Here is a 69,035-nt window from a genome sequence, read left to right as displayed (position 1 = left end):
CATAACAAGCTGTGTTGCAACAAGAAAGAATACTTTCTATGTGCATCTGTAAAAGTTGGTGAGAGTCATAGTTGACATGCCAAATTCCTGTAGTCTTCTGAGAACATAGCTGGGCTTTCTTAACTATAGTGTCAGCACTGGTGGGGGGGGGGGGGGGGGGGGGGGCAGGAAACCAGGACAGTTTGTTGGTGATCTGAACACCTAGAAACTTGAAGCTCTCGACCCTTTGTACTTCGTCCCCGTTGATGTAGACAGGGGCATGTTCTCCTTTGTGCTTCCTGAAGTTGATGACAATCTCTTTTGTTCTGTTGACATTGAGGGAGAGATTATTGTCATTGCACCAGTTCACCCATCTCTCAATCTCATTCCTGTACTCTGTCTCATTATTTGATTGGTGAAGAAGTGCTTCACTGCTGGGATGTCACCTTTTGGATGAGATATTAAATTGTTTAATATCTGCCTTCTCAGATTAATAGTAAAGATTCATTGATACTCTTTGAAATTCAGGGGAATTCTTCCCAGTGTCCTGGCCAGTATTCATCACTAAACAGCATTATTAAAATGGATAATATGATCATTAAAACAAAAACAAAATATTGCAGATGCCAGAGATTTGAAGTGAAAACAGAAACTAAGCAGGTCTACTAATAAGTCTGGTAGCATCTGTGGAGAGAAGTTAGCCTTTTGAGTCCCAACAGATCAACCTGAAACAATAACTTTCCACAAATGCTGCCAGATCTGTTGAGTTTCTCCAGTATTTTCTGTTTCTATTTCACCTGGTCATTACCTCACTGCTATAATAAAAGCAAATTACTGCTGATGCTGTTATCTGAACCAAAAACAGAAAACGCTGGAAAATCTCAGCATGTCTGACAGCATCTGTGAGGAAAGAATAGAGCCAATGTTTCGAGTCTGAGTGGCCTGTAACTCTCCAGCTTCAGACTTGGAGGTACCTCAAAGATCCAACAGAGGCGGCAGAGGAGCATTCTGGGAGAAGTCGGCCCAGTCGCCATGACTAAACAGTGGATCCTGGAAGAACTCCCCCTCCCCCCAACTCCAATGATAATCAGGAGGAAGACCATTCAACAGAGCTGCATTCTGGGAGAAGTCAGCTCAGTCACCTCAATTGAATAGTGGACCGTGGAAGAACCCAGTGTCAAGGAATGGTAAGCCCCAAAAATTACAACAAAGAACAACACAGCATGGGGAACAGGCCCTTTGGCCCAACGAGCCCACGCCACCATTTTAACATTGTGCTTTTCCTCTTCCACCCTTGACCCATGTCTATGCTTATGGCACCCACATTGGAAACCAGATTGAGGGGAGAATAATTTAGGGACAATTTGTTATACCAATCAGCCTAAAAGCACATCTTTGGGGTGTGGGAAGAAACCGGAGCACCCGGAGGAAATCCACACAACCACAGGGAGAATGCGCAAACTCCCACAGGTACTGGCCCAATTCCATATATCTGCACAGCAAACAGTGATAGTCACTGAACTGTTGTGGTGCCCATCTGCTGGTCCAGTTTAAGCATACACAAATGACACAAGGTACTAGGCTACTCTCGAAACATCCAAGTGCAGCCCACGCATGACCCACCGCGTGTATGCCCCTCGTTAGACAACAAGGTGGACCTACATTACATTACATTAATGTTTCCATCCTTTATAACCCCACAAAAAAAAGAAAGATTGAGAGAGGCTGTTTCAAAATTTGTTATCACCTGGAATGTACTTGGACTTCTTGTAAAGCTAGTTTGTAACTTAAGTAACCAGTTAATTAGAAATTACCAACAAAATATTTTGAGACGCGCTGCTATGTGGTGGAAATGCTACTGGTTGGTATAAGTGCAGGCTTGGTGAATACTGGGCTTCCACTGAGAAAGACGAGTATGGTAAAATTCTATTATCTTTCTTAATATAAAGGGATAGAGATGGCAGTTAGGGCAGCAGTTTGCTCTTCCGCCAGATGTGGGAGATCAGGGAGGAGCCTAGTGTCCCTGACAACTATGTCTGCAGGAAGTGCAACCAGCTGCAGCTCCTCGCACATGTAGTTTGGTTGGAATGGCAGCTGGAGACATTGAAGAGCATACAGGGGGCAGAGGGTGTTATGGACACTAATTACAGGGAGGTGGTCACACCGCGGGTTTAGTCAGTAGATGGGTACTGCAGGTATTACAGGAGCTCCCTGCAACTATTTCCCTCTCTAACAGGTATACTGTTTTGTATACTGTTACGGGGTGGGGATGGAAAGCCTCTTAGGAGGACCTAACAGCAGCAGCCACACTTGTGGCACCACAACTGGCTCTGCTGTAGAGCAGGGTTGTATAAGAAATAAGTAATAAGAAATAGGAGCAGGAGTAGGCCATCTAGCCCTTCGAGCCTGCCCCGCCATTCAATAAGATCATGGCTGATCTGTCGTGGCTCAGTTCCACTTTCCCGCCCTCTCCCCATAACCCTTAATCCCCTCTCTTATCAAAAACCCATCAACCCGCGTCTTAAAAATATTTAGCGAGGCAGCCTCCACCACTTCAACGGGCAGAGAATTCCAGAGATTCACCACCCTTTGAGTGAAGAAGTTCCTCCTCAACTCTGTTCTAAACCGCCCCCCCTTTATCTTGAGGCTGTGCCCCCTAGTCCTACTGTCTTTTTTGAGCGGGAAGAGTCTCTCCACCTCTATCCTATCCATCCCATTCATCATCTTATACGTCTCAATGAGATCTCCCCTCATTCTTCTAAACTCTAACGAGTACAAGCCTAGTTTATTCAGCCTCTCCTCATAGCTCAACCTCCTCAACTCCGGTATCAGCCTAGTAAACCTCCTCTGCACTCCCTCCAAGGCCAAAATATCTTTGCGCAGGTGCGGCGCCCAAAACTGCACACAGTACTCCAGCTGCGGCCTCACCAATGCCCTATACAGCTGCAGCAAGACCTCCCTACTTTTATATTCAATCCCCCTCGCTATGAAGGCCAGCATCCCATTCGCCTTCCTGACCACCTGCTGCACCTGCAAGCTGGGTTTTTGCGACTCATGCACAAGGACCCCGAGGTCCCTCTGCACCGTCGCCTGCTGCAGTTTTTTGATAGTGGTAGGAAACTCACTAGTTAGAGGCGCAGACAGGCAATAATGTGACTGCGTTCAAGACTCCAAAATGGCGTGTTGCCATTTTGGTGCCAGGGTCAAGATCATCTCTGAGCAGTTATATGAAATTCTAAAGTCAGAGGGTGAGCAGCCAGAAGTCATTGTGCACATTGGTACCAACGACATAGATAGAAAGAGGGATGAGGTCTGGAAAGTGGATATAGGGAGTTAGGAAAGAGGCTGAAAAGTGGGACTTACTACCAATACCACATACTAGTGAGGCAAGGAGTAGTAAGATGGAACAGATGAATACATGACTAAGGAGCTGGTGAAGGGGACAGGGTTTCAGTTCTTGGATCATTGGGACCTGTTCTGGGGCAGGGGTGACCTGTACAAGAGGGATGAGTTGCACCTAAACTGGAGGGGATCCAATATCATTGGAAGGGATCTTTGCTAGTAGTAGTCAGGAGGGTTTAAACTAGAGTGACAGGGGGCTGGGAACCAGAGCAACAAGTCAGCAAGTGGAGGGATTGAGGGGAAGGTAGATGTTGGAAGCAGTAAGTCTGAAAGGCAGGACAGGCAGAGATAGGTTAACAAACACGATGGGACTGATGGCCTGAAGTGTGTTTATTTCAACGCAAGGAGTATTATGGGTAAGGCAGATGAGTTTGGAGCCTGGATCAGTTCATGGGACTACGTTGTTGTTGCCACCTCAGAGACTTGGTTGAGAGAGGGCCAGGACTGACTGCTCAATGTTCTGGGGTTTTGCTGTTTTAGACGAAATAGAGAGGGGGCTAAAACAGGCGGAGGAGTTTCATTACTAATCAGGGAAAATGTCACATCTGCACTCAGAGACGACATACTGGAGGACTCATCCACTGAGGCAATATGGCTAGAGCTCAAAAATAAGAAGAACGCAATCACTCTGATGAGACTATACTATGGGCACTCCAACAGCTACTGGGACACTGAGGAACAAATGTGTAGGTAGATAACAGAAAGATGAAATAATAGGGTTGTCATAGTGGGTGACTAACTTCCCCGATATTGTGACTTCTTTAGAAGAAATGGCTTTGACAGGGCAGTATTTGTTTGGTGCATTCACGAGGGTTTCTTGAAATAGTATGTGGATAGTCCAACTAGAGGAGGAGCCATACTAGACCTTGTACTGGCAAATGAGCCTGGCCAGGTGACTGACCTTTCAGTGGAAAGCATTTTGGGAAACGGTGATCACAACTCCTTAAGTTTTAAATAGCTATGAATAAGTCAGGACCCTCCAGGAAAGTACTAAACTGGGGGAGGGCAAATTGCGACAGAATTAGGCAGGAACTAGGAAGAGTAAATTGGGAGCAGCTGAAATTGGGCAAGTCCACAATTGACACGTAGGAGTTGTTTAAAGACCGACTGATCAGAGTTCAGGACTGGCATGTTCTGGAGGAAGGATAAAGATAGTAAAGTAAGAGACCCTTGAATAATGAAGCAAGCTGCGAATTTAGTCAAAAGGAAACAAGAAGCATATGTAAGGTTTAGGAATCTAAAATCGGACAAGGCCCATGTGGAATATAAAGAAAGCAGGAAAGAACTCAAGCAAGGAATTAAGAAAGCAAGGAGGGAACATGAAATGACCTTGGCAAGTAGGGTTGAAGAGAATCTCAAAGCAGTTAATACATTCATTAAAAACAAGAGGATAACTAGGGAGAGGATATGGCCATTCAAGGATAAAGGAAGGAATTTTTGCTTGGAAACAGAGGATGTGGGCGAGATCCTAAATGAATATTTTACATTGGTATTCATTAAGGGGAAAACATGGCTGATAATGAGATTAGTGTGGAGCATGGTAATATGCTAAGGCATTTTGAGATCGAGAAATAAGTGGTGTTGGGTCTCTTGAAGAGTAGTAAGGCGGATAAATCCCTAAGACCCGATGGGATCTACTCCAGGTTATTGAGAGAGGCAAGAAAAGGGATTGCTGGAGCTCTGACAATGCTCTTTGTATCCTCCCTAGCCACTGGAGAGATCCCAGAGGACTGGTGAGTAGTTCATGTTGTTCCTCTGTTCAAGAAAGGAAAATGTAACAATCCAGGAAGTGATAGACCTGTGAGTCTCACATTGGTGGTTGGGAAGTTAATGGAAAGGATTCTTAGGGGTAGGATTTACACGCTTTTGGAAAAACATAGCCTAATTAGGAAAAGTCAGTATTGAGTTGTGGATAGTGTAGAAGGTTGTTAAAGTATACAGTGGGACATACATCATTTGCAGATGTGGACAGAGAAATGGCAGATGGAGTTTAATTCAGGCAAGTATGAGGTGCTGCACTTTGCGAGGTCAAATGTTGAGTATAAAGTTAATGCCAGGATCCTGAACAGCATTGATGTACATAGGGATCTTGGGGTTTAATTCCATAGCTCCCTGAAAGTAGCCACACAAGTAGATAGGGTGGTAAAGAAGGCATATGGCATGCTTGCCTTTATTGGTCAGGGCATTGAGTACAAAGCAGGCTGTCATGTTGCAGCTTTATAAAACTTTGGTTAGGCCGCATTTAAAGTATTGCCTTCAGTTCTGGTCACCATATTACAGGAAAGATGTGGAGGCTTTGGAGAAGGTGCAGAAGAGGTTTATCAGGATGCTGCCTTGATTAGACAGTATAAGCTATAAGGAGAGATTGGACAAACTAGAGTTGTTTTCTCTGGAGTGGCAGAGGCTGAGGGGAGACCTGATAGAAGTTTGTAAGATTATGAGAAGCAAAGATAGCATCAACAGTCAGAATATTTTTCCCAGAATTAAAATGTCAAATTCTAGAGGGCATCCAGTTAAGGTGAGAGAGGGAAAGTTCAAAGGAGAAGTGAATGATAAGTTTTTTACAGAGTGGTAGGTGTCTGGAGCACGTGGCGTGGTGGTGCAGGCACATACAATAAGGTTGTTTTAGGGGCTTTTAGATAAGTACATGAATATGCAAAGAATAGAGATATAGACCAAGGGCAGACAAAAGAGATTAGTTTAATTTGGCATTGTGTTTGGCACATCGTAAGCTGAAGGGCCTGTTCCTGTGTTCTATGTGCTGGGGAATCCCTCATGGAAGTTCCTGTGTCATACTTTATTTAACAATTGTCCAGAAGTGCTTCCCCTGGACAATTGTGCTGGGCTGGGAGCCATCTGACAAAGTGATTTAAATTGCAACATTTGGATTATTTTGTCAGTTTTACATTAATTTAAAAGTACTTCTAACTTCAGCGACACAGTGGTTAGCCCTGCTGCCTCCAGCACCAGGGACCCGGGTTCGATTCCTGGCTTTGGTCACTATCTGTGCAGAGTCCGCACTTTCTCCCCGTGTCTCCGTGGGTTTTTCCAGGTGCTCCAGTTTCCTCCCACAGTCTAAAGATGCACAGGTTAAGTGCGTTGGCCATCTAATTTGTCCCTTAGTGTCAGATGGATTAGCAGGGTAAATACGTGGGGTTACAGGAATAGGACCTGGGTGGATTGTGGTCGGTGTAGACTTGATGGGTCGAATGGCCTCCTTCTGCACTATAGGATTCTTTGCCTCTATAACTATTTTGAAGACCCAGATGGAGCCGCACAGGCCTCACCCGCTGCACCCCCAACACTGTAGGGCACCTCCTCAACTAAGCATCCCTACCCTCCTCAACCTGACTTTTCCTTCCATCAATACTGCACCCAACCCCCTTCACCTGCGCAACCCTCATCACCAATATCCTGAACAACCAGGCCAAACCCCACCATCCCCCAACGTGCCCCAATGTCCAATTCCTTGTCCCCCCACCGATGTCTGAATCCCCTGGTATCCACCACTAGTGCTGCAAAATGGGGCCTTCTTTTATATTTTGTCACTGGAGCTGGGAATGTGCTTTGCTCCTCAAGTCTCACTCAGCCTGAATCATGAAAGTTGGGTGAGACAGGCACTTTTGCAGGTAAATTGGTACAGAATGGTAATCTGCCACTTTGAGGAAGTTCTGGCCTTTTTATCTCAAGCATTTCATGCCCAATCATTTATTCTGAAGCAAAATGATTTAGACAAATGTGGCAAGCACTTTGAATGCAGCAAGACCACAATAATACCATAGGAACACAGAGCTTAAGAATAGGAGGAGGCCTTCAAGATTGTTCTGCCATTCAGTGATATCGTGGCTACACTGAATGTGGTCTCAACTCCACTTTCTTGTCTGAACATCCTCTCCTCCATTACCCTGGATTTCTCTGTCTATCAAAAAACTAACTACCAATAAAATTATGACCAGTTAATATATTTGAAAGGGTGGCAGTTGTGGTGACAGGTTTTCCCAGATATTGAAGATCTCTGTTCTTTAAATTGTGCCAGCCTCAGTTTTAACCACATCCAAAGATGTGATAATATAATCCCCATTACTGCTGTAAAGCGTAAGATTAATTACATTGAATTCATAGCAGAGAAACAGGCCATTCAGCCTAACTGGTGTATTCTGACATTTAAATGTACATGAAGCACCTCCCACTGTAATAACCTTCCCACCCCAACTCCCTTATCCCATATCCATGTATTTCTTTCTCCTTAAATGCACTGATGCTATTCCCTTCGTTCAACTTCAAGGGATATCAAGATTTGTGTTAAACATAGAATCATAGAATCCTAAAGTGCAGAAAGAGGGCCTTTGGCCCATGGAGTCTGCACCGACCACAAACCCACCCAGGCCCTAACCCCATATCCCTACATATTTTACCCACTAATCCCTCTAACCTACACAGCCCAGGACACTAAGGGGCAATTTTTTAGCATGGCCAAAAAACCTAACCCGCACATCTTTGGACCGTGGAAGGAAACCGGAGTGCCCGGAGGAACCCCATGCAGACACGAGGAGAATGTGCAAACTCCACACAGTCACCCAAGCCAGGAATCGAACCCAGATCCCTGGGTCTGTGAAGCAGCAGTGCTAACTACTGCGCTGCCGTGTTGCCCACACTTATACAATTGAGAAAAGAAAGGGTAGTTTAAGAGCAACAAGGATCCTTTGAAAATAGATGTGGGTCATATTATAAAATAAACAAATGACAGATTTATTGAATAGTAGTGTCAATCTTCATAGTAGAGAGGGGATAATGTACCTGACACTCCAGGGAAACTAATAATTAATCAAGAACTGGAACTCCCTCAAATTAACATAAGCAAGAAAATGGTATTTAGAAAAATATTGGAACTATGATCTGTTTCCACCCCAGGAAGCAACAGAGACTGCAGATACTTTCGCCATAACCTTCCAAAAAGTTTTTGTTTCAGAATTGTCCCTTTAGATTAGAAAATTCCACTAGCAAATGTATCCATTATTCAAGAAAGCTAAAAGAGACCAATTAATCTCATGTTGTGGAAAAGTTACTGGAATCTAAACGGTACACAGACATTTGGGTTCATTAGGAAAAACCAGCATGGACTTGTAAAATGTCAGATATGTGTGAGGAACACAACTGAATTTTTTTGAGTAATAAAGTCATAGAAAGGCGAATGTCAGTGGATTAAGTTTATATTGAAATTTGAAATTGACATTTGATAAGGTTCAACATACTTCACTTGAACAAAAGCTCATTAAGATTGCATCTCATCACAGATTGGGATCTGGGATGAGCTATTGTTAGCAAATTATGCTTCTCTATCGCTACAGTACTACATTGAAATGCAGCAGTGGAATTCCCATTATAATGGCACTGTTGGGAACACACATGTAAGTATTTCTATATAGCACTGGAATTCCCATGAGAAATGCCTACATCGCCACTTCCATTGCAATGTAAGACCACAGCCTTGTTAGATCCAAACTCAACCCACCAGAAAGATATCAGCAGCAGCTGCACATGCATTGGTGGCTGCCCCGTGGCCGAGAACACGTGAACGGCTGTTTTTGACTCCTTTCCAGTTGCCTGCAGGAGTTACATTGTATAAATTTTAACACTACCTCCCTGCTTTTACATTGGTAATACCATTGAACTTGTAATTGACAAGATAAGTGAGTGGGTAAATGCATGGCAGATGTAGTACAATGTGGATAAATGTGAGATTATCCACTTTGATAGCAATAACAGGAAGACATTATTATCCGAATGGCTATAAAGAGGGGCAAATGTGTATTGAGACTTGAGCGTCCTGGTACAACAGTCACTAAAGGTAAGCATGCAGCTGCATCAGGCAGTCAAGAAAAGCCCTCAAAGACAAGAAGGATGTGCAATATAGGATGGAATTTAGACACTCAGTAGTGCATCATCCTTCCCTCTGATTTGTGGGTGTAGGAGACTGGGATATTTAGGGAATTTCCCATCTGGAAGTGCTCCATCATGAATTATAATTATGTACCTTGAAAGACAGTTCTGCATTCAACTAACCAAATGTGAAATCTTTCCTGACTTTTTTCAATCAGTCCCCTGCCCATCTTGGTGGGGCAGGGAAACAGTACAAGTGGAATGTGTGGGGGAGTGGAATTGGACGAAGGGGAGAGTGGATAGAGAATGGAGAAAGGTATGGGAGAGGGAAAGCAGAGGGAAGAAACAGCCTGGGATTGGAGATGTGTGGGTTAGGGGTAGAGGATGGGATAAGAAGGGGACAGCTTGAGATGATATGATGGTTGAAAGGAATGAGATGGAAAATGACATGAAAAGGATGAAATGGCATAGAATAGGGATTTAAAGAAATGCTTCTGGAATAAAGTTACTAGTTTGACTACAGTTTTTTTTTGCAGTCTCTGCTAGCTGAACCCATTTTTAAAAATCATTGAATGGTTACATCATAGGAGCTGGCTAATCATGTACATGTAGGCTGTGTAAACAAGTCAGTGTCAGTCCCCCAGCACTATAAACATTTTATTTTCTAATTCACGTATCCCTTCTGAAATCCATCTTCCTCCACCATGCTCTCAGGATCTGGAATGCACAGTCTAACCACACTGTACAAAAGGTTTACCATTGCTTCTTCTGTTAATCGTCTTAAATCTGTGCCCTCAGTTTCTCAATCCTTTCATTGATTTCTATCTACTCTGTTCAGGCCCCATGTTATTTTGAATATCTCTACCTTCTCAGCCTTTCCTTCTCTAAGGTGAAAAGTCCCAGTTTTTCCAATTTATCAATCTAATTTTTTGGTCCCTTGAACCATTCTCAAACTGTTCAATTTGCCTGCCACTTATGTTCACAATTAAAATGAGGTATCACCAGTCTCAGTCCACACAAGGAGTAACATGACTATTTGAAAGCGATTCCATTGTTAGGAACCTTTCATGGCCCATAAATATTTCTAGAGCAATGGGAATAAATACTGTTCAAAAATAGGCCTTTCACCCAGTGATGTGACATTTGATTCCCAGGTAATTCACTCTTGGCTTAACAGCGAAAACCTTCCCTGCAGTGGGACTTAAAAGGCACCAGTTCAGACACTAACACATCAAAAGGAAAATCTGACATTTATACATTAACCAAGAAAGAGAAGCCAAACAATCAGCCGCAGAAAGAAGTCATCAAAACATATTTGGCTTTATTCTGCCCCATCAGTACTGTAGTTTTGTACATCTTCCTATATGATCACTTTCAAATAAATAGATGCATGAAACAAAGATAGTGCTGTGAAATGTTTGAGATAAACTTTGCCTGTTTCCTCTCCCACACCAATCACCATTGAACGCCAATGCTTCAAATTAAAAACGTAAATTCCTATCTTCAAACCTTCCATCCCTATTTCTGTAAAGATACAATCCAACCAGACTGTTCTATCCAATGTAGTCTCTTGTGCAACTTTCCCTTTCCCATCATTGTTGAATTTTATTCAATCACCTAAGCCTTAAACTTTTAGCATTTATTCCCGCATACACTTCCAATTCAATCTTCCTGTAAAACTATTTAAAAACACTCTTTCGAGCACCTAACATCCCCTTCTTTTCTTGGCATCTTTTTGTTTTCTTTTGTCTCTGAAGCACCTTAAGGTATTTTTCTACAATAGAATTGCTCTGAAAATCCAAGTTGCTAAAGGAGTTGCATCACACGTCCTTATTTGGCTTTTGTTTGTCCAGTAAACCACTTGTGCCCGATATCCACGATTGTTCCTTCTTTCTTGTACTCATATGGGATCATGTCCAATTCCTTGCCAACAGCACTTATCAGTTCATCTTTTGTTTGTTGATTTTGTTAACCGTTTTATGGGATGTGAGCATTGCCTGTATTTGTTGTCCATCTTTAATTGTTTTTGAGAAGGTGGAGATGAGGTGCCCTCATGATCTGCTTCAGTCCATGTGGTGTGTAGCTATACCCACAACTCTGCTAGAAAGTGAGTTCCAGGTTTGTTTGAGGCAACACCAGTAATCAACAGGGACACAAGCAATATAAAAAATATTTTCAGTTTTACTTAGAGTAATTACATTGAACCCTTGGATTACAAGTGTCATTATATACATAATTTACAAATGTGTCAATGCAAGTTACATATACACAAAGTGTAAAAATGACTGGAAATCTGACTGATGGGTAAACAGTTTGAATCATATAAATATTAAAACTATTTTCTGCTCTTTCCCATCATAGTAAATTGTTGAGAAAACAAATCAGAATAGGAAAATCCTCTTGCAATAGGCTTCATGAACTCAGTTCATGGCATTACAAGTGAATTTACCAGGGGATGGATTGTTCTGTCAACAGCGAACAGGGAAGTGTAGTGTTTAGCTCTATTCCTCAGTTGTAGGTGAGCAATGTATGGAACATAATTTTGCGCACACATTTATTCTCAATACTACCACACCATACAACTCAAAAATGAAGTTTCTGCTTAAAAGCTGCAATGGGAAAATTAACTTACTGGCTTGTGCTTATTAAACAGACAGCTATCTTGCAAAATCACAGCAAATGTAGCACACACAAAGAGTTATCGGGGAACTGAGACTTTGGTATAACTGAATGACAAACCTTAGGACAGTTGCTTTTATGAATATCTCGTATCCTCCTTTTCTTTGAGCAGGCTATGTTTTGATCGTAGATTTTGTACAAAGGGTAGCGGTTTTTTAAGTTTATAGGCTGGGGATTTTCGTATTCGTTTCCCCTTAACACTAACAATGAACGGAAGAAGAGGTGGTTTTTCGACGACTAGGCCAATTCCTGCAGGGGTATAGGCCCGAAGTCTAATTTTATCCTCTGAATGAGCTGTTACTGCAATCCAGCCTGAAGAAAGGTAACAAAAGGTTGCACATTATAAGAGTCCTGCAAAACACCCAAGTTTGAAGTTTCTTACCTGTAATTACTGAAGTCACCAAATTCTTTTGTTACACTTCAATTAGCTTTAATAAACACTAGCTAATCCACTGATGTTTAAAAAACCTAAAATACATTGCATAGCAATAACAATTGACCAGTTATTTCAGTCTGCCAACACATCTCAAAGACAGGCAGAGAGGTAGAACGTTAAGTTTTCCTATCCAATGTTTCTCTCAGCTCAGAGGGGTCAAATTTGAAGACATTAATCGATGCATTTAAAAAAAAATCACCAAGACAAATTTACCTCATCCCCGAATGTCACACCAAAAGAACAGACTCTAATCTTAGGTGTCTGCCAATATAGTCATAAATGTGGAAGAGACTCAGTAACTGAAACCATTTATTTTCCCCCTTGTTTGTTGAGGTTATGTTTCTATTAGTGATTAAATTGCACCACCTCCCCACCCCAAATAGTTATGCAGGAATAGGAGTGTCACTGACAAGGTTGCTGCTTATCTCTAATGGTCTTTCAGAAAGTGATGAGAACTGCCTTCTTGAACTGATGAAGTCCACAATGTGTAGGTATATCCACAGTACTGTTAGTGAGGATGTTGCAGGGTTCTGATCTAGGGATAGCGAAGGAAGGGTGATACACATTTCAAATGACGATGGCATGTGACCTACAGGGGACCAATGGGTGGTGCTTTATCCATGAGTCTGTTTGTTCGTATCTTTTGAGTTCGTAGAGGGTGAGGATTTGGAATCAGCGGGGAGGTGGTAGCCTAGTGGTTTTAATTGCTAGACTATTAATCCAGAAACCGAGCTAATGTTCTGGGAACCTGAGTTCAAAACTTGCCGTGGCAGATGGTGGAATTTGCATTCAATAAAAAAAAGTGGAAACTATTGTTTACTATGAAAATATTGTTGATTATCAGAAAAACCCATTGGTTCACTGATGTCTTTTAGGGCGGCATGGTGGCATCAGCACTGTTGCCTCTCAGCACCAGGGACCCAGATTTGATTCCTGGCTTGGGTGACTGTCTTGTTTGTACATTCTCACTGTGTCTGCATGGGTTTCCTCCAGGTGTCCCGGTTCCCTACCATAATCTGAAAGACGTGCTGGATAGGTGCACTGACGCGAACAGATGCCAGAGTGTGGTGACTAGGGGAATATCACTGTAATTTCATTACAGTGTTAATTTTAAGCCTCACTTATGACTAATAAATAAACTTTAAGGAAGGCAATCTGCTGTCCTTATCTAATTTGGGCTACATGTAACTCCAGAACCACAGCAACGTGGTTGACTCTCAACTGCCCTCTGAACAAGGGCAACTAGGGATAGGCAATAAATGCTGGCCAGCCAATGGCACGCATATTTCAGAAATGGATGAAAAATGCAGCTATATTGGAATAGCTTGATCAGGAGAGTATTTAATTCTACAACATAAGTGGTACAACTAGGATGTTGTCAGGGTCCAGGTCCACAGCTTTTGCTGTATCCCGGGGCCTCCAGCAGTTTCTTGATATCAAGTGAATCGACTTGTCAAACAACTGTCATCTATAATGGGGAAGATTCAGGAGGAGGCCAAGATGGATTATATGCATTTGGCAGTTCTGGCTGAAGATCGTTACAACTGCTTCAGCCTTGTTTTTTTGTACTGACGTGCTGGGCTCATCCATTGCTGTGGATGGGGATGTTTCTGGTGCTACTGCTGATGCTGGCTGGTCCATCTGGTTTTATTCTTATTCAACCTTTCTGTAGCAGTTTGAAATAACGGAGCCGTGTCTGGCCAATTCAGAGGGCAGCTATGAGTTAACCACATCGCTGTGGGTCTGGAATTACATGTAGGCCAGGTAAGAACGGTAAATTTTTTTCTTGGAAGAACACCAGTGAAACAGGTGGAGATTTCCTCCCTGAAGGACATTAGTGAAACAGATGGGTTCTTGCAACAATCCAGCAATTCCACAATTATTCAGGAATTAAACATTTTTAGATTTATGATAAATAGTACTGATGCCCAAAGATAAATGTTGACACAGTATAGTAAATAGATTACAGGATTACATCCATTACAGGATGCCACTTGGCAACAGAGATCTGCATTTTACATGACCTTGAATTACACCAGACTGATATATCAACAATTCAACCCTCAAAACAATTACAGGCATTGCAGTTTAAACAAGCTAATTCTTGAGTGGAATATGCATATTTTATGAATAAATATAGCCTATAGTTAACCGAATATGCAGCACACATCTTGAATATTTGTACTGCCAACTTCTGCAGTTCCAAATTCATCTGGTAACCATAGGGTCCTAAGAGGATTTAGCATGGATTCTATTCTGGGACATGCAGCAGGAATGGAGACCATGTACCATATCTCAAAATGAAAATCAACAGATCTGAAGAGGGGTTTAATAATGGTGGTCACAAAGTACAGTGAAAGCAGATGCTGAGAAAATATAAATTTGATTTCCATCAGATTATATAAGAAAACGGATATGTATTTAAACCATGAGATTATATCTAAGGTTGAGCTGGGCCAGCTATTCAGAGCAGCCTCCATTTGTAAATACTGTACAATACTTTGTCCAATACTGTATTAAATTGAGCTGAGGCTTCCTTGAGCAGCATTGCTTTAATGGTGATTAAGACAGAGTGACACTAGTGAACTTGAGTTGACATTTCTTTTATGTGTTTCCTTTCCCTCATACAAATACATATGAATAGTAAATTAGCAAATTTTCTATGGAATCTTTATTTGGCCAATGGGAATCAAATTTATTTATTTTGGCTATTGATTTACGTACTGGACACTAAATACACAAACAACTGCAATCGCATTGATTTGATAAGCTTAACTGTACATCTATTTCTAGGTTATGTTGTCTTAAAAATACCAAAACTGGTTTAAATAAAAAGGAAATTACCTGCTGAAGAGAGTTTTATGTCAGCGACAGCCTCAAGGGTACCAATTCCATCCAACTCGATGTCCTGAGATTCCAGGGGAGGGAAATCTTTCATTCTTTCCTCTCCACCAGTAGGAACCTAGTAGAAACAGGTCAAATTAGTGTACAAGCACTTCAGCATTGTTGATAGCATGCAAGCTTGTTGATCAGTCATATGGAAGACTAGTATGGTGTAACTAAACTACTTTTCTTTACAAACCCTACACTGCAAAAGGTCATCTCCCCATGTTGTGCCTATAATCCCCTTTTCCAACCAAGATTTGTAATAACCCATCTCTTTCTCCCTTTCAGCTATGCATCCATCCTGATGAATTTACTTGCTGCACTGGAGCTTCAAACAGTCTCTCTCATCAGCTAAAAATTCCCCTCTGCAATGGTTCTCTCAACTCTTGACGAGGCCTGACCTGTTTCTCATGCTTCTTCCTCGACCCCATGTCATCCACCCTCCCCTCAAGCAAGATCTTCATCTTCAGCTTTTCTCCAGATGAACACCACCCCACCACACCCCCCCAAGCTTCCCTTCCTGTCGCCTTCCCATATGAATGCAGCAGATTTCACCTCTGGACATATCACTTTCTAGGGCTTCAAACACTTCTTCCATGTAGGAAACATATACTTCTTCCCAGCAAGTGCACTGTATTCACTGTTCACTGTACAAATTCGCAATAAATATTAAAAATGGACAGTAATAAGTTTCTACAAATATATAAAAAGCAAGGAAGTAGCTTAACTAAATACTGGTCCTTAGAGGCTGTGAATTAATGTTGGAAAATAAGGAAAAGGCAACATTGAATAAGTATTTTCATCAGACTAAAATATCCTAAAGGAATCCCAAGAACAGTAGAAAAGCAACAGGAAAAAGGGAGGAATGAACTTGAGAATCACCAGCACTTGAGAAAGACTAAGAAAACTAATGGGACTAACAGCTGACAAGTCCCAGAGGCTTATTGCTTGCACCACAGGGACTTAAAGGAAGTGGTTGCAGAGATGCATTCACTGGTTGTAATATTTTTAGATTCCCTCTATTCTGGAAAGGTCCCAGTGGATTGGAAAACCTCGAATGTAACATTCCTATATAAGAAAGAAGGGAGATAGGAAACTATACGTTAATCCAACATCCATCATTGTGGACAAATGCTTGAAAGCATTAAAGTCGTGGCAGGACATTTAGAAAATCATAATGCAATCCCATAGAGTCAACACGTTTCAAATCAAAGAGGAATTATGTTTGACAAATTTACTATAGAGTTTCTTCGGGATGTAACAAGGAAAATGGGTAAGGAAGACATTTGATAAGGTGCTATATTAAAGGTTGTAGAGCTCATGGTGTTGGAAGTTACAAGGACATAAATAGGTTAAGAAAGTGGGCAAACATTTGATAGATGGAGCATCGTGTGGGAATATGAAAGATATCAACTTTGCTAGGTAGAGTGGAAAGCAAAGAAAATCAGATTATTTCAATGGACAAAGAATGCTGCAGTACAGAGGCAATTGGGTGTTTTTGTATGTGAATCCGAAAATGTCAGTATGCAGATACAGCATTAATTAGGAAGGCAAATGGCATGCTGGACTTTATCATTAGGAAGATGAAATTAAAAAATCTTGTTCCCATTGTACGGTGTTGTTGAGACCATAGATGGAGTACTGTCTAAAGTTTTGGTTTCCCCATTTTAGGGAAATACACCAAATTCAGAAGGTCCACTAGCTTAATTCCTGGGATGAAGTAGTTGCCTTGAGGAAAGATGAACAGGGTTGTGTCTAAACTGAGGAATGAGAATTGATTATGAAACAAGATGATCTGGAGGTTTTGATAGGGTGGAAGCTGACAGGATGTTCCATTTGTGGGGAAATCCAGAATGGGAGGGCACGGTGGCAGAACAAGCAGTTCTCCTATTTATGATGGAAATTGGGAGGAATCTTTGCTGAGGGTTGTTAAAGTTTGGAATTCTCTGCCCTACAGAGCAGTGGAGGCTGGGTCACTGAACATATTTAAAGTTGAGTTAGGCAGATTTTTGATCTATAAACGGAGTCAAGGAGGGCAGGAAAGAGTTCTACCAAAGAGCAGGAAAGTGGAAATGATCAACCATGATGGAGCAGGTTCAAGAGAGCCAATAGCTTACTACTGCTCCTTTTTCTCATGTTCCCCTTTTTGTTGGAGAAACCAAACTCAATTCTGTTTACAAAAGCTACCATAAATGGCACTGATAACAGTACCATACTTTTCTCCAAGGCACTCTGTGACCCTCTGGTCTAAACAATGACTTCAGTTACATAGTCATTTTCAAATGTTTTAATTTCATCCCTCGGTTTTCTATTGACCAATTTTCTATATTTTCACCAATTACACTAATAAACCTGCTGGTCTTATATTTAAGCACTAAAGAAATGTTCACACCCAAAATTTAACCTGTTTCTTTTTTTCACAAATGCTGATTAATTTCCAGCACTTTGATGGTGGCCCAAAGTCACTTGCTGTCACTAAACTAACCACTGGCAGGATAAAGCTGAATGCAGATAAGCAAGAATGCTTTAAGATTCTTTGCTTGTCTGCCGTACTTTGTTGTGACGTTTTCCACATGCCACATGAATTGTTGAACTAAAGAAAGTTTATGGAATTATTACCTTTCATGTCACATATCTACTGGTACATGACTGTTTGTAAAATGATGAGACACACACACACACAACACCAGTTTCCCACTTTCTCTTAAGCATCAGATTGATTCTTTGGTAAAACCACTGCTCACGAGGTTGTGGGTCAAGCTGTAGTTCAGCACAAAAAATGCTGTTCTGTTAGAGATAGCATCTGTTGCATTTGTCTACATAAGTGAATATGTTTTCAAGAGTACTTCACAGGCTTTAAAGCATTTAGGATATGCTGGAGACATTAAAGATGCTAATAAATGCAAATTCTTTCTCTCACAGCCTTCATGATGACATGCAATGGTGGAATTGGAAATAAGTTCTGGTTAGAGAATATTTAAGAGAATAAAATGTAATTTTCTAGAGTCCTTCACACACTTTGTCACCTAATGTCCCCACAGATAATTACTCCTTGGGTTTCACACCTAGCCTAGCCACATGTAATCAAAATGAAGAATGTCTGCAGTGCTCAGAACACACACCTTTGCAGGCTACACTTGTCAAGGTAAATGATCTTCCAAGACAACTGTATCTATTATTTTATGTACTTAAAGACCAGAACCGTTAGCTGATCTTCAGTTCATGCCAATTTATTTCAAGTCACAGTAGCAGGAGAAGTCAAACTGCCCCAAAACGCTGGGTACAGGATGGAAATGTAAGAAAGGGGAAAAAGAAATGCAACTGGGGTCCTTGCACCAGATCATTATCAACTGATCTCCGCTGCAATTAAAAGTGCATGCTCTTCAGATGTTTGACTGCAAGTTCCTTCTTCCTCATTCCACGGCAGTGCAAGAGCACGTCAACACAGACAGATATGTTTTAGCATGAGTAATTGCCACTTCAGTGGTAACAGGATGCACCTGTGGAATTGCACCCCAGCAAAGACTCAACCATCAGGAACAGAAAAGTAGGAAAAATAGCACCAGTTATAATTATTTCAGGTGATACTGATAAGGAACAAATATATGGTTCACCTGACATTTAAATATAATAAAACCACAACTAAAAGCCTAATATGAACAAAAGGTCAGGCTTTCAAATACTTTTGTCTGAATTGCTGCTTTTCTTATGTATTTTTAGGGGAAAAGTGGTAACGTATGCGCATCTTTTCATGGCCTAATTTTGTCCAGTACTGTATAACTTGAACTCATTATCAACATAACTAAAAATCCTATTAGAACCAGAAAATTGCAGAACATTTTGGCTATATTCATATACTACAAGTACAAAATAAACATGATCTATAGTAAAGTTACTAGTTCAAATTTCAATTGTGCACACGCTGCAACATTTTGCTATACTTCGATATAGAATGATGGCTTACCCCAAGCAATTCTTTTCCAGCATGCTTCTGGTAGATTGAATCTGCTTTATCAAGACTTGTAATGTGGACTGGAAGCTGGTTGGAGGCAACAACAGAAAACCAGGCTGACTTTTCTCCCTGCACAATGAAAAGAAAATGATTCAAAACAATGTTTAAAAATGCTAACAAACTGCAGATGTTTTAATCCCAATACAAAAACAGAATATTGGAAACTTTCAAGCAGTATCTGTCAAGAGAAACAATGTCTTGGATTTCAGGTGTCTGCCCTTCCTCAGAACAAAGTGCACTTTCGTTGGGCTAAAATGTACCAAATGTGAAGTGCGGTTGTTTCATCTCTATTCCATTTCCCCGATTAATCATTTAAAGCATTATGACAAGGAGAACACTCTTTGCTACTTCTATGATAGGAACTATCACTAATACTATTTGACGTAAAATTAAATTGCTCTTTCAGCTCCATAATCGTGACTGCCATTTATATTTAGAAATTAAATTCAAAAGTTTAGTGCAGCACAAGTATCAAATATTAGTTTCAATTTTCATCTTCTCCAAGAAACATTTCCAGCACTATTCTGAACCAGAATTGAAAATATTACAAATAACTCTGATGCTATAAATGTGTTGAAATCAGCTTCTGGATCTTGTTTGTGTCTTGCTACTTTTTAAAGTCCGCATGAGTGGGGAAATAGTTACAGTTTGATACTCAGGTTAATAATCCATTCAATAGCTTCAGCTGATGCTTTTCTCAGAAATGGAGATCTCAGGGCAGAAGTTCAGAATATGGGGTGGATTGACATGAATGCCACAATTGCAATTCCTCACATTTCAATTGTGGAGCAAGTGGGCACATTTTCCCTGGTCCATTTATAAGCAGTTGAGGATCCAGATTTTCAATGGAAAGTTGAAACTTGGGACTTAACCACTCAGGTCAGTTACTTGGTTGCGCTTAATGAGGTTTGGGAGTCAACCAGGAGGTGCACCATTGAAAGATGGGATTGTCATCAGTGTGTAGAGTATGGAATATATTCCAGTTGGGTCGAGGATTTCAGATGACTGCACATGTTCTTCTTTGAGGGTCTCTGTTAATGGGAGTGTCTCATTGGGTGTCAGCTGGTGCTCAGATGATGTTTTCCTTGTGGACATAGCTCCCACAGAGATTGGTAATTACACTGGCTCTCTTCAATATATATACCAGTGACTTTCCTGCAATAAAATCATGGCTCCTCATATAGGCTACAACTTGGTCTTGTTTTTCCAGACTAAAGAACTTCAGAACATCAAGAAAACATCTACCGAAGATTTAACTTCTCTGGAAGCCTCCTCCAGAAAATGGAGACTTTGTCCAAACACTGTAAAAACTGTTGTTTCAGCCATTCAAAAATATTTTGGCATCACTCCTGAGCACACACTGACATCTCCAGAATATCAGATCCAAAGTCAAGATGGGAATGAATCTTGTATGCAAGCTGACAGGTACCACTTGGGGAAGCAGAGCAGAGTACTGCAGCTCAACCTTGCTTAGGAGCTACAGAGAAACATGAAAGATATCCATCTCTGGGAAATCATGAGGATTATTTCAGGGATGTTTATACGATCCCTGTAGAGAAAATTAACTTTTAGAAAGATGTCTGAAATTTCCAATAACTAACTAGAAGGATCACAGAGGATTTCAAATTTTAAGACTTTTGTAACAAACGAACTGAAATCATTAATTAAACACTTTCAGTAGGCAACTTATACTCTATACTCAATACTCAACAACAACAAAGATCCCCCACTTAACTTTTAAAATGACTCAAAATCCTTTACTCGGTCCCTGATGGCACATTGTCCTCCAGGAACCAGTCCAAAAGCCTCCCTTTTCCTTTATCTGTTGGGTAACTTTTAATCCTGAAGTGACTTTCATGCTGAGCGTTACCTTCCTCTACCCAAAGCTAGACGGATCTTCTAGTCTCATTTAAACTCTCATGAACTTCAATCCACATGTGAACTTCCATCTGCATTCTGCATGATGAATAGAGACTGGCTGCCTCTCTCTCTCTGGCTCAGATTCACACAGACCTGTTCCTGAAAGCAGTAAGAAGTCTCACAACACCAGGTTCAAGTCCATCAGGTTTAAAGCCACTAGCTTTCGGAGCACTTGTTGCCCCTTCGTCAGGTGAGTGGGAGTTCTATTCACAAACAGGGCATATAAAAACACAAACTCAATTTACAAAATAATGATTGGAATGCGAGTCTTCACTGGTAATCAAGTCTCAAAGGTACAGATGTGAGTGGAGAGAGCATTAAACGCAGATTAGATAGATGTGTATTGTCTCCAGACAGGACAGTTAGTGAGATTTTGCAAGTCCAGGCAAGTCGTGGGGGTTACAGGTAGTGTGACATGAACCCAAGATCCCAGTTGAGGCCATCCTCGTGTGTGAACTTGGCTATCAGTCTCTGCTCAGCGACGCTGCACTGTCCTGTGTCATGAAGGCCGCCTTGGAGAACGCTTATCTGAAGATCAGAGGCCGAATGCCCGTGACCACTGAAGTTTCCCCAACATTGAGAGAACAATCTTGCCTGGTGACTGTTGAGTGTCGTTCATTCATCCGTTGTCGTAGCGTCTGCATGGTCTCTCCAACGTACCATGCCTCAGGACATCCTTTCCTGCAACGTATCAGGTAGACAACATTGGCCGAGTTGCAAGATTATGTACTGTGTGCCTGGTGGATGGTGTTCTCACGTGAGATGATGGCATCCATGTCGATGATCTGGCATGCCTTGCACAGGTTGCTGTGGCAGGGTTGTGTGGTGTTGTGGTCACTATTCTCCTGAAGGCTGGGTAATTTGTTGCAGACAATGGTCTATTTGAGGTTGTTTGAAGGCAAGAAATGGGGGTGTGGGGATTGCCTTGGCAAAATGTTTGTTTTCATCAATGACATGTTGAAGGCTCCGGTGTAGATGTCGTAGCTTCTCCGCTCCAGGGAAGTACTGGACGACAAACAGTACTCTGTCCACCGTGTCCCGTGTTTGTCTTCTGAGGAGGTTGGTGCGGTTTTTCACTGTGGTGCGTCGGAACTGTCGACTGATGAGTCGAGAGCCATATCCTGTTCTTATGAGGGCATCTTTCAACATCTGAGATGTCTGTTGCAATCATCTTCGTCTGAGCAGATGTTCCTGAAGGCTCAGGGATTTAAGAAAACAATGTTAACCAATACTACCTCCTGTGGCCTTTTCCCTTCTTAAAGTCCATGCCCACGGTAATATGAATCACAGCCTTTGTTCCAGGTCCCCAAATTCTATTCTACCTTGAAATGAAATAGACAGTTTAAAGTATAACTGTTTATAGAAGCTGACATTCCTAACACCTTCCTGTCAGATATGGAGAGTAGCAGTCTACAAACAGTCAGCACAAATGCTCTTACCACTACCTACAGGTGTGAATACCTTGCATCTTAGTCCCAGTCAAACAATCTTGGCCTTCCTTTAACAATCAAGCCACCCAAATGTTATCAGGCAGCATTCAGAACCAGTTACTTGACCCCCATCATGCCTCCATTTTACCTTAAAGCGATAGCCATAAAACATGGTCATAGGACCTTTGTATTTGTGACAACATTGAGACCAACACAGCTGAAGTGGCTTCCTATGTTCACACATACTTTATTTCTTTAAAAGGTGCTTTTTAAATACAAGTTGTTAATTTCAAGATATTTACCTTCAGAAAGTCTATGCGCCCTAGAGCACCCAAAAACAACACCATTCCTGGCTGTAGCACATATGTCCGGGGGATGATTCCTGTTAATGGTATCACAGCCTTCAGTTCTTGATCTGTAAGTAGATTTAAAATCTGCAAAATATATAAGAGTTATATGAGGGAATTAGAGAAGGTTCATTTCAAAGACAAGCATTCTTGTGGATCTCACTACCAAGCTGCTTGCAAGTTAATCTGTTTATGTATTTCTACTGCTTAAAATAAATTAAAACATTGCATCTAGAATAAATAATTCATGATTTGTTTCAATTAGTTCAACTACTTTATCCAAAGAAAGGCATGAAAACAATATTCCCCCACAGCTAAAATATTTCAGAGATTGATTTAATAAATGTGAAGGCATGGTTTTTCTCTTAAGCATTGGATAGTCCTGGGAGCTTTACAGCACTATGCAAAGGTAAAGTCAACAATGAAGTTATTGATACCAACAGACCCTAGCATTCAAATTGCAGATTTATCCATCAATGAGAATGCAGTGTCAATAATAGCCTTTTCCAAATCCTTACTGAACAAATGAATAGAATTACCTGAGGACTGAATTGCATGGGCTTACAAATCATATGTTCCCAAGGCCACAAGTTGACCAACCCCACCCCCCCGCCCCCAAATCTCAGAAACTAGCAAATGGTTCAAATGGATTCTGATGAAAAATGTAGTCAAAACTTCGCATTTCATTGGAAGCTCACATTCACATTAAACTACTTATACAGCAATTAGCTCTAATCATAGCTCATATAACAAGCTTAAAAGAGTACCGCACTGGCAAAGGTTTTTGCCTTTCACAGTTGATGCTGAAATGGATTTTGGTCTCTCTGTTCTACTGGAAGCAAAAGGTCACAAGACACTATTCAATGAGCAGCCAGAAATTCTGTGAACCGGCCAATACACATTCCCTCAACCATCACCACCAAATCAGACTATGGTCAATTAAACTGGCTGTTTGAAGGATCTTGTCTTTTGTAGAATCACATCGACATTGTGGAGTTTACTATGAATTACTTTAGGACCTCGAGGACTTGAACAGAGCTATATGAATGCAATCAATTTTCTTTCATAATGTTAAGAAAAAGACACTACAAGCATCAAGAACATTTGTAAACACGCGAACACATTTTCCCCTAATGTCAAGTGGTCTCCTTTATGCACATTTCTCCTCTTTCCCACTCATTTCCCAACTTCTTCACACCACCATGATTGATAATCATGAACCATAATCTTGGGCCATGTTCAAGTTTCTGCATTTACATCCAACACAACATTGAGAAAGGCAAAATGAAAGTGTAAGCTAAACAAAGCACGACACTATGTTGTTAGCGGCTAAATAATTTACATGAGGGCCCTTGTTCAAATTCTCTTAAAGTTAATGTTCAGGTTCAGTTTGCAGTTAGGAAGGCAAATGCAACGTTAGCATTCATGCCGAGAAGGCTAGAATACAAGAGCAGGGATGTACTTCTGAGGCTGTACAAGGCTCTGGTCAGAACCAATATGCAGTATTGAGAGCAGTTTTGGGCCCTATATCTAAGGAAGGATGTGCTGGCCTTGGAAACGGTCCAGAGGAAGTCCACAAGAACGATCCCTGGAATGAAGAGCTTGTCATACGAGGAATGGTTGAATATTCTGGTTCCGTACTTGTTTAGAAGGATGTGTGAGGATCATATTGAAACTTGCATGATCTGCAATGCCTGGATAGGGTGGACATGGAGAGGATGTTTCCACTAGTAGGAAAAAACTAGAACCTGAGGGCACAACCTAAGACTAAAGGGACAATTCTTTAAAACAAAGATGAGGAGGAATTTCTTCAGCCAGAGTGGTGAATCTGTGGAACTCTTTGCCACAAAAGGCTGTAGAGGCCAGGTCATTGAGTGTCTTTGAGGCAGATATGGACAGGCTCTTGATTAATAAGGGGCTCAGGGTTATGATTAAAAGGCAGGAGAATGGGGATGGGAAAAACATCAGCTATGATTGAATGGCAGAGCAGACTCAATGGGCCAAGTGGCCTAATTCTGCTCCTATGTCCTACGGTCTTATATAATTTGGGCACGCCGAAGCCTTATACAGCAATAAACTTAAGCACTGCTTCTCTTGCTTCCAAGTTCCTTTTGTAGCTCAGTAATGCAGCTATGTTTCCCACACCAGCAGAAATCAGGGATTACAAAAACAATGTTATCCAAGTCTCTGGTGCACTACAGCTAAACTGCCACTTGTAGAACCATTTTAAAAAATGCACGTTTGTTTATTTTCTGCAGCAAATATACTGGGTCTTGTGCTTTATTTAGAACAAAGAATTGCTAACTCAGAATAGTAACTAGTATAAATTAAGGAAATCCACCACTGGTGAAAGCAAGGTTATTCTGGATTCTGGCACCGGAACAACATAGTTGCCCCTGCTTTTGAGGCAAATGGTATTGATATTCTTTCTGCTGCTTTTTCCAATCAAGCACCAAGAAGCTTTCTTTATTTTTTTACAGCTCAAATAATTTTCTAATCAAGAGTGGTTAGGTCACTTATTTCTAAACTTCTGACTAATGTCAGTGCAAGGCAGCCCTTAATATTTCAAAGATATGGGTTCTTCCTTTCCCTCAACCAGTCAGCCCAACTCCAAAGAAAGCACAGTTGTGTTCAGGACAAAGTTATCCAAAATTGAAAAGGTGCCCAAGAACTAATTATTACTGTTCAGGATACAGCATCCTGACATTACTCATCTTTTCTTGTTTTGGTTTTTTTATGCAGACTCTTAAGACAAATAGGTTTAGCATTTTTGCATGGCAAATGCTTGGAGCATAAATACAGAACTTCAGTTCTCAATTCATAACTTACAATGCACTGTTGACTTACACAGTCCTGCTTTAAGATGCCGGGTGTGTCATAAAACCAGTGGGCATCTTTCAGTTCATTGTATGTGAATTCCACCACTTCTTTGGAGTTTGAAACATTTTCTTGATTAACATCTTCAGGTTCTGCACTCAGGGAGAGTTTCTCTGGATTCCATTCAATTATCTTTTTGTTTCGTTGTCCACTCACTTGAGAGTTACGAAATGTTCTTCCAACTCTACCTAAATACCACAGAAAAATTTAATAATCAAGGAAGCAAATAACTTTCAGTCTGCCAGCATCTGCAGAAGTGGTAAGTGTTGGAAACACATCAAGTCAGCATCTATGGAGGGAAGAAATCAATTATATTTCAAATATACATCAGAATTAAAAAATGAAATATGAACTTTTTAAATAGAATTAGAACAATTGAGAAGACTCCTACATAGAGGAAACATGAGTGCAACAACCTGGAATCTGCTCAGAACAAATAGTTATAAAGCTGAGTCACTAATAAATGGATAGCAACATTGAAAAAATTGAATACAGAAAAGAAAAAGAATCTGCAAATACATAAGGAAAGCACTGAATACCGACATTAGAAGGCGACAGACTCTAAATTCCAGCTGAAGAACAAGCAGTGACACAGGTGTGAAAGGTTCATTAAAAGTAATTGCTGTGCAGGTGAGACAAAAGATTCAATGATGCCGAGGTTATATTAGAAAGCTCGTACAAGTCTGCCAAACCAAGCAGTAGGTCATTCAGCCTATCCACTATTCAAAATTACTAACCTGATTGTGACCGTACTAATTTTCTAGCTTGTCCCCATAACTCCTGGCTCTCTTGTCAATCATTTATATCTATTGTTTTGCTGACATTAAGATTCATAATTTTATGCAAATTATATTTTTAATTCAACTGTGGTGTAAACAGCAATCTGAATTATTCACCAATTTGTGCAGGGCTGTTTTGATACATGATTGCCCAATGAAATATTTGTCAAAGATGCACTGAGACAATCCAAAAGGCAAGCATAACAAATTGTAACTGTAATTCTGCTACTTTTAGCAAGAATGCTATTGGTAGAAGAAGCAACCACTCAATTACTCAATGTGGTAAAGTCATTTCTTGCTCAGGTTTCTTCAAATTTCATCGCATGACAAATTTCAACTTAATGCACATTACCAGATTTGACTTCTGTGAATTGCCACCCTAACGTAGAGAAGTTTGTGTGTTTCAACAATTCTTTGAGTGATGCCATCGGGGGCTTTTTGCTTCTAGTGGGGACAGCCATTGCAGCAAGGGGGAAGTGGTGCCAAAGTGCAGTCTAAAACGTTCTCAAAGGCAGGATAAATAAAGTAAGCCACAGCAGCTGTGAAGGTGGAAAAAGAATGCAGAGCCAACATGTCATCAAAATCTGACCACCAGCTCGTCAGGAACACATGTACAATGATGACACCCTAAAGTCACCACAATAAATGAAGGGATGAGCAGGCTTCTGCCAGGATATGCCCACCAGGTCCCGCAGCAATAAAGGAGTGGTGACAGGGAAAGGGCTATGAACCTGGTTGGATGCGTTGGGACAGAGGTGCCTTTGGGCAGCAGCACCCATGACTGCATAGTCCTCTTCAGAATTCCCTATGCTGACCCCAAATAGGGAAGGGGGCTGGAAAAAGGAGTGCCGTAAAATAGGGCTGTTCCGTTCTCTTTGGCTGGAGAACCAAACCCAGTGAGGTGACCATCATTGCGGTCGAAGAAAACTCAATGTTACAACATTCATGGATGATTGTTACGAGTCACTGTCTCAAACGTACCACATTATCTATCAAGATTCCAAGCTGACTGCTGAGTGAGACCTGTCTCCTGGGGAGAAACAGATGAAGCAAACAGAGGATACACCTACTGGAAAAGAAACGACTGATAGTATCTCTCATGGAATTGGTTTTGCCATCCAGAATAGGATCATGGTTGCAATGCCAAAGCTTCTCAATTGTAAAAATTGAAGACTCATGACATCATCTCCAGTTCAGCCATAACAATTATGCCAATGTTATCAGTGCTTATACTGCGACACTCGACTCCAATGAAGGTAAAGAAAAGTCTTGTTCTGACTTTAAAGAAGTCCTCATTGCCATCCCATAAGAAGAAATTATCATCCTTCTGGGGAACTTTAATGTCTTAAGTGAGAACTATTGGGAAAAAACAGGGTGGGACAAGCCAACACAAATGGTGTCCTCATGCTGACAAAACATGCTCCATTTGGCTCCACTGTAACGAAAACCCTGCGCCAGAAGGAAAAGTGCAAAACCACATGAATGCATCCTAGATAACAGCATTGGCACATCCTAGATCAAGTCACTGTTTAGTTCAAAGATCTAAGTGACATCTATATCACTCAATCCATTAGGGGACTGATGATGGCTGAACAGATCAATTTGTTTGACTGATGATGGACATCCATAAGAACATAAGAAATAGGAGCAGGAGTAGGCCATCTAGCCCTTCGAGCCTGCCCTGCCATTCAATAAGATCATGGCTGATCTGAAGTGGCTCAGTTCCACTTTCTCCCCATAACCCTTAATTCCCTTGTCTATCAAAAACCTATCTACCCTGACAAATATATTTAGCGAGGTAGCCTCCACCACTTCAACAGGCAGAGAGTTCCAGAGATTCACCACCCTTTGAGTGAAGAAGTTCCTTCTCAACTCTGATCTAAACTGCATCCCCCCCCTTATCTTGAGGCTGTGCCCTCTAGTCCTGCTATTCCTTTCTAAGCAGGAAGAATCTCTCTATCTCTACCCTATCCACCCCCTTCATTATCTTATACGTCTCTATAAGATCCCCCCCTCATCCTTCTAAACTCCAACGAGTATAGACCCAGTCTATTTAGTCTCTCTTCATAGTCCAACCCCCTCATCTCCGGTATCAGCCTAGTGAACCTCCACTGCACTCCCTCCAAGGCCAACATATCCTTGCGCAAGTGCAGCGACCAAAACTGCACACAGTACTCCAGCAGCAGCCTCACCAGTGCCCTGTACAGTTGCAGCAAGATCTCCCTACTTTTATATTCTATCCCCCTCGCTATAAAGGCCAGCATTCCATTTGCCTTCTTGATCACCTGCTGCACCTGCAGACTGGGTTTTTGCGACTCGTGCACAAGGGCCCCCAGGTCCCTCTGCACCGTAGCATGCTGCAGCTTTTCGCCTTTTAAATAATAATCCCTCCTACTATTATTTCTGCCAAAGTGGATACCTCACACTTGCTAACATTATACTCCATCTGCCAGGTCCTCGCCCACTCGCTTAGCCTATCCAGATCCCTCTGCAAACTTTCCACACCCTCCATGCAATTTGCTTTTCCACTCATCTTTGTGTCATCAGCAAATTTCATCACCCTACACTCAGCCCCCTCCTCCAGATCATCTATATAATGGTAAATAGTTGAGGCCCCAGCACCGATCCCTGCGGTACTCCACTAGTCACCAACCGCCAACCAGAATAGCACCCATTGATACCAACTCTCTGCTTCCTATTAGACAGCCAATCCTCTATCCACGCATCCGCTTTGCACTAAGACATTACAAGGCCCAACAGTCCAAGAGACAGAAGATCAATGTCTTGGCTTTAAACAGCCTGACTGAAGACAGGAATTCCAAGTGCAGCTCATGACCAATCTGGAAAATCTGCACACATTCAACTCAATTCCAGAACAGTGGAATCAAATAAAGTTTGCTCTACTATACTCCTGTATCCAGACCATTGGGTTCAAGCATCGTCATGATCAAGACTGGTTTGATGAAAAAATGCTCAAATACAAGCCCTCAGAACAAAAAACCCAAAGTCCTACTCCAGAAGACAGCATTCCAACATCCCAAGGCTATTAATAGACAGATGTCTATCAATTATACTTTACTTTAGCAAAACCTTTGACAAGGTACCACATGGTAGGTTGTTGCAGAAAGTTAAATTACACGGGATCTAGGGTGAGATATCTAAATGGATACAAAGTTGGCTTCTTCACAGAAGCCAGAGGGTGGTTGTAGAGAGTTGTTTTTCAAACTGGAGGCCTGTGACCAACAGTGTGCCTCAAGGATTAGTGCTGGTCACATTTATATTAATGATTTGGATGAGAATATAGGGGGCATTGTTAGTAAGTTTACAGATGACACGAAGATTGGTGGCATAGTGGACAGTGAAGAAAGTTATCTCCAATTGCAACGCGATCTTGACCAGTTGGGCCAGTGGGCTGACGAATGGCAGATGGAGTTTAATTTAAATAAATGCAAGGTGGTGCATTTTGTAGATTGAACCAGGGCAGGACTTACTCAGTTAATGGTAGGGCGTTGGGGAGAGTTACAGAACAAGAGATCTAGGGGACACAGGGAGCTTGTATTGGTCAGAACATCGAATACAGGAGTTGGGACGTCTTGTTGAAGTTGTATAAGATATTGGTAAGACCACACTTGGAATACTGTGTAGTTCTGGTCAGCCTATTATAGAAAGGATATTATTAAACTAGAAATAGTGCAGAAAAGATTTGCTAGGATGCTACTGGGACATGATGGACTGAGTTATAAGGAGAGGCTGCATAAACTGGGATTTTTTGTCTGGAGCATAGGAGGCTGAGGGGTGACCTTATACAGGTCTATAAAATAATGAGAGTCATCGACAAGGTAGATAGTCAATATCTTTTACCAAAGCCAGGAGAGTCTAAAACTAGAGGGTATAGGTTTAAGGTGAAAGGGGAGAGATACAAAAGGCTCCAGAGGGGCAATTTTTTCACACAGAGGGTGGTGAGTGTCTGGAACAAGCTGCCAGAGGTAGGAGTAGAGGCAGGTACAATTTTATCTTTTAAGAAGCATTTAGATAGTTACGTGGGTATCATGGATATAGAAGGATATGGGCTAAATGCAGGCAACTGAGATTAGCTTAGGGGTTTTAAAAAAAGGGCAGCGTGGACAAGTTGGGCTAAAGGGCCTGTTTCCTTATTGTAAACCTCTGACACTAGGTCAAATGGATAAAATCTCCTTTATTCAGGGGAGGGTGTTACTCTTCAAGGATAATTATGCCAGTCATCACTGGAAAGAACATTTAGAACAGCTCCACAAACATGAATCCACACTGGCACCATCAGATAGAATCTATGGATGAAGTACCTGATTGGAGAGCTGCAACAAGCAAAGAGATGAAATAACAACAAAACCCGTGGCCTTTCTGGCATTACTAGCTCATGTCATATTGAAAGCAAATGGTTTCTTGTTCGCATCAAGACTCATGCACGCATCCTACGATCTGGAAGGAAAAAATTTCAGGAACTCAACAATTGGACCCATTTTCAAGAAATGAACTAAATCATGCGCTGGAAGCTAATATATATACAATAGGAAAACCTTAACATTCTCTGCCTCCTGTGGCTGAGAAAATGCTACTCGAGGGTCAGTCTGACTTTAAACCTTCCAGAGGAACCTGTGTCACGATCTTTGTTGCCAGACAAATCTAAGAATTCTTCACTGACATCTGCCTTAGTAAATTGCAACGGTCTGTAGGTCGTGCCTCAAAGATCTAGATGCCCAAGAAGTTTCATCAATTCTTTATACTTCATGGTGATTGGATTGCAACTTTAAGTTGGAAATCTAAATGCAGCCTGAGATTAAGCAAATCTGTGCAATAGCCTCCATTATTTACAATTTACCTAACAGTAGTTACTCACCTCAAAACTACCCTCAGGTGTTATTATTAAAGATTTCAAATGGAAAATTCTAACCTTGGTCACCCCCGTGCCAAAACTAAATTGACCTCCATAGGAATACATGAAATAGTCTACAGATGATTGCAGTGTTGTCTTCTCTGGAATAGAAAGCAAGCTGCTTTCAATCGCTTCATTTCTATTTGCAGGAAACTCATCCTGTTCTTGAATTTTGTTAAAGTAAAACTTGTATTAACCCACACCTGGTCAGCCAAATATTCAATCTCCAATATATATTGACGGACACAGTCTGAATTGGAAATGCACTTCCTGAACTATTGCAGCCACTTCTCACAAAAGGCCATAATTGACCAGGAGCTCCAAGATCAGCCTCTGACAAAATATGGCAAACAGAGTTAGATAAAGACCCCCACAAGTCAACCAAGGTCCTAGTGTACACAGAAGTTGTTGTCACCACACTCCTGTACTACAGTGAGACCTGGATTGTGCAGCAAGAGCACTACAGAAATTATTCTACTATGTGCTCCAGATTCAATGGGAGAAATAGATAAAGTCTGGTGTCCTTCTTGAAGCCAGGTCCACAAGATTCAGGTAACCCTCCTTGAAAATCAACTTTCCAGGTTTTGCTACCATGTCTGGATGACCCAAAACCACCAACAGTCTTGTTCTTTCAACTCTCAATTGTTGTCCATTCCATAGGACAACAGAGAAAATGCTTCAAAGGCACTCAGTAGCTCTTTCTGAAGCATGGCAACATTGACATTAATGGCTTGGGAGATCTTGTTACCAATCTTGCAGAATGGCAAAAAACTGTTAATCAAACTACAACACATTTTGAATCCCAAAGCCTTAATGAGGAGGCAGAGCAGTGACAGGGAAGGGAAGGAAAGAAAAGGATGGAAATTCTACACTCTGGATCCCATCACCTCATGAGATGTCCTGCCCTATACATTCAAAAGATCTGCGGTTGAGAATCAACCTGCTCAAACGAAGACACATAGCAGAAACTGTGACTTTGGATAGACGTCAATCTGAATTGAGGGACAGCTGATGTCCAGCTGTTTATAAAGGTGTGCCATGTATCATGAAGGAGTTAACAATGGAACCAATAATGCTCAAATCTTTGAAGAATGAACCACCATTCAAATTAGCAGCATAATGGAACAACTCGCTGCTGCTTCAATATGCTACGGCAGGATGAGAGTGGGTTCACTTCCAGAGTTCTTGCATGGCAGAATGAGAATTTTGATGAACTGAGTGGGGGAGATGGACAATAGAGCAAAAACTGAAAATGATTCATTACCATTTCAGCAGCAATCAGGTTTGACAAGAAACTCCCTCCCATCTGAAACTTTCAGCTCGAAGAACAGAATGTTGATTATTGCTTTTAGAAGCCTGCTTGTTTGGCAGTATATTTGTGTCATCAACGCTTCTCTAATTCATTGAGCATTCGCTTGAATATTTACTCTTTACATTCTGTACAATTTTCCATCTCCGATTACATGAACAGAAGGGAATGGTAAATCGTCAATGTCCAAACTTGAGTAAGAGGGCTCACAGCCATACTCTCATGGTTAAATATTTGCTTATTTCAAGTATAAGTGAAATTAAAACTACCTATGGTGTATCCCTTATTGAAATAATTTGTTTGGATGGAATTTGAAAAGCCTTTCCCAACAAATGGGTAAAACCACCCACCCACTACATGATACTATACTATGTTAGTATAGTACCTAGAGGACAACACAACCATCCATTTACTGCCATTAATAGAGGGAAAACCTCTATTTTTAGATTTTGTACCTGTCTCCTTGGGGCGAGCTCTACCTTGGGCAGAGGCTGAGCCCCAGTGAGTGTCATGAAAATGGATCATGAGACAAGATTTGAGGGAACAGCCATGGCTGTCTGCTCAGCACAGCTGAGGTTTGTGGCACAGAAAAATCTGTGGACAGTGGTTTCGTGCATGATACAGCTGAAGTTTTGGAGCATGAAAAAATTCCATGAGCAACAATCTCAGAAGGAGGTGGTAGCAACCATGGTTGACAGCAATGCAGCTAAGAACCTGGAAGCATGTCTACACTAACAGCTGCAGTGCAACCCAGCCAATTGTGTGTAGCAGTCTATGGACTGGACAGTCAGCATAGCTGGAAAAGGCAAACACAAAGACTAAGTCTGGGAGCAGACCAGACAGAGCTCTGGAATGGACCACCTTTCAGATAAGGCTTGTATTCGTGGGACTCAGATGAAATAAAGCTGATGTAAGCTAGGGATGAAGGAAAAATAAAGTTCAAAGGACTCAGATCTTTGACATTTAGCTGAGCTGTCTTGGTTGTGTCTGCTATTTGGTGTGTGGCTTATGCTCAATTATAGGTTGCCTGTTAATTCATGTTCGCTTCAAGTTAATGTTGGAATTTAGAGTACAGAATAGACATTACTGATTGTTTTGTTGACTCTTGCAAAGTAAAAAAAATTTGTTTCCTTAAAATCGTGGAATCTTGTGATTTTATTTTTAGTGAAGAACTGCAATTTCTAATTTTGTCTACTTTAAAAAGAAATTATTGGTCTGTAACCAAATTGTAACAATATATTTAGAATAAAATTGTTGACTTCTCCATGTCAAAACTCACTTCATTGGACAGGGGGCTAGAGAGGTGAACTACTGATAACACTATGAATAATTCAAGAAATCACAGCATAACAAGCTGTGAAAGTAAATTCAATAAATCTAGTAACGAGAGATGCTGGATGAAAGCCACAACTGTTTCACTAATATTCTTCAGAAATGATACCAAAACCCCAAAACATTGGCCTTACTTATAACTCAATGTCCTCAGGATGAGGAAGAATGGCAAAAGGTGCTACTTTGTCAGCATAACCTACAAACTAAGAACTACATTTTAAAACAAATCTTAACTAGGAAACTTACTTTTTCCAGCATTTAAAGGATAGTAGGTAGTTTTTGGCCTTTAATACTTCCAAGTTGACTATTAAGCATGGTTTTTAAAATGTTTGCAGGTTAATTACTAATTATACAGAAGGCCTTCACTATGTCATTAACTTTTGAAATGGGTTATAGTCGGTCTATTGAGAAAATAGAAAAATATAAATCACAGAATATTTAAAGTTGCTATATATTCCAATTCAACAGCAAATAATGCAGGTACTCACGGTTAGAAGCTTATTCTCATTAACATATAATTCTGAAGCAAAAATGTTCGCAAATATTGAAAAATGTAATTGCTGAAAGATTTCAAGATTTAAAATAGTCTTTCCTTTTTTTTTAAATGCATGACTCTCTAAAATGGTAATGACTGACTATCCCTTTGGATTACAGTATTGCAATCCTCAAATGTGTTTCCCTTATTAAAATATTTATATTTTTAATTATGTACAACAATTTTAGCTGACTCTAACATCCATTGTGAACATTCTGGATGTGGCACAAGTTATCTAATAGTTTTTGCTTCTTCCTCTATCCTCTCAGATTCTCATTTACATTTGGCACTGCACTGAACAAAGATCAAGGCAGTGTTTCAAATTGGAGACTAAGTCAATGTTTTCCTCAATCAATGGATGTTGAGAGTCAGCAGAACCATTGACTGGGAAGTATTTTTTATAGCTACAACATGCATTGTCCTTTTGATACATTTGATCAATTTGCCAGCAATAAAACGCTCACCAATCAAGTAGCCTTGTTTCTTCAGTCGGTGAAGATGCGTCAATTCTTCTTCACTGAGATCAGCTTCAGTCTGTGACTTATCAGCCTTCAGTCTTTCTAATCTTTGAAACATTCTGTATGGTGTAGGGTTTATAACTGGAAATTTGAGGAGGTTTAGTGTAGTTCCTGTGAAACAACAAAAAAAATCTAAAAACGCACTTCACCAACAAAAAGATTTGCACTTGTACTAGAGTCACTCACATAGGTGAATGTGCCAGCCATTCTGTGTGCAAAATCTAGCCTCCATTTCTATGTCATTACATGATAAAGGCTTCACCAGTCAAACGAATAAAACAAATGTAAAAAAAGTACAATTGGTGGAAGTTCAAGGCACATTAAAAGATAAAAGTTTTCAAGACCTTACAAAACAGGGTATTAGCAAAGTAGCAATGTCAGAAGAACAGATTGTGAGCGTAATGACTGGAGGAGCTAACAGAGTTTAAGGTAGACTGACATGTGTAGCTTTTTTGTCTGGCAGAAGGAACTGGTAGATCTTGGCAAAGACAGTAGAGAGACATGGTGTAGGCAAGAACTTAGACCCTGGGTCCGATTTTACCATTTTCATTCTAAGTGCTGAATCTGGGCGTAATGCAGATCCGACTTAGAAATTTGCTTTCAGTGCCCCCATGCGCACTCAGCCTAAAAAAAAACAGTCCCATTCGCGCTACGGGCGGGGCTTAGCGCAGCTGAAACGATCAGAGCTCTAAACTGTGCATGCGCACTTAGAAAAATTGCCCACCTCTGCACAGAGGTAAACGTGACGGGATAGGAAGAGCAGAAAGTGGGTGGGGGAGAATGGCCTCAGGGTACTATCACGGGACTATATTAATCCAGAAACTCATCTAGGACCTGGAAACCCTGCCATGGCAAATGGTGAAATTTGAATTTAATAAAAATATCTGAAATTAAGAATTTACTGATGACTGTTGTTGGAAAAACACATCTGGTTCACTAATGTCCTTTAGGGGAGGAAATCTGCTCTCCTTATCTGGTCTGGCCTATACGTGACTCCAGATCACAGCAACGTGGCCGACTCTCAACTGGCCTTTGGCAACTACGGATGAACAATAATTTTTAACGAAAACCCAAAATCCAGTGACTTAATCGCTTGCTACAATCTATAACCACCTTGAGAATTAGAGTCAGCGTAGATTTGTAAATGATAGATCATGCTTAACGAACCTGACTGATTTTTTAAAAATTGTGACTAAAGTCGCAGACAAGGTAATGCCTATAGTTATTATTTATGTGGACTATCCCCAGAATGCATCTGATATTTTAGTTAGGTAACCTAGTTAGGAAGTTGGTAGAAGACAGTATGGATAATGGACAAGTATGCAAATTGGCAGAATGATGAGTGGTGACCCACAGCAATATGTTGGAGCCTCAACTATACTGCATTTATTAACTTAGATGAAGAAATAACAAGCAAGAGCAAAGATCATCAATTTTATAATCAGCATAAACACTGACTGGATTAAGTGAATGAACAAAGCTTTGGCAAATGACTTCAGCGTAGGCGAGTGCCAGGTCAGCCAACTTGAACATAAAAAGGCATTTTCTAAATAGTACAAAATTAAAAATAATGGCAGTCCAAAGAAACCTAGAGGTCGATATAAAAACGCAGATTACTGAAATGTTAGGGGCAATTCTAAAAAGATTAAAACCCAAATTCCAAAGTTTATAGAGTTCTAAATTAGCAGATTATCATCTTTCAGGAGCGAAGCTATGAAGGGTGATTTAGAACTTTCTTCCACAAATGGTAGTTAATGGTAGATCAATTGTTAACTCAGATTGATAATCAAAAGGTTTTAAGGGCTAAACGGTAACAATGGAAAGATGGGATTAGGTCACAGATCAGCCATCATTTTTACTGAATGCAGACAACTTCAAGCCACTTGTTCCCATGGCATGGTGGCACAGTGCTTAGCAACGCTGCCTCACAGTTCCAGGGACCCCAGTTCATTTCCAGCCTTGGGCGATTGTACAAACTCCAGATAGACATTCTTCCTCTATCTGTGTATGTTTCTTCCGGGTGCTCTGATTTCGTCTCAGTCCAAAGATGAACATGTTAGGTGGATTGACTGTGTTAAATTGCCCTGTGTGTAGGTTATATGGATTAGCCATGGTAAATGTGTAGGGTTACAGGACAGGGGAAAGAACCTGGATGAGATACTCTGTCAAGAATTAGTGCAGATTCCTTGGGCCAAATGGCTTCTTCTGCACTGTAGGGATTCTATGAAATCTATTATTCTATGAAGTTCTACGTTCCCAAGGGGACAGTCCTTCAAAATAACAAATCAGCACTTAACCTGAAGAAAACATTAACTAGTCTCATAATGAGTTAAAAACTGACTCTAGAGGCAGAATCTTGCAGCACAATGTGCTGTGCACCAAATTTCTAACGTACGGCAAATTCTCTACTAACACTGGGTAAGATGCTCTTCCAGAAAGTTGGTGAAGACTCAATGGGTTGAATGCCTGTTTGTCACTTTAGAGATTCTATAATTCAAAAAAGCTTCTCTGTTGCTCTCATCTTTTTTATCTTTCTATTTTTTTCTTAATGTGACAGGATCAATACTGCCTATTATAGAAAGGATATTATTAAACTAGAAAGAGTACAGAACAGATTTACTAGGATGCTACTGGGATTTGATGGTTTGAGTTATAAAAGGCTGGATAGACTGGGACTTTCTTCCCTGGAGTGCAGAAGACTTAGAGGTATTCTTATAGCGGTCTGTAAAATAATGAGGGGCATAGATAAGGTAGATAGTCAACATCTTTTCCCAAAGATGGGGAGACTAAAACTAAAGGGCATAGGTTTAAAGTGAGAGGGGAGAGATACAAAAAGTCCAGAGAGGCAATTCTTTCACTCAGAGGGTAGTGAATGTCTGAAATGAGCTGCCAGAGGCAGTAGTAGAGGTGGGTACAATTTTGTCTTTTAAAAAGCATTGACAGTTACATGGGTAAGGTGGATATAGAGGGATATGGCCAAATGCAGAAAATTGGGACTAGCTTAGTGGTAAAAACTGGGCGGCATGGGGAAGTTGGGCCAAAGTTATAATTTAATTATAACTATTTAGGAGTGGGGATTTTATAAATCTGTATTGAGTTTTCACTTGCATAACCAAACTTCAAAAATATTTAGATTTTGCATTTCCTCAGCTGTTGTCGTTTTCATACAATGCAGTTCAAAATTTTCAAATCCCATTAAGAATCGGTAACATTAGCACAAGGGATGTAGTGGAAGCAGACTTTTAAGGGCTGTCTTGACAAATATATAAATAGGGTGAGAATAGAGGGATGTGGTTCTGGAAGGGTAGGAGGTTTTAGTTCAGACAGGCAGCATGGTTGGTGCAGGCTTGGAGGGCTGAAGGGCTTATTCCTGTGCTGTAATTTTCTTTGTTGCTCTGAACTTCCCACATTGCACTTGATGCTCAGAAGTAATCTTGCTTGTTCAAGACATTCAACTTACTTTTCCCTTCCCTCCCTTTCCTTATTCATCAACTCTGGGCTCTTGAAATATATGCTTGATATCAGCTAATCGTTTCTTAAAATTGGGGCTTGAAAGTCAAAAGAGACAGATTTCTGAACTTTGTGTTATTTTCTTTATGTTTCATCGATTTTTGATGGAATCTCATTGTTTATGTGACAGCGAGAATCAATGCATGAAACTAGCTGAACTAAACACTGCATTCAATGGGAAATACTTGCTCTGATTGGATTTATATTGCTCAAAATTAAAGAAAAGTTACTTAGTGAATGGAACAACTGTTGACGTGCAGGTTGACAGATTGTGGAGGAGACAACCCTAGTCAATTTGAACGTTGAGACATTAGAAAAACAACTTGTAAATGTGAATCTTATGGGCAACAGAATTTAAGGACCAGTTAATCATAGAAGTCATCATTATAGAAACCCTACAGTGCAGAAAGAGGCCATTTGGCCCATTGAGTCTACACTGACCACAATCCCACCCAGCCCCTACCCCCATATATTTACCCACTAATCCTTCTAACCTAAGCATCCTGAGATGCGAAGGGCAATTTTTTTTAGCCAATCAACCTAACCCACACATCCTTGGACTGTGGGAGGAAACTGGTGCACCCGGAGGAAACCTACGCAGACATGAGGAGAATGTGCAAACTCCACACAGACAGTGAACCAAGTCGTGAATCGAACCCAGGTCCCTGAAGCTGTGAAGCAGCAGGGCTAACCACTGTGCTGCCCAGTGACATTGGTCTCTAGGAGATCAATGTTCAAGTATTTCTGAAGTGCAGTCCTAGATGCAATGCAGTGAAAGACCACTGTTCCCATAAACTGCCACAAACAGTGATGGGACAATTACCTAATAATTTGTGCTAGGTTTTTCATGGAATCAAAAATAACTATTGGCCAAGATACTGAAATAAACTGTGCACTTCTTTCAAACAGCTTAACCAGATTTTTTATACAGACCTCAGATGGCCAACAGATGGTCCCAGTTCAATATCTCATCAGAAAGTTGACACTTGTCAGGCTGGATTGTATGTTGAAATCATTGAAGTGGGGACTTGAACCCACCAATGCTCAATTTAGAGGCGGAAGACATCAAGCATTGAGCACCGAGAGCCCTGAAAACCCCAACCATGTATTGTGGACCTTGCTGAACTCACCTGGCCAGCGGGAAATTGTTGCTCTCTGGATGATATCAGGGGCTTTGGATTTACAGTAATCGGACTCCAGGAGGGTGTTGAAGAGGGTGGACTTGCCCACGTTGGTGTGGCCGACCAGATACACGTCCCCCTTGTACCTCCAGGAGCTCTGTAGGCAGGAGATGAGCTCTTCGATACCGTAGCCGGTCTTGGCGCTGATCAGGTGCACGATTCCCCGGCCCCGGTACTCGGAGCAAATACCGACTTGGCCGCAGTGCTCCAGTACCCGTTGCCGGAGGCGCTTCAGGTAGTGGCGGCTGTCGGCGGGGATCAGGTCGATCTTGTTGGCCAGCACCAGGACGGTGTTGTGTTCACCCACCAGCTGCCGCAGGTCGGGGATGAAGCTGCCGCTCAGGTCCAGCAGGTCCAGCATGTAAAGCACCAGGGCCCGCTCCTGGGCAATTCGGCCCATCAGGCGCTGGTACTCGCCCTCAGGCACCCGGACCTCCAGCGCCTTTTGGTGATGGACGAGCAGGAAACAGCGCTGACACACAGAGCGCTGCAAGGTCCCGGCCTGCAGCAGCTGCCTGTACTTCTCGCTCGGAAGGTAACCGGCCAGAGACGGGTCCACACAGTGCAGGAGAGCACCACAGCCCGAGCACGGGTAACTGCTGGCCGGCTCCAGGGGGTCGGCCGTGCCGTACACCCGGTGTCCATGACGCCGGCCCGCCCGCCCTTTCTTCCTGGACGGCAGCTCGGGCGCCGGGAAGCCCAGGTCGGTCACATGCGGCTCGGCTGCCGAGGCCTGCGGGAGCGCCTCCAGGGCCAAGAGCTGGCGGCGCAGAGCCCCGTGCGAGGCAGAGGTCTTCGGACCGACCGCATCGTTTCTCAGCGCCGCCTTGTTGCTCAGTGGCAGCCCCCCCGCCAGCGCCGCTTCCTCCTCGAGTTCGTCAGCGTATTCTATAAAGACCAACTCCTCCGGCCTCTCCGGCTCCACCGCCGCGTAGTGCAAGGTGGCCGGCCGCCTGCGAGGCGCTAGGCCGGAACATGGCCGCCGGCTCGCGCACAGAACACGGCGGAGAAAGCAACTGACAACCGCGCGTGCCATTCCCGCTCAGGTGAGGGCAACAACATGGCCGCTGACCTTCCTCCCATGAGGCAATGATATGTCCGCTGACCTTCCTCCCATGAGCAACAACACGGCCGCTGACCTTCCTCCCATGAGGCAATGATATGTCCGCTGACCTTCCTCCCATGAGGTAATGATATGTCCGCTGACCTTCCTCCCATGAGCAACAACACGGCCGCTGACCTTTCTCCCATGAGCAACAACACGGCCGCTGACCTTCCTCCCATGAGCAACAACACGGCCGCTGACCTTCCTCCCATGAAGCAACGATACGTCCGCTGCCCTTCCTCCCATGAAGCAACGATACGTCCGCTGCCCTTCCTCCCATGAAGCAACGATACGTCCGCTGCCCTTCCTCCCATGAGGCCATAACAATGCCGCTGACCTTCCTCCCATGTGACACACCTGACGAAGGGGCAAACCCCGAAAGCTTGTGAGTTTACTATCAAATAAATGTGTTGGACTTTAACCTGGTCTTGTGAGACTTCTTACTGTGTTCCTCCCATGTAGCCAAGCGGCAGCCCCTGCTGTCAGTTATTCGGAGTGCAGCAGCTCCTTGAAGCTGTGCTGTCTGAATTGTTAGTGAGAGCCGTCCGGATGTCCTTCAGTTTATTTAATTTAGTTTAATTGGTTCTAGTTCTAATTGTCATGAGCGGCCGGTGAACTGAGCACCTGGAGGCACAAACAAGGGTATCAGCCTTTTGGCTAAAATTAAGCTCAAGGTGAGGTACAACACCTCAGCTTGGATCTTGTTTGCCCCGTTTATGGGGACCTTGAACTGGATTTTGAATTTGCAGCAAGCAAGGAATGGATTTGAGTTTGCCTGGTCCATTCTCAGCATTAGCTTTGTAACTTTAAAGATGGAGTTTTTTTTGTTAAAAGCGGGTGCCAATGGGAGGTGGCACCACAGTGGTAATGTCAGTCCACCGGTAATACACAGGCCAATCCAGCCTCATGCTCCAGGGAGATGGGTTCCACCAAGGTGGAATTTAAATTCAATTCATAAATCTCAGATTGAAAGCTGGATTGTCGTAAAGGCCCATCTGGCATCACTAATAAGGTAAAAGAGGTAGTCTTGCCATAGTTCCAGATGACCACCCTCTCTTCTCCCCTCCCTCTGCCACCCCCCTCCAGCCCCTCCCTGACCCCCCCCCCCCCCCAACCCCTCTCTCCCCCCACCCCTCCCTTTGAGGGGGAGAACTGAAATTTAACCTGAGGATCACCACATCTCAGGCAAGGGCAAGATTGAGATAGTGGGCCTTCATGAATAACCTCAGCTGGTATGGTAATACCCGTACACCACTAATACCCTTCAAAAAAGAAAACGATGGTATCTCTCAGCAAGTCTGACTGCATTTGTGGAGAGAGAATAAAGCCAATGTTTCAAATAAAGCCAACGTTTCGAGTCAGGGTGATCCTTCATCCTGCTGAGATTTTCCTGCATTTCCTGTTTTTGTTTTGGATTCCAGTATCCACAGTACTTTGCCTTTATCACTAATACCCTCACCTGGTCTGGCCTATACTTGACTTTGAACCTACAGCAATGTGGTTAACTACCTCCTGAAGTAGCCTAACAAGCCACTCAGTTCAAGGGCAGTATGCAATGGGCAACACATGCTGGCACCCATATCCCAGAAAGAATAAATTTAAAACAAATAGTTGGGGCACACATCCAGAATGTCTGGATGAAAGGGGAGGACTGGCAGTCAGTATCTGGGGGAGAAAGTGGGAGCAGAATAGTCAGTATCTGGGATAGAGGGAAAGGAACTGTCAGCATCTGCGAGAGAGGCGAAGCTGCGCAGAATCAGTGATTAAGAGGCATTTGGGAGTGAGGCAAATGGCAACTGGATACTAATGAGGTGTGGATGCTGAGATGGATGTTCAGCATAATGAGTAGGAACATCAACAACATCCGGCACGTTAGGGTGTGTCTAAAATTATGGGAGATAGTGGCCAAGAAGAGATTGAAATGTTATTGTCATCTGTTACCAACTGACAAAGGATATGCAGTGAGGCAAGTGATGGAGATTGGATTGCCTGGGTGAAGGATAAAAGGAAGGCTTAAGAGACTTAAATGCAGAGAGATTGGAAGAGAAATCGATAATTAGTATCATAGAATCCCTACAGTGCAGAAGGAGGCTATTAGGCCCACTGAGCCTGCACCAACAACGATCCCACCCAGGCCCCATCCCACAACCCCATATATTTACCCCACTAATCCCCCTGACACTAATGGACAATTTATCATGCTTGATTCACCTTAACTCGCACAGTTTTGGATTGGAGGTGATGAAGAAGAGTATTCAAGCAGCATTGTGACAACTCCACATCAAATGGGGAAACATTATTTTTGACATTAAGAATTTCTGTTTCTGAGAAATTTTGGAAGGATAAACATTTTCAGAATTGTAGTTCTAAAGCCATATTCAAATTGAAATAATTCTGTTTTTCTCTCTACAAATTTTGACAGAAATGCTGAGTTTTTCTAGCTATTTCCTGCTTTTATTTCAGATTTCCAGCATCAACAGTATTTTATTTTATTTTCAGAAAGTGTTTTGATGATCAGAAGATCATACAGCACTGTCTGGTTTCCAGAAAAGGTGTAGTCACGTTACCATGTAGCTGGTTCACAAGTGCAAGAGATATCGATATCAGTTAACTTTACTGGACAGAAAGAGGGAGCGACAGAAAGATGTGCCAATATCTATGTATGTCTGTTTAACTCTTTTTCTTAGATGTCAGATACTTTGCCTTTAAGCCAGATGACTACAAGTTTGAGTCCTAATCCAAGAATTTGAGGACATGATCTAGTTTTCACTGTAGCACTGAGGGAGCCTGAATTATCAGGGATATCATTTTTCAGATGAGATAAAATGAGATCCAATCTGCTCTCTCAGCTGGATGTAAACAATCCCATAGTCTATCTCAAAAAACAGCAGAGAAATTTTTCCTCGTGTTCTAGACATTATCTATTCCTCTGTCAATATCAGCATAACAGTTGTATATGATCATTATCAATGTTGCCTTATGTGGGACTGTCATCATCTCGCAATTAACTTTTAATCTGAAGCTTTGATTTCATCTGCCAACCACCAAGTCCTTGGGACCTTAAACGGTTTATCAATATAGGGGTCATGGTCTCTTTGGCTAATCCCAGTACAACCCATTGTCTCTCTGACTTATTCCGATACACTTTATGGCCTCACCAGCTTATCATGATGAACCTCAAAGTTTCTTCATGTTATCCCAATAGTCTCTCTGTCTTATCCCGATTCACCAAGGAGTTGTGGTATTTGACCAAGTCAGGATGGTATGTGCTTTGGAGGGGACCTCAGAAGTGATGGAGTTCCGGCAACATTAATGCTTATTGTTGGTAGAGATAGAGATTGTGGAGGAAGGATATGATGTAAAAGTACCTTGGTGAATGGAGTGAAATCTGTAGATTGTACATATAATGCTATTGTTGGGATCCATTTGCTAGAGAGCTTGAGGTGTTAAGAAGGCCAGTAGGTTTGATACTTAGAATTAATGCAGGGAGCAGGAGTAGGCAATATGGCTCCTCAAACCTGCTCTGTAATTCACTATGAACATGGCTGATTTTCTGCCTCAGCTCCATCCTCCCCCCTCCTCCTCCCAGCTTCCTATCCCTTGCTTCTTTGAGACACCAAAATATGTTTCCGTCGGTCTTAAATGTATTCAAAGATGGAGCATCTGGAACCATTTGGGTTGGAGAATTCTAAAGGTACAAAACCCTCTAGGTGAAGAAATTTCTCCCCATCTCCATCTTAAATGATTGATCTCTCATCCTGAGACTGTGACCTTGTGTTCTAAATTTCCCAGCCAGGGGAAACGACTCTAAGAGTCTACACTGTCAAGCACCTTCGGGATCTTGTATATTTCAATGAGACTACCTCTCGTTCTTCTAAACAGTGGAAAATGAAAATATCCTGTTTACTCAGCCTTTCATCACAGATAACTCTCAAACACAATATGGAATTTAAGTGCATCATGATCACTTTTCCCATAGGACCTCTTACTGTGAGATTAAACTACCTCATTACACAATTATTGGCTATCCCTCGCCTGTGAGGATGATTGTCTTTCCAGAGTCCTAAATTGGTTGATGAGGCCAATTTGGAATCTACAGACTTCATGGCATGTATGTTGTCATGCAGGATGGCTGGTTGTGTATTATCAGTTCAGGTCATAGAAACATAGAAACTAGAAGCAGGAGGAGGCCATTCATCCCTTCAAGCCTGCACCATTCATTCTGATCATGGCTGACCATCAAATTCAACATCCTGATTTCCCCCCCACCCCATCCAGCAGGGAAGACAGTGGAACAGCAATGGCAGGAGCTTTTGAGTTATTCGGGAGGCACAACAGAAATTCATCCCAAGGATGAAGGGGAGGATGAGGTTTCCATAGCTGAGGGAAGTTAAGGACAATATAAAAATGTACAAAGTGGTGGGGATTAGTGAGAAGCCAGAGGATTGGGAAGCCTTTAAAAGTGAGCCGAGGGTGACTAAAAAAGCAACAAGGGGGAGAAGATGAAATATAAGTGTAAGCTAGCTACTAACATAAAAGACGATAGGAAGAGTTTTTTCAATATATAAAACATAAGAGAGGCAAAAATAGACATTGAACCACTGGAAAATGAGGCTGGAGATGTAATAGTAGGAAACAAAGCAATGGCAGAGGAACTGAATAGTTACTTTGCATCAGTCTTCACAGTGAAAGCCAGAGCTCCAGGAGCATCAGGGGACACAGTTGAGTGTAGTGGCCATCACAAAGGAGAAGGTTCTGGGGAAATTGAAAGATCTGAAGATGGATGAATAATCTGGACCAGATGTACTATGCCCCAGGGTTCTAAAAGAGATAGCTGAGGAAATTGTGGAGGCATTGGTGGTGATCTTTCAGGAATCACTGGAGGCAGAGAGGGTCCCAAAGAACTGGAAAGTAGTTGATGTAACATCACTGTTTGAGAAAGTAGGGAGGCAGCAGATGGGTAATTATGGACTGATTAGTCTGACTTCGGTCATTGGCAAGATTTTAGAGTGTATTATTAAAGATGAGATCGCGGAGTACTTGGGAGTTCATGATAACTTGGGAGTCAGCGCAGCTTCGTCAGGGTGAGGTCATGCCTGACAAATCTGTTAGAGTTCTTTGAGGAGGTAACAGGGAAGTTAGATAAAGGAAAACCAGTGGACGTGATTTATTTAGATTTCAAAAATGCCTTTGACAAGGTGCTGCATAGGAGACTGTTAAATAAGTTAAGAGCTCACGGTGTTAAGGGTAAGATCCTGGCTTGGGTAGAGGATTGGTTGACTGGCAGAAGGTAGAGAGTGGGGATAAAGGGGTTTTTTTCAGGATGGTAGCCGGTGACTAGTGGTGTGCCTCAGGGATCGGTGTTGGGACCACAGCTTTTCACAATATACATTAACGATTTGGAAGAAGGACTGAAGGCACTGTTGCTAAATTTGCAGATGATACAAAGATATGTAGAGGGACAGGTAACATTGAGAAAGCGGGGGTGGGGGGCATAGTGGCTGCAGAAGGAATTGGACAGGTTAGGAGAGTGGGCAAAGAAGTGGCAGATGGAAAACAACGTGGAAAAGTGTGAGGTATGCACATGGAAGGAGGAATGGAGGCATAGACTATTTTCTAAATGGGAAGACATTTAGGAAATCAGAAACACAATGGGACTTGGAAGTCATTGTTCAAAACTCTTTTAAGATTAATGTGCAGGTTCAGTCAGCAGTTAGGAAGGCAATTGCAATGTTAGCATTCATGTGGAGAGGGCTACATACAAACGCAGGGATGTACTTCTGAGGCTGCACAAGGCTGTGGTCATATCCTATTTGAAGTATTGTGAACAGTTTTGGGCCCCATATCTAAGGAAGGATGTGCTGGCCTTGGAAAGGGTCCAGAGGAGGTTCACAAGAATGACCCCTGGAATGAAGAGGTTGTTGTATAAGGAACGGTTGTGGATTCTGGATCTGCACTCATTGGAGTTTAGAAGGATGAGGGAGGATCTTATTGAAACTTACGGGATACTATGAGGCCTGGAAAGCGTGGATGTGGAAAGGATGTTTCCACTAATAGATAAAAACTAGAAGCAGAGGGCACAACCTCAGGCTAAAGGGACGATCCTTTAAAGCAAAGATAAAGAGGAATTTCTTCAGCCAGAGAATCTGTAGAACTCTTTGCCACAGAAGGATGTGGAGGCCAGGCCATTGAGTGTCTTTAAGTCAGAGATAGGTAGATTCTGGATTAATAAGGGGTTCATGGATTATGGGGATGAGAAAATATCAGCTATTATTGAATGATGGAGCAGACTCGATGGGCCAAGTGGCCTAATCCTGCTCCTATAAGAACATAAGAAATAGGAGCAGGAGTAGGCCATCTAGCCCTTCGAGCCTGCCCTGCCATTCAATAAGATCATGGCTGATCTGAAGTGGATCATTTCTACTTTCCCGCTTTCTCCCCATAACCCTTAATTCTCCTGTCTATCAGAAACCTATCTACCCGTGACTTAAATATATTTAGCGAGGTAGCCTCTACCACTTCAACGGGCAGAGAGTTCCAGAGATTCACCACCCTTTGAGTGAAGAAGTTCCTCCTCAACTCTGATCTAAACTGCACCCCCCTTACCTTGAGGCTGTGTCCTCCAGTCCTGCTATCCTTTCTAAGTGGGAAGAATCTCTCTACCTCTACCCTATCCATCCCCGTCATTATCTTATTTGTCTCTATAAGATCCCCCCTCATCCTGCTAAACTCCAATGAGTACAGACCCAGTCTATTTAGTCTCTCTTCATAGGCCAACCCCCTCATCTCCGGTATCAGCCTAGTGAACCTCCTCTGCACTCCCTCCAAGGCCAATATATCCTTGCGCAAGTGCGGCGACCAAAACTGCACACAGTACTCCAGCTGCGGCCTCCTATGTCTTATGGTCTTATTCCAGACTCCAAAGAATTTTGTAAAATAACCACCACTGACTGGGTCTACTATTTCCAGGGCCACTTCCTTAAATACTCTGGGATGAAGATTATCAGGATCTTGAGATCTATCTACCTTCAATCTCATCAATTCCTCCAAAACCATTTCTCAACTAACGCTGATTTCCTGCAGCTCCTCACTAAAACATGTTTCTCCCAGCATTTTTGGTACATTATTTATGCCTTCCTTTGTGAAGACTGAAGCAGAGTACAAATTTAATTCCTTAGCCACTTCTTTATTCCCCATTATAAGTGCTCCCGTTTCTGACTTTAAGAGGCCCACATTTGTCATGATGTGTTTTCTTTTGCCACTCTCACTTTTTCTCTTCATTTTGTGATCATTGGGTCTCAAAAGACTGGCATCCTTCCCACAGATTCTGCTGCCATCTGGTTTGGTCCAGTGCAATGATCTCACAGGAGTTGATGTCAAGTTGCATTTCTTCAGGTTGGGCTTTGCTTCTTCTGTCCTTCCTTGGTGTATCCATCCTGATCGAACTAAAGGAAGACTTGCTTTGTGAGCCTGATATCTGATATAGAAACTACATGACCAATCCAGCAAAGCTGATGACAGATGATCATAGCCTGGATATTTGTGGTGCCTGCTTGTGAGAGGTGACAAGTTCTTCAGAGTATTAAAATATTTGCTAATGAGAAAAGGACACAGCAAAAGTTTTTGCATAAGTAGCTTGGAAAAAACTATGGACATCATCTTTCTGACTACCTTTGCCACTTTGAATTATCCAGTCTCAATGAAAGTTCAAACTTCCTGCGATTATTACTTTAGGCTCCCCGTCTCCTGTCACTAGTCTCCCCGTGGCATCTTTCTTGAAGCAAGGAGTGGCGTGCCATTGGCCAATGGTGGGACCAGGTGGTCCCACTGCTGTTGGTGGGATTTCCTATTGATTCCACCCCATGCAGGAATGTGTTGTTAATGTGACCTGAAGCTCCCACTTGTGTGAACAGCTGGACAATTCCAGCCATTCACTTTTTTACAAACTCCCAATTGTTTCTTCTTCAATGCTCTGCCCAGCGATGTAGCTACTGTTTGGAGGCCTATAGATTATTCTTGCCAGTATTTCTTGACCCCAGTTTTTACTAATCTTCACCCAAATTTATTTGTCTTTTTGACCTTCTGAGCAAAGATTCTTTCTCATTACTGTCCATTGAACATCCTTAATTACCAGGGTCACTTCTTTTCCATTCTGCCTGCTTTTTTAAAATGCCGTGTACCCTGGAATTTTTATTTCCCAATCTTGGTCACCTTGTAATAAGACCATAGGAAATAGGCACAGGAGTAGCCATTTGGATCCTCGAGCCTGTTCCGTCATTCAGTAGGATTATGGCTGAACTAACTTTCCCCACATCCACTTTCTTGTCCTTTCCTTATAACCCTTGATTCTCTTACTGATCAAAAATCTACTTATCTCAGCATTAAATATACACTTCGGCCCCACAGTTCTGTGACATGGAGTTCCAAAGACTTATAACGCTCTGAGAAGAAATTCCTCCTCGTCTCAATCTCAGATTGGTGCGCCTTTATTTTGAGACGATGTCCTCTGGTCCTAGATTCTTCCATGAGGGGAAACATTCTCTTAGCATTTACTCTGTAATGCCCTTTAAGAATCTTATATCTTTCAGTAAGATCACCCCTCATTTTTCTAAATTCCAAAGAGTAGAGTCCCAACTTGTTTCACTTTTCCTCATAAGACAATCCCTCCATACGGGGTATGATCCTAGTGAACCTTCTTTGAACTGCATCTAATGACACAATATCTTTCCTTAAATAAGGGGACCAAAACTGCTCACAGAACTCAAGATACTTGTACAATTGTAGCAAGACTTCTCTATTTTTATATTCCAAACCTCTTGAAATAAGGGCCAACATCCCTTTAGCCTTCCTGATTACCTGCTGCACCGATGTGCTAGCTTTCTGTGTTCCGTGCACAAGTACCCCCAAGTCCCTTTATATTGTAGTTTTTTTCCATTTAAATAATATGCTGTTCTTTTGTTCTCCCTTCCAAAATGTATAACTTCACATTTTCCCACATTATACTCCATTTGCTAACATCTTGCCCATTAACCTAACCAATGAATATCTCTTTGTAAATTGTTGTATCCCTTTCGCAATTGCCTTTCCACCAATTTTTGTTTGGTCTGAGATTTGGCTACTGTATATTCAGTAATCGTAGTCGGAATTTTCTAGGCTATTTGAGTGTGAGCAGGTAAGTGGGAGGACTGGCAAAATGGCAGGGGAAAATGTTGGCTGGATGCCTAATGATTTTACACCAACATATATTGCAGGCTTTGGAACAATGGTGGATTGGCCACTCACCTGAAGGCCATTAAGCCATTTAATTGGACTGGTTGAGCCACTGAGTGGGTCCACCACCAAGTTGGGAGAGCACCCAGTGAAACCAGGTAGCTTCTCTGAGGGCTCCATGGTGGGGGGTGCAGCAGGGTGTGGTGGAAGTCTGGGGAGTGGGCATGTCTTTATTGGAACTTAAATCACAGAGGACCATGCTGGCAGTAATGGCCATCCTCAAGACAATGGCACTACTGGTAGTAGTGCTGCTGAGTTGTGGGCCTTCTGATTGGGCCAGTATCCACAGTACTTTGCCTTTATTGGTGATCGGTCGCTGTCCTAAATTGGGTGGCCCTGAAGGTGAGTTGTTAATTGTGCAGTGTCAGAAATAGACCACCTGATTCTCCTGTCTGCCAAAGTTATGTTACTTCCTGCTTTCAGCCCCAATATCAGGGCATGTAGCAATTGACAATATTCAGGACCATGTCTCTGCTATTGACAACATTCAGCACTGTCTATCTTTATTTGTAATGCTTGTTCATACATCTTGTTATGAATACTGCACACAATGAGATAAATATTCTGTGATGGAATCTATGGTTTCAAAGCTTGTAGGTTTTGGACAGTCCTCACTGAAAGGAAAAGAAAACTGGCAGATTTCTAGACAAATTAAAACTGTGGTTAAGACTGAAACTGGAAAGGAATCTTCAGGTTTCTGGGGAAACTAAAGCTTGTTAAACCTGATGTCAAAACTCTGATGAGCAAGTGCAGGCAGACTGAAGAATATGACGTGTGAAGCTAGGAGCCCTGAGGTGCTCAGAGTGCAGCCTAACTGCAGGAGTTAATAGCATGCAGTGTGGCCAGTCTTATGTTCTTAAAGGCAGTGTGTCTCTCTTAAAGGAAAGCTGTAATTTGTCACAGGAGGTTACTGCTGAATATATTGCTGCAAATGAAAATGGAGCACCAGGGAAGGGAGTCAGTTCTAGAGTCACAAATGCGATGCTGAAGACATTAGTTATGGAGGAGGGATGTCATAGGTGATCAGGAGGTCATCAAGGACCAACCTCAGGAGGGATTGGGAAAAGGTGGCTTAGGCGGTCAATTCCTGGCAGCTGGTCCTAAGAACATGACCACAGTCTTACACAGTGACGATGTATATCAGTGAATGCATCTTCACATGACACCTCGTACCAATCTCTCCAGCCACACACACTGTTCAATACACTACACCCCCATCACTCACCCAGCCTTCCTTAGTACTCAGTACTCAGGCATAGTGTACAGATGTTTTGATACAAATAGCATTCTGAAAATAATTGTGAATTAGGAATTGAAGGAATGGAGGAACTTAAAACAATTACAATCGTAAGGGAAAAGGGACTGAGAAAATTATTAGAAAATTAATGGGCAACACGATGGCACAGTGGTTAGCACTGCAGCCTTAGCTCCATGGACCTGGGTTCAATTCCAGCCTTGGGTGACTGCACATTCTTCCCATATCTGCATGGGTTTCCTCTGGATGCTCTGGTTTCCTCCCATACTCCAAAGATTTGCAGGTTAGGTGGATTGGCCATGCAAAGTTGCCCCTCAGTGTCCCAAGGTATCTAAATTAGGGGGATTATAGGTTTTCTAAAAGCTGACTGGTGCCCAGGTCCTGATGGATTACATCTTAGGGTCCTGAAATAAGTGGCTGCTGAGATAATAGTTGGTTTTAATTTTCCAACATTCCCTGCTTCAACACACTTTCATGCCACAAACCAGGGGCATTGTAATTGTATTTGCATGATCACCGGGTCCTTTGCCTTTCCTGTAAAAATGCAACAACATTCTGACCAATCAAGAAGATCACCACGACATCTCCAAAGACACACCAGAATACGTCTAGAGGATTTGAAATAGCAGAAGTTATTCAAAATTACCTTACTGCAAGCAAGGTCCTTTAAATAATGCAGCTGAAAACTTTGAGTGCAATGCAAATTTGTCAAATTGACCTGCGTGTTCCAAAATTAGAAAATTGGCTTAGTGCCAGCTGTTGGACTGTATGATGTGATGATAGGGCCCTGTTGGTTGCTTCTTCATGTTCACTGAGAAGTCCAGGTGAATGCCTTCTCAATGTGGCACCTCCTGTGTGCTGCAACAGAGGAGGCTAAACGTGCAGCATGCACTCCCAGCTTGGCTTACATAGTGCCATTTCCAGCTATGATACGGATTTAAAGTCCATAATTTTTTCAAAGCTACTTCTGCAAATACTTGAGCTAGAAACTTTTGCTGTGTCCTTTTCTCATTAGAAAATACTTCACTACTCTGAAGAACTTGCATTACAATGGAAAGCAATTCTCAAAATCTGCAACCTCATTGATTGGAGGCAAATTGCAATGTCATTTTATCCTTGCTGAAGCAGGGACTGAACATCTCTTGCTTCAGCATTATAAGCTTTGGCATTTTTTTCCTTAAGCTTTTAACCTACTAACCCATCCTTATTGCTGGCAAGATTAGATTAGTTCTCATCAGCTGGGCGTCACTGGTGATACATCTGAACAAGGAGTCCAGACTTGGCTGTTCCATCAATTAATGCCCAGAAAACCTTGTTTAAGGAATAAAATGTCCTGTTAAATCTGTTTAAATTTCAGGTGACTCAGATGTCAACAAGGCAAATATTTTTCTGTGTGCATGGTGCGAAACATGTCCTTAATTTTTGGATTTTTAGTTCAGTGGGTTGCCTTGATAAGCAGAATAAAAAGTTTCAAAGCGATGCTTTCTGTGGGCCTTCACTCTTCAAAATGTTTACTATTTGCAATAAACTCAGGCGACAGGAGGAAACCTCATTATTCCGGACCTTCACAAGGTGAGAGAGCAGAAGTGAAGGCTCAAGGTATCAGTAATTGGAAAGATAGAATGTGTGCACAGTGAAACAGCATCAATTAGCAAATGTGAAAAAGGGATGTGATTATCCGTCATTCAGTGAAATAAATCGTTCAAGGTGAGATATTATAAACAAAATAAAGGTACAACAGGATGCCTGTCAAACGTTGAGAGGGGTTCTCCCAAAAAGATGTTAAGTGTTAAATTTGCATAAAAATGAGTAAATCTGGATTTTCAAAATGAATCTCCCACATTCTGTGCATTACAGAGTGTCCTAGAATGAATCACGCTAAAACTCGGGGCAGAGTGTATTTCCACCGAGAGGCCAGCAGCATAATGCTGAGTGGCCCACTGCGCATGCTGCGATTTGTCAGTGCCGAGATTGGCATATATGCAGTAGTCCTGCATTGCCAGCCTCCCAATCATTGCCAGCACGATCGTTGGTCAGCCCCGTGGCCCTCGCATCACTGCCTCTTTGATCACCCCCCGCCCCCTTGCTCACAGCCTGTCACTGGCTCCCTAGACGTGTCTGGGCCAGCCCTGACACCCCAACCCCCCCACCCCGCTAGCCCCCAGCCTCCCTCAGTCTCTTCTTCCCACCCCGACCTGCCATACTGATCTCTCCCACTGCCCCCCCACCACAGTCCCGATCCTCAATCCCCCGATGTACACGCTCACATTCAATTTCTCCCTCTCACACACACACACTCCGCCTCTCACACAAGCTCATTTGCTACTCTCTCACACACACTCATTCTCTCCTTTTCACATACACGGTCACTCTCTCACACACAAATACTCCCTTTCTCTCACACACACCCTCTCTTACACAAACTCCTTTGCTTTTGCCTCACACACTCACTCTTTCAAATAAACTCACTCTATATCACACACTCTCTCACTCTGTCATACACACACACTCAGTCCCTTTCTCACACACTCTCTACCTCACGTGTACACATGGAGTGGGATTTTCCAACTGCACTCGCCTCAAGAATGGAAAGTCCCATCCACGGACAACAGACCTTTGCATGGTCCGCCCCAGTCTACTACAATTCCTGTGGTGGGCAGGATGGGAAAATTCCACCCATGTTCTCTCATTCTTTCATGCACACATATTCCCATCTCTCTTTTACACACATCCACACACTCGCACTGTCTCTCTCAGATGCACACACTCTGTCTCAGACACACACACGTTTATTCACTCTCACAGTCACTCCTGCACAAAAATACTTTCACATTTATTCATTCTCTCTCTCATACCCATTTTCACTTGCTCCCTTTCCCACCAGTCACACACTTCTCTGTCCCAATACACAGATACATTTTCTCCCTTTCTCTCAGACAGCAATTCTCACTTTCTTGCACACACCCTCTCTTTCATGCGCAGATACTTACTCCTTCACAGTCACATACATTCTCTTTCAAACACACACTGTTCTCTCACCACACACACACATACTCTCCCTTTCGCATTCACTCTCTCCCGTTATCTCTCTCTCACAAACATACACACATACTCTTTTTCTCCCACACTCGCACACACTGCTACTAACATAATCCTTCAGCAACCCCCATAACCCCGACGCCTCCAGGTCAGGAGGACAGAGTTGAGTGCACAGAAGAGACAGCAAAATGAGCAAGACGGGACGAAAGAGAAAAAAATAGTCAACAAACCAGAAATTCTGATGAATATTATAGGTGCGGGGTGATCTCCCCCAGGAAACATATAAATTCCAGGATTCAATCTGTTTTGGCTGCAATTGAGAGACTACATCTGAATCGCGTGCCAAGTCAAACAAAAAACCTGGACTCCAGTGCACAATTTAAAATATGTTTCATAAGAATCTGAGATGTATCAATTAAGTAATGTAAAAAGGAGTAAATTGGATCCTACAGTAATCGTTCCCTTGGTAGACAGGTATCCACTGAGCATGGAGGTAGATACTGGTGCTTCTGTGGGATTACGGGAATAGGGCCTCGGTGGGATTGTGGTCGGTGCAGACTTGATGGGCCATACAGCCTCCCTCTGCACTGTAGGGTTTATATGTTTCTATGATTATGGCTAATCTGTGATCTGAAATCCACTAGCCCCCTTAACCTTTGATTCCTTTATGAATCAAAACTCTGTGTAATTCATTCTTAAATGAATGACCCAGACCCAGGGATTTCTGAGATAGATAATTCCAAAGATTAAGAACCCTTTGATAAAAGAAATTTATTCTCATCTCCATCTTCAATGAGAGACCCCTTACTACCTCCACCACTGAAGATGGCAGAAGTAATGTTTTCACCCGTTTGTTTGTTAGTAAGTAATATATATCAAAAACTAATGGACAGATTTCAGTGAAACCTGGTACATAGATAAGGTATGGATTAGTTTTTGGCAAAGATGCGGTTTTGATCCGGATCCTCATATTTGTTTCAAAATATTTTGGAATGTCTCAGCTGCTGTGGTGCAATTTTTCAGAACTTTCATTATTTGGGCAGAGTTTTCAGAGCAGCTTCTTGGATGTGGATTGGTCTGAAGCCTCCCCAGTGAAATGGAACTTAGTAAAAGGATTTACTCTTCAGCTTTGTTGTTGCAGTGCACCAACCAGTCAGGAAAATGCCTCCAGTAAGAGCTATGTGGTTGTAATAATGTATGGCAGAGGTATCCATTCCAGAGTGTCCCCTAGTTTTAGATTCTCTCATGAGGGAAGTTTATCAGGATGGGCTAGGAAGTTGGTCAGATGCCTGTTCCATGGAGGCAGGTAACCAATTCAAGTAATTAAGACCTCAGTTAGGAACATTTTTTAAAAAGGTTGATGGCATTTTCCCAGTTGTGGGCTCATCCCCTGCTGCATATGGATGTCGCCAGCTTCATGGAGACAGCCTCCCAGCAGCACTCGAGGGAGCTGGATCATCACACCTGGAGGTTCCATCCCACCAAAGTGAGCTGGTCCTCATGGACCATCCAGAGCAGATTTCCCTTCCAAATAAAGGGGCTTGTCTGTTTGGTCCTTATGAATGTTTAGTTTTAATCTACCTCCACAAGGCACCTTGAGGTGCCCTTTTCATAGAAATCATAGAAACCCTACAGTACAGAAAGAGGCCATTCAGCCCACTGACTCAGTACTGACCACAATCCCACCCAGGCCCTACCCCGATATCCCTACATATTTTACCCACTAATCCCTCTAACCTAAGCATCTCAGGACACTAAGGGGCAATTTTAGCATGGCCAATCAACCTAACCCACACATCTTTGGACTGTAGGAGGAAACTGGGGTACCCGGAGGAAACAAGGAGAATGTGCAAACTCCACACAGACAGTGACCCAAGCTGGGAATCGAACCCAGGTCCCTGGAGCTGTGAAGCAGCAGTGCTAACCACTGTGCTACCGTGCCGCCCTTTTATTCACTGACTTGCCTCAGCTGTGCCCCCCTCAGCCCCTGATTGGGCTGGCAGCATCAGGAATCAACCTGCCACCTTTAATTGGATGATGAGATCCGAGGTGGCCTATTAGAAGGCCACCTTTGCAGTGTGGGTCCTGGCATTAGGCCCTGACCTGATATCAGTGTACTGAAGCCCTTGGGATACCCTGTCTATGTAATGTAGTGTCTGTATAATGTTGGTTAGCTCAATTGGCTGGACAGCTGGTTTGTGATGTGGCACAATGCCAACAGCTTGGGTTCAATTCCCATGCAGGCTGAGGTTATTCACGAAGCCCCACCTTGTCAACCTTGCCCCTCACCTCAGGTGTGACGATAGTCAGGTTAAATCACCACCAATCAGGAAAGCACCCTATGATCATCTGGGACTATGATGACTTTACCTTTATAATGATACAGCACAAAAGCAATCTATTCAGCTTGTGCTAGCTCTTTAACAAAGTTATCCAATTAATCCAATTCCTCTTCCCTTTTCCTGTAGCCCTGCAACTTGCCCTCCTGGAAGTAATTATCCAATTGTAGTTTGAAAGTTACTTTCAAATCTGTTTCTACCATTCTTTTTAACAACCTTCTCAACTTGTCCCGCACCTTCAAAGTTTTCTGCACATTCTTTTCCAAATTATGCTTTGAAATTTTTTTGCATCTACCTGAGAGGACATACAAGCCTCAATGTAACATTTCATCTGAAAGATGGAAATTTCATTCAAAGGCATCAGCCTAGGAGTTGTGAGTGTATCCATACCAGATGGACTGCAATAGCCGCAATCTCTGAGGTTGGGTTTGAATCTACAACTGTTTGACCAGAGTGTTAGTGCTTGAGCCAATTTAAAATAAACAGAGTGGTTAACAAATGTCACTGCTATTGCACACTTACAGAGCTCTCAGGAAGAATAAGTCCAATTTAATGGTTAAGTAATTAATTCTGTGTTTTGAACTCATGAGTTCTGCAGCCACTTGATGGCACTATAGAATTATAAATCCTGCTTTCCGTTCAGTCACCAGCTTAGAAATATTCCTGAAGAAAGATTCAATTTTGAGAAATGAAATTATTTAAAATGGCAATGTCCTAAAGAGTTCTGATTAACTTTCTGAGCTGGTTGAGTCCTTTGAAATCCTATCTGAAACCAAATATGTTTGGCCTCATCTACATTGCAGGCTTTACCAGGCTGCATCCGTATATATTGTGTTGAGCAATTGCCATCACCAAACCTGGCACAGAGTCATAGAGGTTTACAGCATGGAAACAGGTTCTTCGGCCCAACTTGTTCATGCCGCCCAGTTTTTACTATTAAGCTAGTCCCAATTGCCTGTGTTTGACCCTTATCCCTCAATATCAATCTTACCCATGTAACTGTCTAAATGCTTTTTAAAAGACTAAATTGCACCCGCCTCTACTACTACCTCTCACAGCTCATTCCAGGCACTCACCACCCTCTGTATTTTTCTCTATTGAATATGCCTGAATATGCACTTATTTGCAACCACAGGTAACAAAACAAGCAGGTTTGTGTCCAATTTACCGGCATCCTAAGGCCAGAACTTTCCATTCACCTGACAAAAGGGCTAACCCCAAAAGCTTGAGAGTTTACTATCAAATAAATTGGTTGGACTTTAACCTGGTGTTGTGAGACTTACTGCCTTACCAGACCAGGAAATTAAAAGAGTAAGACCTTGAAGCCAGACCTCTGGATTGCTACCAGAGGCACCTACTATTAAGAGTAAAAACAAAAGGTTAGAGAGAATTAATTGGTGATTTGAGGTATGATCCATGAGGGAAGCTTTCAAATTCTGGGACACTGGGCAGGTGACACCTAGTTAAAAAGTTATCTCAACAGAACCAAAACCATTGTTTTTGCAGAAAGGTTCAGTATTATGGCTGGGGAACATTTAAATTGAACATCGGCATTTGGAAGTAAAAACAAAGAAGACAAAGGTGCAGAAAGGAATGAACGTTCTAGAGAGTCCTAAAGATGGAAGTAGTACCATATTAAATAGAAGGAGTAAGAGGAGTACAAAGACACGTTTAGATGCATACACAAAGTGTGCTGAACAAGGCGGGGAAGCTATTAGTGCAAATAACGACTTTTTCATTCTTTCATGAGATGTGAGTGTTATGATGGCCATTAAGGGCATGGGTGATCATCGATAGCTCTCCCCGTGTGCTTACTGGAGTAGGATCTTCCTTATTGAGCGAGTGGAAACTTATCCAATTGAGAAGCAGTCAGCAGAGCTTTTTAAATCTGCTGTTCAACCTGGACTGGTGTTGTAGTTCCTGAGGTATAGATGTCTAGCTGTAAGCCGCAGATGTGACTCTTCTCTTTGGTTCACTGTAATAACTCCATGGAGGCAGAAGTCCCATCACCAAGTTACTTTATTTACACTATACGTCTGTACATAACCAGCTGTCCAATTGCTCCTTGCTGAATGCAGGCTGGAAATCTAACACATCTGCTTTAAACTGGGAGCATGAGACCCCGATTTAGGTAATTCATACTCCAGCAAGCCAACTTCATTTGCCTGCTGAAGTCATCATGCTCCTCCCCCTCATAGTCTGAGGAATCCCGTTGATTTGCTTCCCTCAGGAGTCTTTTCCCCTGCTTGAGTGCCAGGTCAGGATCCTCCAACTTGGCTTCTGATGTTGGTGGTGTATAATAGAACATAGAACATTACAGCGCAGTACAGGCCCTTAGGCCCTTGATGTTGCGCCGGCCAGTGGAACGAATCTAGTGACCCTCTAACCTAAACTATTCCAATGTTATCCATATGCCTATCCACTGACCATTTGAATGCCCTTAAAGTTGGCGAGTCCACAACTGCAGCAGGCAGGGCATTCCACGACCTTACTACCCTCTGAGTAAAGAACCTACCTCTGACATCTGTCCTATAATTATCACCCCTGAATTTAAAGCTACATCCCCTTGTGTTAGCCATCACCATCCGAGGAAAAAGGCTCTCACTGTCCACCCTATCTAATCCTCTGATCACCTTGTATGGCTCAATTAGGTCACATCTTAACCTTCTCCCCTCTAACGAAAACAACCTCAAGTCCCTCAGCCTTTCCTCATAAGACTTTCCCACCATACCAGGAAACATGCTGGTAAACCTCCTCTGCACCCTTTCCAGTGCTTCCACATCTTTCTTATAATACGGCGACCAGAACTGTACGCAATACTCCAAGTGCGGCTGCACCAGAGTTTTGTACAGTTGCAACATGATCTCACGGCTCTGAAATTCAGTTCCTCTGCCAATAAAAGCTAACACACCATATGCCTTCTTAACAACCTTATCAATCTGGGTGCCAACTTTGAGGGATCTATGCACATGTAAGTGGTTGTATAATGGTTGGACGCCTATCTCTTCCACTGCAAAAGCCGGAAGTCTAGTTCCTCATCCACTTCAGGTGGTAGGGGAATTGCTGCCGCTTCGTCCCCTGTGTCTATTTTGGACCCTGAGGTCCCCATCAAGGCTGCAGGGGAGGCGGTACTGGCTTGCTGAGGGGCGACTCTGCTTGTCCCTAGACCTGCAGGGTGGACTCGGCTCTGGAATGGGTGGAGAGCTTGAGGCCTGGACCTGGTCCAGGTGTGGTACTTACCACTGCCTTGCCTATGCATACTTGGTAGGATACCGATCCGGTCCTGGACATGACTGTTCTGGTTACCCAGGCAGGTCCATTTCTGACCCAAACTCTCTCCCCTGCTTCAAAGTGCCTCTCTCGGCGAGTGTTGTTATGGCTCCTGCACTGGGCTTCCTGGTGTCTTTCCACCTTTCCTCCCAGGTTTGGCAAACAATAGGTTCAGTCTGGTGTGGGGCCGTCTGCCCATCAGTAACTCTACTGGCGCAGTTCCTATCGTGGCGTGTGGAGTGGCCCTATAGCCACACACTTGAGAGTTTTATCTCTAATGACCCGGCCTTCAATATCTGGACCGCTCTCTCCATTATCCCATTTGATGCCTGGTGATAAGGTGCCGTCTTGATGTGCCAGATCCCATTTGATTTCATAAATTTTGTGAACTCTGGGCTAGTGAACACCGAACGATCGTTGGAAACTAACACCTCTGGAATCCCGTGCATTGCGAACAAGGTGTGCGGTTTCCCAATGGTTGCTGTTGTGTTTGCTGAATTTAGTTTATAGATGTCTAACCACTTGGAATGGGCATCTATTATCCATTATCTTCAAGAGGCTATACCAGAATGGTTTGAGTTATTCAGTATATTAGCTACAAGGTTAAATTGGAGGAGCTGGGAGATTGAAGGAAGATTTGGTTGAGGTGTAAAATATAATGAGAGGTTTATATAAGGTAGACAAAGAAAAGCCATTCCCATTACTTGAGATGCAAAGATTAGAGGACACACATTTAAAGTTTTTGGCAAGAGATGCAGGAGGGCGTGAGGAAGACATTTTGTTTCATAATGAGTGGGAATGAATTGGAAGTCGCTGCCTATTAGGGTGGTGGAAACAGAGACAATGAATGATTTCAAAATAAAGTTGATTGGGCGCTTAAAAGAAATAAACATGATAGAAGACAGAGGGTGGTGGTTGATGGGAAATATTCAACCTGGAGTTCAGTTACTAGTGGTGTACCTCAGGGATCTGTTTTGGGGCCACTGCTGTTTGTCATTTTTATAAATGACCTAGATGAGGGTGTAGAAGGATGGGTTAGTAAATTTGCTGACGACACCAAAGCCGGAGGAGTTGTAGACAGTGAGGATGGATGTTACAGTTTGCAGAGGGACATAGATAAGCTGCAGGGCTGGGCTGAGAAGTGGCAAATGGAGTTTAATGCGGAAAAGTGTGAGGTGATTCACTTTGGTAAGAGTAACAGGATTACAGAATATAGGGCTAATGGAAGGACTCTTGGTAGTGTCGATGAGCAGAGAGATCTCGGTGCACATGTGCATAGACCCCTGAAAGTTGGCACCCAGGTTGATAAGGTTGTTGAGAAGGCGTACAGTGTGTTAGCTTTTATTGGGAGAGGGATTGAATTTCGGAGCTGTGAGGTCATGTTGCAACTGTACAAAACTCTGGTGCGGCCGCACATGGAGTATTGCGTATAGTTCTGGTCGCCGCATTATAAGAAGGATGTGGAGGCATTGGAAAGGGTGCAGAGGAGGCTTACCAGGATGTTGCCTGGTATGGTGGGAAGGTCTTATGAGGAAAGGCTGAGGGACTTGAGGTTGTTTTCGTTAGAGAGAAGAAGGTTAAGAGGTGACCTAATTGAGGCATACAAGATGATCAGAGGGTTAGATAGGGTGGATAGTGAGAGCCTTTCTCCTCAGTTGGTGATGGCTAACATGAGGGGACATAGCTTTAAATTAAGGGGTGGTAATTATAGGACGGATGTCAGAGGTAGGTTCTTTACTCAGAGGGTAGTAAGGTCGTGGAATGCCCTGCCTGCAGCAGTTGTGGACTTGCCACCTTTAAGAGTATTCAAATGGTCAGTGGATAGGCATATGGATAACATTGGAATAGTTTAGGTTAGAGGGTCATTAGATTGGTTCCACTGGTCGGTGCAACATCGAGGGCCGAAGGGCCTGTACTGCGCTGTAATGTTCTATGTTCTATGCAGAGTCATGGGGATATAATGAAGGAATGGGGCTGATTGGAATGCTCTACAGAGGGCTGACATACACTTGATGGGCTGAATGGACTCCTTCTGTGATATTATGACATTATAGGCAGAATTGTACAATCCCTGCCAGTAGGTTTGAAAGTAGGAAGGCCAGCGAAATTCCGTGGATGGTCTCCCCAATACCCTCCCACTTGCCTTGACCTAGCTACGAGGCTGAGGCCTGCCTGCTCTTGCTCCACTTGAGGCCTGTATGTCGCCTGAATTTTCACACCGGTGAGAGGGGCTCAGGAGTGGGGGAAGAACCCAAAAAATGATCCTCCTCAGTCCTCAGATGGGAAGGCGAGTGTGTGCCTCCATCAACAGCTTCCGTTCAACAATAGGCACCCCCCCATCCCCTTCACCCCCATCCCCAAAAGGACTTCCCAAATCCCCAGACCTTTGCATTAACAACCCTCTGCCCTCTGACCCTCTGCCCAATCCCCAGGACTCACCTCATAAAGAGGAGAAAGCACAGAAACAGCATTGATGACCAGTGCCCTCCGCTGCCAGAGCTCTCGGACAGCATCTCAATCAAAACTACTTCACCCTAACCAGCCCTCCCATCCCTAATACATCACCAACGTTATATCTATCTTCCTCACAGTTACCATCACTTTTTATTCTTTCACAGGTTGTGGGCATCGCATTTATTGTCCATCCCAAATTGTCATTGACAAGGTGGTGGTGAGCTGCCATCTTGAAATGTTGCAGGCCATCTCGTGTAGGTACAATTACAGTGCCATTAGGAAGGGAATTCTAAGATTTTGATCTAGCGATAGTAAAGGAACGGCGATGTAGTCAGAGGCCCAGCACTTCCTCTTTGTGGGCTCTGCATGAAATCACGCATCTCTGGTGCCCCCAACACCCCCACCCTCCCAAGTGATAGTACAGCCTGCTGACCAGTGAGGGCCTTGCTCTCGCGCAGTCCCCCTCATAGAATTCCTACATTGCAGAAAGAGGCTATTCGGCCCATTAAGCCTGCACGATCCCACCCAGGCCCTAACCCCGTAACCCCACGTATTTCCTCTAGCTAATTCCCCTGAAACTAAGGGGCAATTCAGCATGGCCAATCAACCTAACCTGCACACCTTTGAATTGTGGAAGGAAACCGGAGCACCCAGAGGAAGTCGTCGCAAACGCTACAGCTGCTCACCTCGCTTATCTAAACTCACAGGTGGCTCACAGGCTGCTGCTGCTAGCTATCTAGCCTGGCCTCTGCTCTTACCCCAGCCAGTCCGATAGCCCAGCCTGCCTCATTCTCAGCTCCGACCTTTGGCCGAGTCGCCCTGCTGTTCTCTGAAAACCACACTGGTGTCTGTCTGGTCCTCGGACCTCCTGACTACTCAGCTCCCGCTCAGGTGGTCAGGCCTTGAGCCTCAGTGACTGCGTGTGCTCCCGGCTGGTTGCTGCTGTTAGTTTTATCTGGCCTGCCCTGGCCTCTGCTCTTGCCCACGCTAGTTCGGTTGCCACCCAACCTTGTGACTCACAACCCTGGTCTCTGATCGAGGGGAACCGCTGCTCCCTGGAAACCATGCCAGCATCTGCCTGGCCCATGCACAGAGCAAATATTAATTAGCTTGTTGGATAGCAAGAGGTAAATGAACTTGCATTGAGGGAAATGAATTTTCAAGGCAGGGCCTTGTTTTCAACACATAGTCAGGTTGGCGTTTCAACCACAAAATTATTCTTTCCAATCACTCCCATTCAAATATATACTCCCTATGGTTATATCAGTACCTTTTCAAACAATTTGCCACTCCAACTGGTACTGTTGACTGATCTATTCACAGCTCTGAGATCTCTTCGGCTGTGCAATCTGCAATCTATATTCCAAAATTTCTCTCAGTTTTACACAAGAATATATCAGTAAATGTTATTGGACTGCAAGAACAAAATGTTGTCCTCACACTATTAGATGCTGGAGGTGATTTAGCCAATGGCAGTGACCCACTGTGGGTTTCAGAAAATGAAAACAAAAGTAAGTTTTAAAAAAAAACTTATAAAAATGGTGCAATGTGAAAAACATGGGCAGAAACAGAGAGAGACGGAGAGGATGTGTGTAGACAAACCTTGGAACAAAACTCATATGGAGAAAGGTGAATGTTTCATGAATGACTTGACAATGTGATCAGATAGTTTCTCTGCCCTGCACAACAATCAGAGCTGCTCAGATCATTGGTTTAGTGCATTGTAAATTCAGCCAGGACATGCTCAGTGGTATATCTCTGTAATAGAAAAGTGTCTGTCTACAATTGCTTCAATTAAACCCGCACCCATTTCAGTTAGCTAATATGTTTGAAGAAAATATGATACTATACAAATATAAAATAATGTTGAATATTCATTGTAACAATGTTATGTTTATAAAGCTGAAGGTTGTGAGATGTCAGGATGATTATTCATCAGCTCCTCATTATTATTTATTAACCCAACGATTAGACTAATTGATTACACGGGCAAGTTTTTCCCAGTTTTGTTTTTTAAGTCAGATGTTCCTTTTTGTGCTGTTTAATGAATAGTTTTTAAGATGGGAGAAGTGGGATATGTGCTTGCTGATTCGAGTGAATGGTAACTGCACAGAGCCAAGGCCTATGGCAATAGGAGGTGCTGTTAGTGAGCCCTGGTTTGAGTAGCCCTGTCTATCCAACGCCCATGACTCTGTATGAGTGTGTGCTTGGAGCTGGAGTCGAGCCTTGAAGACCGCATGTTCTCCTGGCTGGCTGCCTAGCTGCTGCCATTGGCTTTATCTGGCCTTCCCTGGCCCCTGCTCTTACCTGCCCTTGGCCAGCAGCCTCACCCTTGCCAGTTGCTACCTAGCCCTCTCAGTTTCAGCCCTGGCATCTGACTGCGTGGCTCTGCTGCTCCCCGAAAACCATTCAAGTTAAGAGCGACCAAGCTCTGATTGGCGCTCCCAAAGTCATCTCTCAGGGGACCCATTAGCTGGAGCCCTGCACTACAGCACTGCGTGTTTCATTATAAGTCCAACTCTGGATATAGTTCCAAGTCATAATGGTAAATGTTTTGCTCCGTCTGCCATTTGAATCTTTGTGGGCAGGACAGAAAATTTGATGGACCTTTAACCTCAGCTGGAAATTTACGGTCTCGGCTGGTGCAAATGGAAAATCCCACCCAGGATGTTGTATGGCTTGGGGAAGAACTTGCAGGAGGTGGACAGGGCTGCTGCCCTGTCCTTCTAGACATCACAGGTTTGAAAGATGCTGTTGAAGAGGCCATGATATGTTATTGCAGTGCATCTTGCCACTGAGCATCAAAGCTGGAGGGAGTGAATGTATGATGGTGGATGAGGTGCCAGTCAAGCTGTTCCAGACAATGTTGATCTTCTTGAGTGTCGTTGGAGATCTGCAGTCATCCAGGCAAGTGGAGAGTATTCCATCGCACATGCTGCCCTGTATCTTATAGATGGTGGACAGGCTTTCTGGAGCTGGAAGGCTGTTGAGCTTCCATTGAATATATTCCAGATGGCCACGGTGGGTGACCATGAGCAGCTTTGGTCCTTGAGGGCCTGGCTGGCAACGTGAGTGGCTGGAAAGTGGGATTAATTTCATCTTGAGAACTTACCTTCAATTCTTTGATTGGCGAGTACCTTGGGAACTTTAACCTCCAACTGGTGGGGCAGGCGGGCCCTGGTTTAATGTTTCATCTCATACTCTAGTGAAGGATACTTTGGTTCTGCCAGCAGCACACCCTCACTGACAGTAAACCCACAGGCGTGGGGTGACATGTGTGGGAATTCCTATTGACAGCACCTGGATCAGAGAATCCTGCTGGTAGAAAACAATACATCACCTCCCGCTGGGGAGAAACACGTGGCTGGGAAACCTGAGAATCTTGCCCAACACGGCTGGCTGTACAGCAAAACCGCTACCATTTGGAAGTGTCAGCCTGGATTATGTATTTTAGTCTCTGGACTGAGGTTTGAATCTTCAATCTTTTGACTCTGAAGCATGATTGCTATCAAGTTTTCTTCAATTCTTCGAAGGATGACAGCTCACTGGCAAGGCTAACATTAACCCACCTTGAGAAGGTGCCTTCTTGAACCTCTGCAGTTCATCTGTTGTAGGTACACCCATAGCCTTTGACCCAGTTCTGAAGGGACGGCAATATGTTTCCAAGTGAGGATGATGTGCTGCTTGGAGAGGAAGTTGCAGCTGGTGCTTTTTCCATGCATCTACTGCCTTTTAGGTGGTAAAGGCCTTAGGTTTGGAAGGTGCTGTTGAAGGAGGCTTGGTGAGTTACTGCAGTGCACCTTGTAGAAGGAACTGTTGTTACTGTGCTTTGGTGCATAGGGAGTGAATGTTTAAGATGGTGGATAGGGTCAAGTGGACTGCTTTTCCCAGAATGGTGTTTTACTTCTTGAATGTTGTTAGAGCTGCACTCATCCAGGCACGTTGGGAGTATTCCATCACACTCCTCACTTGTACCTTGTGGACAGTCTTTGGGGACTCAGAAGGTGAGTCACTTGCCACAGACTTTCCAGCCGCTGACCTGATCTTGCATTCATATGGCTGGTCCAGTTCATTTTCTGGTCAGTGGTAACACCCAGGATGTTGAAGTGAGTTGTGACTGACATCTCCACTCAACCTGAAGCTATTTTGCACAATCCTGTTCAATTAAAATTTGGTTTTCATTGGCTCCCCTTTCACTAGGAGCAAGTACAGAGCCACCTTATTGAAAAGTGATTCTTTTAAGAAAGATGACAAGAAATATAGAGGTCAATTGAGCAGACCTTTTCACAGCTTTGGACAGAATTCTATTATTGCTGCTTGCGTCAATTCACTATTGCTTCAAGGTACTATCTGCGCGTTCAAAGCACTAAGTAATAGGAATCAATTTTGGGGAAACTCTTAGATCAGGACCATGGACTCATGCTGCGGAGAAAAAGACTGAGTAAAGTGCATCCCTAATATATTGGGGTCACCAGTTTAGATTAAAAAGTACAAAGTGAGCAGATAAAAGAGATAAGATTACCCTTAGATTGTGAGAAAAAAGTGGTGGGACTTTGAACAAAATTTATAGGAGATATAAAAGAAAGCAACAGTTTGTATTTATATAGCTTATTTAACATAGTAAATTGACCTAAGGCATTTCATCAGAAAATAACCAGACAAAATATTTGACACTGACCCAAGGAGACATGAGGATGGTTGAAGATTAGTCAAAGAAATAGACTTTCATAAGTGTATTAAAGAAGGTAGAGAGGCATAGGGATTCAGAGAAGGAATTCAAGAACTTAGGACCTAGATGGCTCAAGACATGGCCGCCAATGGAGAGACAAAGAAAGTGGGGATGTAGAGGAAAACACAGTAAGAAGTTTGACAACACCAGGTGTAAGTCCAACTGATTTATTTGATAGTAAATTCACAAGCTTTCGAGGTTCCCCTCTTCGTCAGGTGAATGGAGAGTTTTGGCCTCAGACAGTAGAGGAAGTCAGAGTTATGGAGCTCAGAATTCTAGGAGATTCAGGGCTGGGGGAGGCTAAAGAGATAGGGGGGGGAATTGAGGTCATGGAGGCATTTTAACACAAAGATGATAATTTTAAAATCGAGGCATTGTTGGACCGAAAGCCAGTGTTAGGCCATTGAGTGTAAGGTGGGTAAAGGCAAAGTATGAATCCAAAACAAAAACAGAAAATGCTGGAAAATCTCAGCAGGTCTGACAGCATCTGTGGAGAGAGAATAGAGCCAACATTTTGAATCAGGATGACCCTCCAGCAGAACTGAGAGTGAAGAATATCAGATTAAATTTATACTATGAGGGTGGGGGAGGAGGGGGAGTGTGTTGATGCTGTAATTGGACAAAAAAATTGTAAATGGTGCTGATGAAGGCTGAGAAAGGCTCTAGAAGTGTCCATTAAGTGATCAGAATGTATGATTGGCAGAACAAAGATACAGATTGCTAAGGGACTACCTGAGGAATGTGATAGTCGCCCCTGAATAGGGGTGTGTGTGTGTGTGTGTGTGTGTGTGTGTGTGTGTGTGTGTGTGTGTGTGTGTGTGTGTGTGTGTGTGTGTGTGTGTGTGTGTGAGAGGGGGTGGGTGGTGGTGGTGGGGTGGGGGGAATAGTTTGGAGACAGGATGGAGAGCGAGATTGGAGAAGTGGCAAAATAGAAGTAAGAATAAAAGGTGATACAAATAGATGAATGAAATGAAAATAAGAAATGATATCAAATAAATGGGGTGAAGGTGGAGTTCAAGCTGTGAAGTTTTTGAACTCAGTGTTCAGTCCAGAAGGCTGTAAAGTGCCCAGTCGGAACATACTGTTCCTCCAGTTTGCATTAGGGTTCACTAGAACATTGCAAAAGGCCAAGGACAGACATCTGGACAGAGGAGCAGGATGGTGTGTTGAAATAGCAAGCAATATTGCTGCAAAAGGTTAGGGTGCATGGAGTTGGAGGTAAGGTGTTAGCGTGGATAGAGGATTGGTTATCTAACAGGAAGCAGAGAGTTGGAATCAATGGGTGCTATTCTGGTTGGCAGTTGATGACTAGTGGAGCGCTGCAGGGATTGGTGCTGGGGCCTCAACTGTTTACCATTTACATAGACGATCTGGAGGAGGGGACCGAGTGTAGGCTAACAAAATTTGCTGATGACACGAAGATGAGTGGAAAAGCAAATTGCGTGGAAGGCACGGAAAGTCTGTAGGGAGGTCTGGATAGGCTAAGTGAGTGGGCGAGGACATGGCAGATGGAGTATAATGTTAGCAAATGTGAGGTTATCTACTTTGGTACAAATAATGGTAGGAGGGATTATTATTTAAAGGGTGAAAAGCTGCAGCATGCTATGGTGCAGAGAGACCTGCGGGTCCTTGTGCATGAATCGCAAAAAC

At 42.8% G+C, this 69,035-nt stretch overlaps 1 protein-coding gene across 1 annotated transcript; it reads right to left on the bottom strand.

Annotated features, from left to right (window-relative positions):
- Positions 1–11,422: 11,422 nt before the first annotated feature.
- Positions 11,423–40,990, bottom strand: noa1 (nitric oxide associated 1). Its single transcript, XM_080188586.1, has 7 exons — positions 39,874–40,990; positions 35,180–35,344; positions 25,819–26,036; positions 22,927–23,058; positions 19,227–19,343; positions 15,221–15,338; positions 11,423–12,252 (listed from the first exon to the last, which is right to left on the bottom strand). Exons 1-7 carry the CDS (start codon positions 40,958–40,960, stop codon positions 12,017–12,019), a joined length of 2,073 nt encoding a protein of 690 aa, XP_080044712.1. The 5' UTR covers positions 40,961–40,990; the 3' UTR covers positions 11,423–12,016.
- Between the last annotated feature and the right edge of the window lie 28,045 nt (positions 40,991–69,035).

This window comes from Carcharhinus amblyrhynchos, chromosome 5 (assembly GCF_965287045.1).
Source record: "Carcharhinus amblyrhynchos chromosome 5, sCarAmb.v2.hapA, whole genome shotgun sequence".
In the NCBI taxonomy this organism is placed as follows: Eukaryota; Metazoa; Chordata; class Chondrichthyes; order Carcharhiniformes; family Carcharhinidae; genus Carcharhinus; species Carcharhinus amblyrhynchos.
This window is presented reverse-complemented; position numbering and strand designations above follow the sequence as displayed.

What these genes read in the sequence shown, in the direction of transcription:
- noa1 (XM_080188586.1), bottom strand. Translation starts at nt 40,960, where the DNA reads ATGGCACGCGCGGTTGTCAGTTGCTTTCTCCGCCGTGTTCTGTGCGCG. An exon ending in GCATCTTAAAGCAGGACTGT is followed by an intron (nt 23,059 to 25,818) that starts GTAAGTCAACAG and finishes TATATTTTGCAG; the next exon opens with ATTTTAAATCTACTTACAGA. An exon ending in CTGGAAAAGAATTGCTTGGG is followed by an intron (nt 15,339 to 19,226) that starts GTAAGCCATCAT and finishes TGTTTCTACTAG; the next exon opens with GTTCCTACTGGTGGAGAGGA.